At 38.0% G+C, this 72089-nt stretch overlaps 4 protein-coding genes across 6 annotated transcripts; 2 read left to right on the top strand and 2 right to left on the bottom strand.

Annotated features, from left to right (window-relative positions):
* Nucleotides 1-34403: 34403 nt before the first annotated feature.
* LOC104224201 (deSI-like protein At4g17486) lies at nucleotides 34404-36398 on the top strand. The gene is made up of 3 exons (XM_009775797.2): nucleotides 34404-34639; nucleotides 34784-35071; nucleotides 36007-36398. The coding sequence occupies exons 1-3, from the start codon at nucleotides 34507-34509 to the stop codon at nucleotides 36252-36254; spliced, it is 669 nt and encodes a 222-aa protein (XP_009774099.1). The 5' UTR covers nucleotides 34404-34506; the 3' UTR covers nucleotides 36255-36398.
* Nucleotides 36399-37125: 727 nt separating this feature from the next.
* Nucleotides 37126-42323, bottom strand: LOC104224194 (uncharacterized). Its single transcript, XM_009775787.2, has 10 exons — nucleotides 42100-42323; nucleotides 40763-40847; nucleotides 40408-40482; nucleotides 40283-40319; nucleotides 38757-38840; nucleotides 38580-38640; nucleotides 38134-38240; nucleotides 37721-37786; nucleotides 37388-37539; nucleotides 37126-37300 (listed from the first exon to the last, which is right to left on the bottom strand). The coding sequence occupies exons 1-9, from the start codon at nucleotides 42176-42178 to the stop codon at nucleotides 37444-37446; spliced, it is 690 nt and encodes a 229-aa protein (XP_009774089.1). The 5' UTR covers nucleotides 42179-42323; the 3' UTR covers nucleotides 37126-37300; nucleotides 37388-37443.
* A 2946-nt stretch (nucleotides 42324-45269) lies between these two features.
* LOC104224181 (nuclear pore complex protein NUP96) lies at nucleotides 45270-50741 on the bottom strand. 3 transcript variants are annotated; one of them, XR_011406346.1, is made up of 6 exons: nucleotides 48076-50741; nucleotides 47653-47776; nucleotides 47026-47174; nucleotides 46725-46797; nucleotides 46446-46543; nucleotides 45270-45865 (listed from the first exon to the last, which is right to left on the bottom strand). XR_011406346.1 is itself a non-coding variant. In XM_009775767.2 (5 exons), exons 1-5 carry the CDS (start codon nucleotides 50620-50622, stop codon nucleotides 45670-45672), a joined length of 3114 nt encoding a protein of 1037 aa, XP_009774069.1. In that variant the 5' UTR covers nucleotides 50623-50741; the 3' UTR covers nucleotides 45270-45669. The 3 variants fall into 3 exon arrangements, 1 of the variants encoding a protein (XP_009774069.1); XM_009775767.2 differs by lacking the exon at nucleotides 46725-46797; XR_710303.2 differs by lacking the exon at nucleotides 45270-45865 and having other exon boundaries at nucleotides 46453-46543; nucleotides 46693-46797.
* Nucleotides 50742-58216: 7475 nt separating this feature from the next.
* LOC138888652 (uncharacterized) lies at nucleotides 58217-59828 on the top strand. The gene is made up of 3 exons (XM_070170554.1): nucleotides 58217-58415; nucleotides 58507-59203; nucleotides 59489-59828. The coding sequence occupies exons 1-3, from the start codon at nucleotides 58217-58219 to the stop codon at nucleotides 59826-59828; spliced, it is 1236 nt and encodes a 411-aa protein (XP_070026655.1).
* The last annotated feature ends 12261 nt before the right edge of the window (nucleotides 59829-72089 follow it).

The raw sequence follows: 72089 nt of genomic DNA, 5'->3' as shown, positions 1-72089 counted from the left end.
ACTTGTTTTCTGCACTATAAAAAGGGGCACGACCCTTCTGCACTTTGATGATCCTTAACTTACAATTCAATACTTTTACAACACACTTCGAATTGCATACTCTTACACATTACTACTACTTTCAAAACCTGCATTCCTTCTTGCTCTCTCCTCTACTGTTGTTCTCTGCTCCTGCTTATTATTAGCTAGGTGAAAGTCAAGGCTAATATACTACTACTACTACTTTGTCTTTGCATCCTGCTCTTGCTCTTTTACTGGTATGTGTTGATTCATTTCCTAGCAATCATCCTAATGTGTTTACTTAGAACCTTTACATCTATGCCTATTACCTGCAAAGTTTGACATATTCATATGCTGCTGTTTGCTTTACTTTCTTGCGAATGCTTGATCCCTATACCTTTACCCTCTATGTGTTTGTAAGTGGGGATTCAGGGCATGGGAACATGAGTTGTTGTCCATGAACATAATTTTAACCCCAAGTAAAGGGTGTCTGTAGGTTTTATTGTTGGTCATGTCCTTTGCCCACTTTTCCTTTGTCTACTGTTTATGTTATGAATCCCCTACCCTTACCCCCTATGTATGTTGAGTTAAGGCTCATAATCTGGTAGCCTCTTAAATGGCTACCCAGGCCTGAGCCTGGCTTTCAATAATCCCTAACTCCTCAACTTGAAATGACAAGTTGGTCAGGGGTGTGCCAGTACTTCAAGTTGCTTGGCATGACCACCAGCTCATCACTCACCCTCCCCTGCACTTGCACCTACTCTTAGATTTTAAGTTCTGCCCCCCTCCTGTGAGCCTTGCTTTGGGACCTTGAGTTCCCTCTGAACTTGGAAATTTGAGGGCTGTCCCTTCCACACTACACTATGTCATTGATTCTGAAATATATTTGGGGTTAAGCATTGCCCGGAGCCCCTTTGAGACTCTTGGGAACTTTGACACATCCCAAATAAGAGAATGGCTTTGGAACTTGATCTTTGGAGTTGGTTTACTTCATGCTTCAGACACAAGTATGAATCAGGCTCTCCTTGGTTGGGACTTTTAGTTTTCTGATGTAATTTTTGTTTTATTTTTCTTTTATCAATTCTGGTTTGTAATAATCTTGTAATAAACATTTGGGGTCGGTTAGTGAAAAAGGGTGGGGAACTATGCATGCAAGGGGTAGATATCATGCCTACAGGGGTTATCATTTATAAAATTCTGCATCTCATCTAGAGATCATGCCTATAGGAATTACTCTGTTTTAAAGTTCTGCATTTTATAAATCATTGAAACTCTGCATTCTCACATAGATACCATGTCCATAAGATTTTCTGCATTCTCATATAGACACCATGCCTATAGGACTTTCTGTATTCTGCATATGCATCTATCATTAGGCAAACGTGTATATAGGAATCAGTATTTTAGACACCAGGCCTATAGGACTTCTGCACTTCTATAAACGTTTAAAAATCAGTAACGCCTAAATATCATGTCTATAGGATTCCTGCAACTGTTTAAGATCAATGACACTTAGAAACCATGCCTATAGGATCAGTTAATCGAATCAGCCTCGTTTCGAATCTAAAACCCGTCTTAAAATCTGCGGATCCCTTTTTTTTCTAAAATCAGTAAAGTTTTTCCTTAAAATCAGTATACTTTGCATTATTAGATATCATGCCTATAGGTTTCACCTAGGCAAACTTTAGGGTAAAAGCCATAAGTGCATCAGTCTTTGACAATTCCAACCAGCAGGCAGGTCTGATTCGGATTTCTTATCTGAAGTATGTAATAAATCAGTCTGCTCACGCATTTTTTAAGTTTAATTCAGACCTAATCAGTACATGTAAGAGATGCTAAACTCTATGCTTTTCTGACTTGAGGAGGTTTATTTGAGTCTTTGAACTGTTATGTGTTTTACCATATTTGCTTTATGTGTTTTGTTTGTCGCCCTAGAATTTTATCCTTTTAAAACCATAAAATCCCCAACTCCCTCCCCTTCAGGATTAGTAGTCTCAATGCCTCTGAGATTGATAGGATTAGGACGGGTAATAGCATGTAATAAGTAACAATACCATTCTGCGTTTTAATACCTTAACGGGATGGGAAGGGTAGAATATGGATATGATGACCGGTGCGCTAATATCACGTGCGATCCCTCTTCTGAGGAGTGATTGCTGGATATTGCATTGAAGTGATCCATATTAATCACAATCTTAGGACCCCATTTTCTTTATTCGCTTCCTTTAGAGTTGTTTAAACTTTTCAAATACTTGCTCTCTTTCTACTTACTTTCATAAGTTTCAACCTAATTGCAATGTTGTATGCAAGTCCTTATTTGAGCCTTGATTGTTTACTTGTAAAGTCACAATTATAGCATGGCCGGGAACCACACTTGTGGATCATAAGGGGTGCCTAACACCTTCCCATCATGATAATTTCTAGCCCTTACCCTAATCTCTGGTCTCTTCATCTCAAACTCTTCCAAAAAGTGTCCTAATGCACTATAATCATTAGGTGGCGACTCTTCAACTTCTAAACCCAATTCTCGAAAGGGAATAGAGTTGTCCTCCCAATGTCGTATACCCGATTTCTGACCTCGCGGTTAGAAAAAAAAAGGGGGCGTCGACAGCAGAAAATATATGTTTTTAAGCTACATCACCTGCCAATTACAGCTAATATCCATCCTATAATGGCATCATTACATTGTTTCCATTCAACCATAACTAATCAACAACAATTAACTTGTCACACCTCCTTTTTCGCCTGCGCCGCCGTGAAGGGACGCGGAAGGGAGTTTTTCCAATTAATGGACAATCGAAACGTGATTTATTATTTAAGGATCAGAGTCGCCACTTGGGAGATTTATGGTGTCCCAAGTCACCGGTTTTAATCCCGAATCGAGGAAAAGAATGACTCTGTATTACAGTCTGCGCAACAGAAATTTGGATAAGGAATTCTATTAACCTGGGAGAAGGTGTTAGGCATTCCCGAGTTCCGTGGTTCTAGCACGGTCGCTCAACTGTCATGTTCGGCTTGATTATATGATTTTATACAATTATGAACTTATGTGCAAACTTTAAACTCTTTACCGCTTTTATTATTATTATTATTTTAACAGAGAATTACAACATTGTGAAAAACGTATCTCGAACCACGTCACATCAATGTACCTGTGGTTATCGACATATTTCGACTCTGTTGAGATTTGGATTTGGGTCACATAAATGTGCACCCGAGTTTAAGAAAGTAAATTGTTAAAGGCGTGCCTAAAGCGACTAGCGTATCATTATTTTGGATAAGGCCGTGAAGTTTGCTAAACGACTGATCCCGAAGTCTATACAATTATTAACCCATTATTGAGGGCCCCGCAACTTGTGCATTTTATTGGGCGAGGCTCATCTCATTTATTTTAAAAGGATAATCCTAAAGTGCCTACATTTTTTCTATTAAATTTGCCTCTAAAAATGAAAGAGAAAAGGTCCTAATTTATTTACATGCTTACGAGTTGTTATAGTTAGGTTCCGAATATGATTCGTAAAATCTGAAAATGATGCAAGCAGGGCAGTCCGTTGCCAATGCGGGCCCAGACCCAACGTGTATGGCGCAAAACTGGACCCGGGCCATCTCATTCACATGTTACTACCTAGTTACATCATACTACACATGCTCACAGTTTGCCAAATTAAAGAACTTAGCAATCTAATTTTAATCCTAAACCATTTATATGCTGAAATTAACCAGTAGTACCTAGCTAAACAATATTCCTACAAATTCCGAAACGGCTATTTGTTTAATGAGCTAACTGTTGAATGTTTAAGAATAGTCTAAATCAGCTAACATGCTTTTTTGAAACGTGATAATCATCAAACCATAACGAACTAACTGAACAGAGCTACTACACCATTAGTTTTTTTAACTAGCATACATAGACGGTTCGTCCACTAAGCTAATGTCAGATGTTCCATTATATATATCAAACAACTACATGATTCTAATTAGAGGAAGTTAAATAATGTACATATACAACTAAAATTCAGAATATAACTAAGATAAATTCAGAACTTCAACTCTTCATTTCATATTTATGCTTCAGTTTCCATTCTACAAGAACCAGTGTATCAATTTGTGTACCTGATATTGGAAGCAAAAGAAGAGGAAGATCAGCAGAAATGCAGTAGCATACAACAACAGCAACAGCAACAATAACGGAAACAGAACAGCCCAGTAACAGTGTTTAATGAAACCAACAGAATTCCTGCAACACTAAATGAAACAATAACAACACAAACCAATGCAGACCAGGAATAACAACTCAAGAAACCACTTAAAAATCTCAATTAAACGGAAACAAACTGATTCTGATTTTCAGTAGTAAAGAAGACTTCACTTTTCAGTATTTAACTCTCAACCTATTGAACTCTTTTGGGTAAAAACTCAGCTTGTATTTTACTCTTAAACTTTGAATTTTTGATGTCCAAACCCGTCCCCCTTTTTTTCCTTTTCGAATTTTTTTTTTCAAAATAAATTCTCCCTCTATATATGCAGAGTGTATATCGGGTGTATACTACTCTCTCTTTAGATTTCCAGAATGTTTTTTCTGTTCCGAAAAATCTTCAAATCTCTCTTAATATTCAGAAAATTCTTTTAATTCTCCCTTCATATTAAGAAAAATTCTCTCCCTTATTTGTGTCCAGCTCCCCTTATTTATGTCCAAAAACAGACTACTTTAAACAATTAAACAAATAAAGAAGAGGTCCCATCTTCTTGAGCCTCGTAATCCCACTACTACATGTCTTGTCCCCCACTTTTATTAAACAAATGTATTATTCCCAACTAACATATGTCTTTTCCTTATTTAATTCCCTTATTGCCCCACTACCGCATGCTTTGTCCCCCACTATATTAAACAATATATTAATTCCCCACCATTATGTCTTGTCCCCCACTACGTATTATTTTATGTATTATTTAATACTTATTGGACAAAGCACTCATTAATTATTTTTTAAGACTCATTTAAAATCTCGAAAATGCCCTTGAAAATACTGCAATTACCACTCTACCCCTAAAAATACTGCAATTTACCATTCTACCCCCATCAGCTCTAACCAATTCACCTAATCAATCTAACCAAAATACAGCAGCTATAACCAATTTCTAATCAAATTTCGTCACCAAATTTAGGCTAGAAACTCAATATTTTTGACTGAACAATATTTTTAACAACAAACATACTTTCAGCTTCAATAACAGTAACAAATCATAACAAACAAGTAGATTCAAATCACTAAACTCAATAATCAATTGAACTTTAAATTAAATCTAACAACATGATTAAATTAAACACTTCTATATTAAAACTAAACAAGAACATAAAACAAACTGAAGAAATAATCAAGAAATGATAAACAACGAACAAGAAAAGAATCAAACATATACTGATTTCAAATACGAGAATATCAAACAAAATACGGACAAAAATGAAACTTAAACCAACTAACCGGAAATGAACAATGACGAACTCTCGACGTACCGGATCTCGACTCAACGAAAACCCACCTTCTCTTTTAACCTTGACGAACTCAGACTGGACCTCACCGAACGACGAACAACAACGGACTCAAACAAAACCAAACGAGGCCTTGACAGAACTTTGCCGGACTTTAACCGGACTGCTTCGCTTTCCCTCCGTGTGTGTGTGTGTGGTCCTGGAAGCAGCAGGGTGGGTTCTTGGGCGTTCTTTGCTGGAGGTCAACGAGGCAGTGGCCATGGTGAAGAAGAATAAGCAGTAAGGTTTGGTTAGAGCTCGACGAAGGCAGCATCAATGGTGTTATGGTCGTCGATGGCTGGTGTTATGGTCGTCGAGCAGCAGCAGCGGAGGGTGACTGCAGTTCGCTGGACGAAGCAGAAGCCGATGGGGTTCGTTTGGACATGAGCTGAGGGAGACGATGAAGAAGAAGAAGGAGCAGCAGCCATGGGAGGTCGACGGAGCTCGACGAAGGAACTGATGGTCGTCAATGGAGGCGACGTTCATGGATGAAGCAGCGGAAGTTGCTGCTGAAGAAGAAGAAGCAGCAGCAGGCGGACTGGCTTTGACGAAGAAGATGAAGACTAAGAAACAATAGGTGAAGCTTGGGGATCGACGCAACTCGTCAATGGCGGACGGGGGCGGGGGTCGACTGGTTTTTGGACTGGTTCGTTTGGACGAAGAAGATGAAGAGAGGGGGGGTCGTGTGGTTAGATGGGGTGTGTTTAGGGTTTTTTAGGTAACAAAACAAAAAATGAGAGAAAGAGTGGGGGGGATCGTGTGGTCAGATGGGGGGCGGTTGGGCTTGGGTCAAGGGTTTTGGGTTGGGTAGAGGTGTTTTGGGCCTAGGTTCAAAATTGAAGAAGTGGCCAAATTCCGATTTTCTTTATATTTTTTGCTCTCTTTTCTTTTACTTTCTAATTAATAAAAACAAAATTCTAAATTAAGTTACAAACTAAATTAACTTATCAAAAATACTAATTAATTCCTAGCAACAATTATCATACATAATTAAACACCAATTAAAACAAAATTGCACAATTTGACATTGAATGCTAAAAATGCAAACGATGCATATTTTTGCAATTTTCATTCTTTTAAAACAAACTTAATTACTTCTAATTGTAAACTTAAATCCTAAATGCAAATGCGATGTATTTTTGTATTATTTTTTTTATTAATTTAACAAATAAACATGCATGGACAAATACAGATAATTATTGAAAAATGCCACGAAAATTCTCAAAATTGTACACAAAGGAAAATTGTTTTATTTTGAATTTTTTGGGAGTAATTCTCATATAAGGCAAAAATCACTTGCTTACAGCTGCCCCTCTTTGTCCGAAAACACGAAGAGTTTTCGTGCAAAGATAAAGTGAGCGATTTTTGCCCATCCGAGTACTCCGTGTGAAGCATTTTTTGAAAAAGATTTAACCGAACCTTTGCTTCAAAGGTTTCCTACATATCCCTAACTAAAAGGGAATCAGGTTAATGTAGTTCGGGAAGTTTTGGTAGCTGGGACTACCATGGGACTGCAATGTTACTGCTGTTGCATGCTGTTATTACTGCTTGTCGACTTCCTTATTACACCATGCTGAAAGAAAACAAGAAGCTAGACTAAACTATAGTCTATGAATTACAAAATCTTATTTACATCTTCAGCCATGCTCTTGTGTCTCTTGTTGCTTTGATGTCTCGGTGACTCCTCGGGTATTTCTTTACTTCTGATTTATCTTGTATTCTCCCTTGACTGCCGATCTCAAACTGCTTATTTCCTTCTCGGGAGCTTCGTATTATTTTTCCATCGAGTCTTGGACTTCCTTCCTCTACTGCGGATTCTTGTTGTTTCCCGCTGGGGATTTCGGTTGTATTCTTCTGCTTTACTGACTTGAAATGTATTCCTCTGTTATAAGGGCGGGCTCCCAACTTCTTCAACTTAAAATGTAAAAACTGAAATGTATTCCTCTGTTATATGGGCAGACTCCCAACCTCCACAACAACTTCAAAAATAAATCGTCATTCCTTTCTTCAGGCGGGCGAGATTTCAACAACTTCGAAAAATAAATAATCATTCTGTTCTTCAGGAGGGCTCCTAACCTCAACAACTTCAAAAAATAAATCGACATTCTGTTCTTCAGGGGGGGCTCCTGACCTCAACAACAACTTTGAAAATAAATTGCCATTCCTTTCTTCAGGGGGGGCTCCTGACCTCAACAACTTCGAAAAATAAATCGTCATTCTGTTCTTCAGGGGGGCTCTTGACCTCAACAACTTTCTTAAATTTTAACACCTCTATTCTCCAGGCGGGCTCCTGACCTCAACAACAACCTTTTGCAAAACTTCAAACTTCAATGACTCAACCTGGAAGTACGTCTCCTATGACTGAATTATTGATTTAGGAAGTGCGTCTCCTATGGTGAAATAAACTTAGGAGGAAGTGCGTCTCCTATGGGTAAAATAAACTTAGGAGGAAGTGCGTCTCCTATGGGTAGAAATAAACTTAGGGGGAAGTGCGTCTCTTATGGGTAAAATAAACTTAGGGGGAAGTGCGTCTCCTATGGGTAAAATAAACTTAGGAGGAGGTGCATCTCCTATGGGTAGAAATAAACTTAGGGGGAAGTGCGTCTCCTATGGGTAAAATAAACTTAGGGGGAAGTGCGTCTCATATGGGTAAAATAAACTTAAGAGGAAGTGCGTCTCCTATGGGTAGAAATAAACTTAGGGGAAAGTGCGTCTCCTATGGGTAAAATAAACTTAGGGGGAAGTGCGTCTCCTATGGGTAAAATAAACTTAGGAGGAAGTGCGTCTCCTATGGGTAGAAATAAACTTAGGGGGAAGTGCGTCTCCTATGGGTAAAATCTCAATTTAGGAAGTGCATCTCCTAAAGCAAAATATAACCCGAAAGACCCAAACTAGGAAGTGCGTCTCCTAGGGATGAAACTTCAATGATTCGAACTAGGAAGTGCGTCTCCTACGAATGCACTTAGATGAACCAGACTAGGAAGTGCGTCTCCTAGGAATGAATTTAAATGATCGAGACTAGGAAGTGCGTCTCCTAGAGGTGAGAATTTTAGTGACTAAAACTCATATGATCCAAACTAGAAAGTGCGTCTCCTAAGGGTAAAATCTCAATTTAGGAAGTGCATCTCCTACAACAAAATATAACTTGAAAACCCAGACTAGGAAATGCTTTTCCTGGTGGTGATGTGTGATCTTCTCAATAGCCTTTGCGTAAGTCGAATTGGGGCATTACACCTGAAAATTTCAACCTTCCAAGCTTTGATATGAACATAGCTTCCATCCCTGTTTCAAACAAAGAAAATTCGGTCAGTTTAAAACGTGGTGGTTGGTTGTGATACTCATGCTGGGGATGCCATCAACCATTTTCCATCTATGCATTGTCTGACTATCTTGAACTAGGCTGATACCTTCTGACCTTCTTGACGATTCCTTATTCACAAACCTCTTAACCATTTTCCCAGTCTCCTTATCTGATCTCATGTATTTTTATGACAGCCGATTTCACTTGAAGATCTTGCATGTTCATTGATTAACCACTCCCTTCATCGTGTGTGTTATTGAAATACCTTTTCACGGTGTAGACCCAATATCTTCTTTTGCGGTACTGTCCGTGAACTGGCATTTCCCCAACTTTTGAGTCTCCTATGAATTTCCCAATTATGTCCATTGCTTTCCGCGTTGTTCTTTCTTGATTTTCCGCTGGCCTTGGCCTTATAACCCTCGATTTCTGCTGGGGATATCCTTCTTGACACTGGTTCATCCTTTTGTCAATCTCATCATCGAATATACCCTCAGTTCAATCCCCCTGGCCCTCTTTTGTTGCACTGTCCCTGAATTGATATGGACCAATCTTGGGTATTTTGCGCGAACCTCAAAGCACGTTGACTATTACCAGCTCATTGCGCTTGTTCTTTCCTGACCTATACCAATTTGACGTACTAGTCAGATCTCGTCTTGCATAATTGGAAAGTTGATGGCAAATTTTGAAATCATTTCTCGCTTGTTCTGACCAAAGAAACTCAAGAAGAGGAAATGACAAAGGAAAAAGGAACAGAGTAAAAAAGAAAGAGATGACTCCTAACAAGAAAACTACAAAGTAAAACCTATCAGATGTGGATACCAACTCTATTGGCCATGACATGAACACGTGGTCTATCCTCCGTCGTTAATCGCCTTTCACAATCTTCGTCTGGTGATTTCTTGTATGATTCTCAATCTTTATTCGACTTGTAGTGCCCGAAGGGTTTTCACTATCAAGCCTCTCTTATTTTGATTTTCCTCTCAACTTATAGCCGCCTCAAGGTGCCCGTGAAGGTTTTCACCGATAAGACTCTCTCATTTTATTACTTTTCTACCGGGGATGAGAGCATTATTTTTGAATTCCATTTGCATGACTTGTCATCTTTCGAAGACTGATCAAAAGGTCTTTCTTTGGACCGTAACGTGGGGTTTTGGATAGGGCTAGAAAGAAAGGGTATTAGCGGCTCAAAACGAATCAATTTGGGTTCAAAATGTACAACCTTCAGAACCAGATTTCTTTACATCAAACACAACTTCTGCCCCAGTTTCTTACTTGGGGATTTTTTATATTTTTTATTTTTATTTTTACACTATGTTACAACCACACTATGCACACTATGATCGAGCCGTGAAGCGCCTACGTATCCTCTTTGAGGAATCAGGTCAAACGTAGTTCCCAATTCCTTTTTTGTTTTCTTTTCACTTACTTATTATTTTCTTTTCTTTTCTTTCTCTTTCTCTTTCTCCTTTCTCTTTTGTCGTTTTGTTATTTCTGTTTTTTTTATCTATCATGCTTGTGTTTTCTAGTCTTTGCTACTGATTCCGAACGAGGGGTAAGAAAGAAAACCAATAAGGCTCAAAAAGGGTTAACGAAGGATAAAGTGTTTAGATAGCAGAATAAAATGCCTTCGTCATTCCAATCTTTAAAACATGCCAAGCACAAACAACACCATTAAATATTCGCCACATCTTATGATTATGCCGGACTTGATAACCATATCCATACATTTGCCTTTTCATTTGTCATTTTTTAAAACACCGTTGGGCAATACTCTCACTTGCTTTTATGGTTTTTCTTTATGTTTTGCTTGCCCCAGTTTCACGTGGCTCGGGCTTCAAAGAATCTCAAGCTATTCCTATTTCCCTTAAGTGTTCCGATCATCCCCCAATGGCTTTATAATTAACTCTTAAGATTAGGCCCAAACTTTGCATGCATGTCATATCACTAGAATTGGCGTTTGAACAAGGACAAAAAAGATAAAAGAATTAAACAAAGAAGATGACTGAAAGTAACATAAGACCGGAATTTGCATTATACAAGCGGTGAAACGGTTCGTATAACGAAACAAGCAAAACAACTGGGGTACGACCTTGGAACAAACCCCAAAACAAATCCTAGACAATACTAAACAAACCACTATGACAAAATGGAAGGATAAAAGGGTTTGACACAAGACAATATTTGGATTATAATCCTGCAAATAAGCCGGACAACAGAAATGATAACAAAATGAACCACCAAAACTCCTCCCTAACCAACCAAGAAAGGAGCGTCTTTCCAATTGCCAAGCTCGGCATCTCAACCACTGGGTTCCCCATCAACATTGTCAAAACCATTAACAACTTCAATATCATTAACTTTAGTCCGCAAATTCCCAAGAGGATTCGCATGCTCCTTGTCACTGCCATTGATCACGATTACCCCTTCTTGAATCATTCTTTCTATTTCCCTTTTCAAAGAACGACAATCTTCAATGCTATGCCCTTGGACATTAGAATGGTACATGCATCGTACAGTAGGATCAAAGCCTTTTGCATATGGGTCTGGAGTATAGCCGAGGAGTGGCTCAATCAAGCCAGAATGCTTTAACTTTTCAAACAAGCTTGTATAGGACTCCCCAATTGGCGTGAAACTATTTCTTTGCCTTTGTTCCCCTCCATGCCCCTGTTTTCTAGGGTCATTGGGTGCTCGAAAACTTTGTGAAGGCAAGAATGCATTATGTGGTGCTGGCGCTCGCCATAGGGAGTGACCTGATGGTTGGATATATGACCGGACATTGTTCGGAGGATAATACTGAAGTGGATTATGTGGAGCTCGGGAACAGGTTTGGGCATGATGGGCGGAAAAGAGTGGCTCTGATGGTGGGTAGTAGGGTTATGGAAGGCCATATGGCATGTGTGGGTAATTTGAGTGATGGGGTCTGGGCTGGTAGTGAGGGGAAGGACCTCTAGATTTGGACCAAGTATCTGTTTCGACTGTTGCGACCTCCTCTCTCTTCTTTTTCCCGAGCGCACCTCTCGTGCCACTTTGGATAGCCTGAGTTGTGGCCTTGATTGCCGAATAACTCATTATCTTGTTGGACCTGAGTCCCTCTTCAACCATGCCGCCCATTTTTACTACTTCAATGAAAGATTTACCAACTGATGTCATCAGGTGACCAAAGTAAGTTGGCTCCAAAGTTTGTAAGAAGTAGTCCACCATTTCACCTTCCCTCATTGGCGGATCGACTCTTGCTGCTTGTTCTCTCCAACGGAATCCGAATTCCCTAAAGCTCTCTCCAGGCTTTTTCTCAAGTTTTAATAGTGTGAGACGGTCGGGGACGATCTCAAGGTTATGCTGGAAATGACCTACAAATGCTTGTGCTAGATCGTCCCAGGTATACCACCTGCTAGGATCCTGCCTCGTGTACCATTCTAATGCAGACCCGCTTAAACATTGACCGAAATAAGCTATCATCAGCTCATCCTTTCCACCTGCCCCTCTCATCTTACTATAGAAACCTCGTAGATGCACCATGGGATCACCGTGTCCCTCATATAGATCAAACTTTGGCATCTTAAAACCTACTGGCAATTGAATATCGGGGAAGGGACACAGATCTTTATAGGACACACTGACTCTGCTGCCCAATCCATGCATATTCCTGAAGGATTGCTCCAGGCTTTTCACTTTACGAAGCACTTCGTCTTGCTCCGGATTCTTAGCTGGCCTCTCAGTTTCTGTTGGGAGCTGAAGGTGAGGGGTGTAAGTGTATGGCTCGGGTGTTTTGAAGGTGAGTTCAGGAGGATAGTATTGATTGTCGTGAACCTGAAACACTGGTTCATCGGATGATTTTTGCAATGTGGCGTTTGTCCCTTAGCCCAGGCTAGGTGCATCCCAGCTATCTCTTGTCTCAACCTGTCTACTTCCTCCTTCATCATTTGCATCCCCGTCTTTTCCTCCTCAACACTTTTGTCTAAACCAGACATACTTTCCGGAATAGGCCCTTTTGATCTTGTGTGGTAATGGTAATCTGCCAGAACGTTCTAACGAGCTAACTGTTTTGAAATCTCTTTTTCTGGTATAAACAACAAAACTTGTTAGCGTTAGAGTTTAACACATATTGCAATTTCACATTGGAGAATGCAATGTTCCTAGGCAGTTTAACCATTTCTAACATGTTTTTGCTTCGATTGCATGCATTATCTCGGCTTACTCTTACTTTTTATGTCCTTTTTTCCTTTCTTTTATTCACAATGCCCCTTTTTTCTTTTAGTGATGGTCGAATCTTATGTAGATTGCCTACGTATCATGTCCTCGCATGAATCAGACCGGGCATAGTTCTGCCACATAAAAGGTAAACAACAATAAAACATTTTTTGGAATCACTTAAAGACGAACAACAGACTCGAAAGTCAAACGGCCCACATACTCTAATCAAAAGAAATACAAACTCAAGAAAAATAAAATGACAGGTTCCTTCCCCTATATGCCGATTTTAACCAAATGGCTATTTTTGCAAACGTAACCCTTTCCCAATTTCACATGAATTTTGAGGCCGGAAAGATTATTTTATGACACTTCACAAACTTGTCCGTTCTTTTACGAAAATAGACTTTTGACAACTGAAAGATATTCTAAGGCTATCTCGGCAAGAACGGTTTAGGACACCGCCGAAGCTGGCTCGGCTTAAAAAATCTAAACGGTATTCTTGAACACTGACTCTTTTTCTTATTAAAAATAAAATAAAAGACCGGATTTTGCCGACGCGGCCTTTCAGCACCTCGGGGACGAAGATTTTAAGGCTGCGTTAGTTAACCGACCAAAATCCTAAAAAACATGACCAAAGGTGGCAATTTATGCAAAGTCAGCCTTCCGGCGTCCTTTTTGCGACCGTTCGGCTATTTCTGACAAAAACAGCATCACCCAACTCTATGAAAAATTAAAATTTTTGACACATTTTTTTTGGCTATTTTTACAAAGGGGAGGTTGAATCCGATGAGGGCTGCCTACGTATCTCACATCCTGTGAGAATCAAACCGGCGTAGTTCGGGCCCATAAAACAAACTTCTTTTGAAAACAAGACTCTTTTTTTTGTTGGCAAATAAAACTATTTTTCATAAACAAAAAACCTTTTTTTTTCTTTTTTCTTTTTTTTTTCATTTTCACAAAATTTTGGTAGAGTTTGCCGGTAACTCAGAATTATCTCTCTACACTGCTATTTTTTCAATATTCCAGTATTTTCAGAAGCCAGTTAGCATGCAAGTCTGCAGCAAATAAATGCGTTAAACAAACAGGATGCAGCAGGATGGTCTTTTTCATTTCAGGTTGCTTGTCCTAGACGGACCCAACCCCTGTGTTGAGTCCCCTAAGTCAAATGCAACATGATGCAAATAAACGTTCCTACTAAGGATCCGACATGAAGTCAAGTTATTCTAGGTTCAACCTGGGTATATGTTCTAGACAGTGTACCCGAGCGGACAACTCGAGTTGAGGAAGGAGCTCCTTTCCGAGAACCAAAAGGCCAGCCGGCTTAGAAACTTTCCGATCCTCTTTTATTTCAGGGTATGACACTAACAGAATAAAGAGTCTCAACCAGTAAGCACATCCCCGGAGGTAAGAAGAGAAGGTTTCGACACAGTTTATATGTACAGTTCAAATAATATCAAAGCGGTAAAAAAAGCATCATTTTGCACATTTAGGCCAAAACATGTAATAAGATCAAATAATAAATAAAGCCAAATATAACAACTCATCTAAGCTCGAATTCTGAACCCTGAACCAGTGGTTCTGGGTCTCGTCCCCAACAGAGTCGTCAGAGCTGTCACACCTCCTTTTTCGCCTGCGCCGCCGTGAAGGGACGCGGAAGGGAGTTTTTCCAATTAAAGGACAATCGAAATGGGATTTATTATTTAAGGATCAGAGTCGCCACTTGGGAGATTTATGGTGTCCCAAGTCACCGGTTTTAATCCCGAATCACGGAAAAGAATGACTCTGTATTACAGTTTGCGCACCAGAAATCCGGATAAGGAATTCTGTTAACCCGGGAGAAGGTGTTAGGCATTTCCGAGTTCCGTGGTTCTAGCACGGTCGCTCAACTGTCATGTTCGGCTTGATTATCTGATTTTATACAATTATGAACTTATGTGCAAACTTTAAACTCTTTACCGCTTTTATTATTATTATTATTATTATTTTAACAGAGAATTACAACATTGTGAAAAACGTATCTCGAAACACGTCACATCAATGTACCCGTGGTTATCGACACATTTCGACTCTGTTGAGATTTGGATTTGGGTCACATAAATGTGCACCCGAGTTTAAGAAAGTAAATTGTTAAAGGCGCGCCTAAAGCGACTAGCGTATCATTATTTTGGGTAAGGCCGTGAAATTTGCTAAACGACCGATCCCGAAGTCTATACAATTATTAACCATTTATTGAGGGCCCCGCAACTTGTGCGTTTTATTGGGCGAGGCTCATCTCATTTATTTTAAAAAGATAATCCTAAAGTGCCTACATTTTTTCTATTAAATTTGTCTCTAAAAATGAAAGAGAACAGGTCCTAATTTATTTACATGCTTACGAGTTGTTATAGTTGGGTTCCGAATATGATTCGTAAAATCTGAAAATGATGCAAGCAGGGCAGTATGGCGCAAAACTGGACCCGGGCCATCTCATTCACATGTTACTACCTAGTTACATCATACTACACATGCTCACAGTTTGCCAAATTAAAGAACTTAGCAATCTAATTTTAATCCTATACCATTTATATGCTGAAATTAACCAGTAGTACCTAACTAAAAAATATTCCTACAAATTCCGAAACGGCTATTTGTTTAATGAGCTAACTGTTGAATGTTTAAGAATAGTCTAAATCAGCTAACATGCTTTTTTAAGACGTGATAATCATCAAACCATAACGAACTAACTGAACAGAGCTACTACACCATTAGTCTTTTTAACTAGCATACATAGACGGTTCGTCCACTAAGCTATTGTCAGATATTCCATTATATATATCAAATAACTACATGATTCTAATTAGAGGAAGTTAAATAATGTACATATACAACTAAAATTCAGAATATAACTAAGATAAATTCAGAACTTCAACTCTTCATTTCATATTTATGCTTCAGTTTCCATTCTACAAGAACCAGTGTATCAATTTGTGTACCTGATATTGGAAGCAAAAGAAGAGGAAGATCAGCAGAAATGCAGTAGCATACAACAATAGCAACAACAACAGTAACGGAAATAAAACAACCCAGTAACAGTGTTTAGTGAAATCAGCAGAATTCCAGCAACACTTAATGAAACAATATCAACACAAACCAATGCAGACCAGGAATAACAACTCAAGAAACCACTTAAAAATCTCAATTAAACGGAAACAAACTGATTCTGATTTTCAGTAGTAAAGAATACTTCAATTTTCAGTATTTAACTCTCAACCTATTGAACTCTTTTGGGTAAAAACTCAGCTTGTATTTTACTCTTAAACTTTGAATTTTTGATGTCCAAACCCGTCCCCCTTTTTTTCCTTTCGATTTTTTTTTCAAAATGAATTCTCCCTCTGTATATCCAGTGTATGAAGAGTGTATATCGGGTGTATACTACTCTCTCTTTAGATTTCCAGAATGTTTTTTCTGTTCCGAAAAATCCTCAAATCTCTCTTAATATTCAGAAAATTCTTTTAATTCTCCCTTCATATTCAGAAAATTCTCTCCCTTATTTGTGTCTAGCTCCCCTTATTTATGTCCAAAAACAGACCACTTTAAACAATTGAACAAATAAAGAAGAGGTCCCATCTTCTTGAGCCTCGTAATCCCACTACTACAAGTCATGTCCTCCACTTTTATTAAACAAATGTATTATTCCCCACTAACATATGTTTTTTCCTTATTTAATTTCCTTATTGTCTCACTACCGCATACTTTGTCCCCCACTATATTAAACAATATATTAATTCCCCACCATTATGTCTTGTCCCCCACTACGTATTATTTTATGTATTATTTAATATTTATTGGACAAAGCACTCATTAATTATTTTTTAAGACTCATTTAAAATCTCGAAAATGCCCTTGAAAATACTGCAATTACCACTCTACCCCTAAAAATACTGCAATTTACCATTCTACCCCCATCAGCTATAACCAATTCACCTAATCAATCTAACCAAAATACAGCAGCTATAACCAATTTCTAATCAAATTTCGTCAACAAATTTAGGCTAGAAACTCAATATTTTTGACTGAACAATATTTTTAACAACAAACATACTTTCAGCTTCAATAACAGTAACAAATCATAACAAACAAGTATATTCAAATCACTAAACTCAATAATCAATTGAACTTTAAATTAAATCTAACAACATGATTAAATTAAACACTTCTATATTAAAACTAAACAAGAACATAAAACAAACTGAAGAAATAATCAAGAAATGATAAACAACGAACAAGAAAAGAATCAAACATATACTGATTTCAAATACGAGAATATCAAACAAAATACGGACAAAAATGAAACTTAAACCAACTAACCGGAAATGAACAATGACGAACTCGAACGGAAACGGAAAACTCGGACAACACCCTCGACGTACCGTATCTCGACTCTACGAAAACCCACCTTCTCTTTTAACCTTGACGAACTCAGACTGGACCTCACCGAACGACGAACAACAACGGACTCAAACAAAACCAAACGAGACCTTGACAGAACTTTGCCGGACTTTAACCGGACTGCTTTGCTTTCCCTCCGTGTGTGTGTGTGTGGTCATGGAAGCAGCAGGGTGGGTTCTTGGGCGTTCTTTGCTGGAGGTCGACGAGGCAGTGGCCATGGTGAAGAAGAAGAAGCAGCAAGGTTTGGTTGGAGCTCGACGAAGGCAGCAGCAATGGTGTTATGGTCGTCGATGGCTGGTGTTATGGTCGTCGAGCAGCAGCAGCGGAGGGTGACTGCAGTTTGCTGGACGAAGAAGAAGCCGATGGGGTTCATTTGGATGTGAGCTGAGGGAGACGACGACGAAGAAGAAGGAGCAGCAGCCATGGGAGGTCGACGGAGCTCGACGAAGGAACTGTTGGTCGTCAATGGAGGCGGCGTTCATGGATGAAGCAGCAGCAGTGGCTGCCGAAGAAGAAGCAGCAGCAGCAGGTGGACTAGCTTTGACGAAGAAGACGAAGACGAAGAAACAACAGGTGAAGCTTGGGGGTCGACGCAGCTCATCAATGGCGGACGGGGGCGGGGGTCGACTGGTTTTTGGACTGGTTCATTTGGACGAAGAAGATGAAGAGAGGGGGGTCGTGTGGTTAGATGGGGTGTGTTTAGGGTTTTTTAGGTAACAAAACAAAAAATGAGAGAAAGAGTGAGGGGGGCTCGTGTGGTCAGATGGGGGGGCTTGGGTCTAGGGTTTTGGGTTGGGTAGAGGTGTTTTGGGCCTAGATTCAAAATTGAAGAAGAGGCCCAATTCCGATTTTCTTTATATTTTTTGCTCTCTTTTCTTTTACTTTCTAATTAATAAAACTAAAATTCTAAATTAAATTACAAACTAAATTAACTTATCAAAAATACTAATTAATTCCTAGCAACAATTATCATACATAATTAAATACCAATTAAAACAAAATTGCACAATTTGACATTGAATGCTAAAAATGCAAACGATGCATATTTTTGCAATTTTCATTCTTGTAAAACAAACTTAATTACTTCTAATTGTAAAATTAAATCCTAAATGCAAATGCGATGTATTTTTGTATTATTTTTTTTATTAATTTAACAAATAAACATGCATGGACAAATACAGATAATTATTGAAAAATGCCACGAAAATTCTCAAAATTGTACACAAAGGAAAATTATTTTATTTTGAATTTTTTGGGAGTAATTCTCATATAGGGCAAAAATCACGTGCTTACAAACTAACTAACAACAACAACAACAATTAACTAACAAAAATAATAAACTAATACTAACAACCATTATCTAACAATAACAACAACTAATAATAACCACAACAAAAACTACACAAGTGTTCAATAACAAAATAATATCAACAATACATCATCATTCAAAACTAGTCTCAACTAAAAAATAGTCAAGTTCGATACTTTATTTAGTACTACACACCATTCAATGAGTGTTTTATATAACATCATCTCCATCTTCACTCCTAGAACTTTCATCGTTGGCATGGTTCGAAGGATCATGACGAGAAGGATTAGCACATGAGGAAGGCTCACGAGACCAGGGAATGGGGAAAGCACCACTAGCAAGAAGATTGGCCAGCTGATCTTGAAGGAGATTAAATTTTTGGTCCCTCCTTTCTAGCTAAACTTGAAGGGTTCCAAATTTTTCATCTCTCTTTTCTTCAAGCTCTGTTGTTAGCTTTGCGATCCTCTCTTCCATAGACGAGATAGTCGACCTATCAATTGTCTCGCTTTGGGAGGAAGTCCCTATACCTTGCAATCCAGCCCTGTAGCACTGAAATGATTTCTCTGGAAAGCCGTATGTTATCCCCTTTTTAGGACCACCGACAACATTCAACCGTATCCTTTGCGCTTCTTCATCTGAAAGGTGCGGTCACTCGCCTTGCTCATTCGGTGGCATGTTCTGAGTGTACTCCTCCACATTAATCTTGTAGCAACCCTTTATTTAGAAGATAGAAAATAATTAACTATATAATATTATAAATATGTATAGTAGTTATGAAATTTACATATGCAGTCTTCGCCCGGTCCTCGACCCATCTACTTGGATCTGTTGGTTCCTTCTTCTTCCGGATGTGAGTCTCCATGAAGAACTCATCATGAGTCATGTTCCTCATATATATTTTTCCTACAAATATAAAAAAATGTTTTAACTAAATTAACATATATAAATATAGTTCGATAAAAATAGATGTAAATATTTTAAGGAATTACCAGTAGTCTCCTCGTAGCCTCCATGCTCCTTGCACCCACACAGTGCTAGGGCTGTTCAAAACTGAACCATAACCGTTAACCGAACTGATAGCTTATTGGATTATTGGTATCAAGTTATCGGGGTAATGGATGGTGAACGGATTGAGCTTTTATAATTAACAGCTTAAATATTTAGGGGCAGATTACTCAATTTTCTTATCGGATAAACCGTTAACCCGTAATTTTTATATTTAGCCTTTACGGGTGAGCCCCATATCTTTCTCGCGATGTTCAAGAGTTTCAAATTCAAGTGCTACTCAGCTGTGACAGTTCGACATCATCAATTGTGCAGATCTAGTAGCTCAAATACATACATACTGCATGTTCACAATATGATAATATAATCCATTGCTAGGTATTGCCCTCGCGCGCCAGGTAGTTCTCAACATCAGAGTTCTCGTGCTATGGTTCAGGCACAAGGTGCCCCACAAGCCGCCCAGCCATCTAGATGTGGGGGGTATAGGTGATAGAGGTGGAGGTAGAGGTGGAGCTCAGACCGCTAGAGGTGGAGGCCAGCTAGCAGCAGGTCGTCCCAGATATATGGTTCAGGGTGGTGGGGCCCAGCCCCGATATTATGCTCTCCCAGCCAGGCCCGAGGCTGAGGCTTCAGATGCAGTTATTACAGGTACGGTTCTGGTTTGTGATAAAGATGCTTCATTGTTATTTGATCTAGTGTTTACATATTCGTACGTGTCATCTTATTTTGCACCGTATCTGGTCATGCCTAGGGATTCACTGAGTATTCTTGTTTATGTATCTACACCGATGGGTGATTCTATTGTGGTTGATCGAGTCCATCGTTCGTATATTGTGGTAATTGGAGGTCTTGAGACTCGTGTAAATTTGTTGCTTCTAGACATGGTTGACTTCGATGTTATATTGGGGATGGACTGGTTATCACCTTACCACGCTATCTTTGCCCTCTTTATCAAGTTAGAGACTCCTATGATAATCAACTCGGTTGTTCTATTATGTAAAACAAATGTCGTATAGCTGCCCAGTCGAGGTTCATCTCACGATCCTTTGACATATGTCACAAATTCTTCAACGTTCTCAAAAAGGATAATGGACTCTAGTGGAATTTTTAATGCTCCAATGCCCTAAGAGAACTAAAGGCATACTTTTCCTCACCCCCATTACTCGCCAAGGCAGAACCAGGCGCATGTCTCTTAATCTACCTGGCCGTGTCCGACATAGCAGTAAGTGCAGTCTTGGTCCATGAAAACAAAGGTACGCAATCTCTAATATATTACATTAGCAAAACCCTGGTCGATGCCGAAACGAGGTATCCCCACCTCGAAAAATTGGCACTGGCATTAGTCGTAGCTTCACGAAAGCTGAGACCCTATTTCCAATGCCACCCCATATCGGTTGTTAAGACCTTACCCCTAAGAAGCATTTTACATAAAACCGAGTTGTCGGGTAAATTGGCCAAGTGGGCCATCGAATTAAGCGAGCATGATATAACATATCAGCCGCTAACAATGATAAAGTTGCAAGTACTCGCCGACTTCATCACTGACTTCAGCGCCAAAATATCACCTGAGGCCAAGTAGGAATCCACCCCTACCTCTCCCAAGTTACCTGACCTATGGGTCATGTACACTGATGGTGCCTCCAATGCATCAGGATCTGGACTGGGACTCGTGCTCGAGGCCCAACAGGCAAAGTCATTCGCCAGTCCATATTATGTCCCGACATGACTAATAATGAGGCCGAGTATGAGGGTGTAATTACAGGACTGAAACTAGCTCTCAAGTATGGAGCACGGTGAGTCATCCTCTGATGTGACTCACAACTCGTCATCAACCAAGTCACAGGGACTTTCTAAATAAAATGGAAAAGGCTACAAAAATATCAGGCAGAAATTCATATACTGCTCGAGTTCGATGAGTTCCAACTCGATCTCCCAAGGAATACTAGCTAAGCCTCCTATTTCTTCGAGCAAAGGAGTCATTTCAAGGTTCCCAAAGCGGAATACGGACCCGTCACTATCCCAGAATAGAGTTGCAACCTCTAGGATTTTGTTGTCAGGCTGGATTTCTAGAAGATAAGGCAGATTCCCTAAGTATTTGCGGACGAGTGTCTGATCACTGGAGTGGAGATCTTCCCACCAATTCAGCAGCCTTGGATGAATGTTGGTTACCATGCCAAATCTGGGGACTTCGTGCCTCATTTTCTGCAAAACAGAGTGTTAGACCCTTACCCTGCCATACTCGACTATTTAAACCAATAATTAGCATAAAAGCATTTAGTTCTCCAAATAAATGCACAGAACATGTAGGTGTCCGTTTGGGTTTCAGGGAAACCCGATGGACTTTGGACAAGGCTATCTTAATGAGTCATTATGTGGACAACATAACTGACTCGGCTAGGTTTGACCATGATGCATGCACAGTTAGACAGAGTAAGGTTTCTATTGGGGTATTAGACAGGTACCCTTGAGCGGACAACTCAAGAGAGAAAGGCACGGAACCGTCGACTGCACCGCTGATCGACTGGTTTTACCGCAAATACTCCTTTGCTGAATTTAAAGGGTGATAATATTGGAAGAGCGCAACCACTCATTATAAGCATTGCTATGGTATTTGTTTGGCATGAGTGAGATATGATTTTGAAGATGCAGTTTACAAGAATGAAACAAATTGACATGTATCTTCACGTTCATAAGATGAATGATTACAATAGTTGCAGTAATTACAACAGCATTGAAATAAAGTAGTAAAGGAAAGCAGCTAAAGGAAAGAAAAGACATGAAGAGCCAAGTCAGTTTCATAGTGAAAGAATAAAAGATAGTAAGTAAAGCAATTAATGAGATAATAAAGTCACAAGCAACGTGCAATGGTAAAAGCCTAAAGAAAATCCCCAGCGGAGTCGCCATGCTGTCGATGCCCCCTTTTTCTCTAACCGTGGGGTCATAAATCGGGTATACGACATTGGAAGGACAACTCTATTCCCTTTTGAGAATTGGGTTTAGAAGTTGAAGAGTCGCCACCTAATGATTATAGTGCATTAGGACACTTTTTGGATGAGTTTGAGATGAAGAGACCAGAGATTAGGGTAAGGGCTAGAAATTATCCCGAGGGGAAGGTGTTAGGCACCCCTCAGGATCCACAAGTGTGGTTCCCGGCCATACTACAATTGTGACTTTACAAGTAAACAATCAAGGCTCAAATAAGGACTTGCATACAACATTGCAATTAGGTTGAAACTTGTGAAAGTAAGTAGAAAGAGAGCAAGGATTTGAAAAGTTTAAACAACTCTAAAGGAAGCGAATAAAGAAAAAGGGGGTCCTAGGTTTGTGATTAATATGGATCACTTCAATGCAATATCTAGCAATCACTCCTCAGAAGAGGGGTCGCACGTGATATTAGCGCACCGGTCATCATATACATATTCTACCCTTCCCGCCCCGTTAAGGTATTAAAGCGCAGAATGGTATCGTTACTTATTGCATGCTATTACCCGTCCCAATCCTATCAATCTCGGAGGCATTGAGACTACTAATCCTGAAGGGGAGGGAGTTGGGGCTTTTATGGTTTTAAAAGGATAAAATTCTAGGGCGACAAACAAAACACATAAAGCAGATATGGTAAAACACATAACAGTTGAAAGGCTCAAATAAACCTCCTCAAGTCAGAAAAGCATAGAGTTTAGCATGTCTTACATGTACTGATTAGGTCTGAATTAAACTTAAAAAATGCGTGAGGCAGACTGATTTATTACATACTTCAGATAAGAAATCCGAATCAGACCTGCCTACTGGTTAGAATTGTCAAAGACTGATGCACTTATGGCTTTTACCCTAAAGCTTGCCTAGGTGAAACCTATAGGCATGATATCTAATAATGCAAAGTATAGTGATTTTAAGGAAAAGCTTTACTAATTTTAAAAAAAAAGGGATCCGCAGATTTTAAGACATGTTTTAGATTCGAAACGAGGCTGATTCGATTAACTGATCATATAGGCATGGTTTCTAAGTGTCATTGATCTTATACAGTTGCAAAAATCCTATAGACATGATATCTAGGCGTTAGTGATTTTTAAACGTTTATAGAAGTGCAGAAGTCCTATAGGCCTGGTGTCTAAAATACTGATTCCTATATACACGTTTGCCTAATGATAGATGCATATGCAGAATACAGAAAGTCCTATAGGCATGGTGTCTATATGAGAATGCAGAAATCTTATGGACATGGTATCTATGTGAGAATGTAGAGTTTCAATGATTTATAAAATGCAGAACTTTAAAACAGAGTAATTCATATAGGCATGATCTCTAGATGAGATGCAGAATTTTATAAATGATAACCCATGTAGGCATGATATCTACCCCTTGCATGCATAGTTCCACACCCTTTTCCACTAACCGACCCCAAATGTTTATTACAAGATTATTACAAACCAGAATTGATAAAAGAAAAATAAAACAAAAATTACATCAGAAAACTAAAAATCCCAACCAAGGAGAGCCTGATTCGTACTTGTGTCTGAAGCATGAAGTAAACCAACTCCAAAGATCAAGTTCCAAAGCCTTTCTCTTATTTGGGATGTGTCAAAGTTCCCAAGAGTCTCAAAGGGGCTCCAGGCAATGCTTAACCCCAAATATATTTCAGAATCAAGGACATAGTGCAGTGTGGAAGGGCCAGCCCTCAAATGTCCAAGTTCAGAGGGAACTCAAGGTCCCAAAGCAAGGCTCACAGGAGGGGGCAGAACTTAAAATCTAAGAGTAGGTGCAAGTGCAGGGGAGGGGGAGTGATGAGCTGGTGGTCATGCCAAGCAACTTGAAGTACTGGCACACCCCTGACCAACTTGTCATTTCAAGTTGAGGAGTTAGGGCTTATTAAAAGCCAGGCTCAAGCCTGGGCAGCCATTTAAGAGGCTACCAGATTATGAGCCTTAACTCAGCATATATAGGGGGTAAGGGTAGGTGATTCATAACAGAAACAATAGACAAAGGAAAAGTGGGCAAAGGACATGATCATCAATAAAACCTACAGACACCCTTTACTTAGGTTTAAAATTTCGTTCATGGACAACAACTCATGTTGCCATGCCCTGAATCCCCATTTACAAACACATAGAGGGTAAAGGTATAGGGATCAAGCATTCGCAAGAAAATAAAGCAAACAGCTAGGAAAGAGCAAGAGTAAAAGAGCAAGAGCAGTAAAAAGCAAAAGAGCAGCATATGAACATGTCAAACATTGCAAGTAATAGGCATAGATGTAAAGGTTCTAAGTAAACACATTAGGATGATTGCTAGGAAATGAATCAACACATACCAGTAAAAGAGCAAGAGCAGGATGCAAAGACAAAGTAGTAGTAGTATATTAGCCTTGACTTTCACCTAGCTAATAATAAGCAGGAGCAGAGAACAGCAGTAGAGGAGAGAGCAAGAGGGAATGCAGGTTTTAAAAGTAGTAGTAGTGTGTAAGAGTATGCAATTCGAAGTGTGTTGTAAAAGTATTGAATTGTAAGTTAAGGACCATCAAAGTGCAGAAGGGTCGTGCCCCTTTTATAGTGCATAACACAAGTGAGAAAAGGTAAGGAAATAACATTGAAATCAATCTCCCTTTAGTTAAGGGATTCTGATTTCAATGGGTAAAAGCCAATTAAGGAAAGCAGTTTTGATTAAAACCTTTTCAAAGTAGCACAAAAGGGGTAAATACAGAGAAGTTATTAAAGGAAAGAATTCAATAGTACACGGCTTGGAAAAAATAAGGAAAGGGAATCAATCAAACAGCCAGGGAAATCAAAATTACAATTCAATTCTAGTGAACCAAGTCAGGAAAAGGTAAAGGAGGTTCAATTAAAGAAAAATCAGTAACAATTAATCAAACCCCATTAGAGGATTTCAGAATCAATCAAAAACCTTTGAAGGCAGAGTCCTTATATATAAAGCACACAAATATATGAATACCAGAGGGGTTTGTCAAATTATTTAGAAGAGAGTTTAACAAAGAAAGGTTTAGAATCATAAGCAAGAAGAGGTATAAGTCTAGTTTGCAGACTCACAATGAGTCTGAGAGTCCAGGGTCCCGAAGTGGAACCTAACTCGCACACAAAAGATCAAAATGCCAAGGAATCCCCGAACCTTAGGGTTTCGATTGAGTCAGACAATAGAGATGAGAAGGCAAACCACTCAATAGAGGCTCAGGAGTCTTTTTCCAAAGACTTATGAGAAACAAACAGACATGATACACAGTCAAAAGCATGGAGAACACGTTTTGAGAAAAACTCAGAACTTAAACAAGTTCAGAAGAAAAAGTGATACAAACTTAAGAAGCAGTAGATGAAACACATTTAGCAAGAACACGAACAGAGTTCAGTAAAGCAAACAAAAATCGAAGAACTTAACAGTAAACACATATAGTAGAAGAGTAATGAAAACATAACAAGGATAATCATGTGAGCACAGGAGTAACATGTATAAAAGAAAAGTAGAAGGACAATACATGTGTGGTAAAAAAGAAAACATACGAACGTAGTATATATGCATACATACAAAGAAAAGAAAAGGAAGAGCCAGAAAAACATTTTAAGCTTTCAGAACCCTAGATCGGAAAGAAGTAATTTTTGAAAGAAAAATTGGGGAAAGCATTTGACTCCAGTAAAGTACAGACATAGCATAGATTTAAAAGAACAATCAGAGAAAACCTCGAATAGCTAGGGTTTCAGAGGAACCCTGGAATGAGAAAGGCTTGGAAAGATGTCCGATCTAAGTCGGATAAGGTCAGAAACAGGCTCAGAAAACCAAGAGCCACTGGAGCAAAGTCGGAGATGGCCGGAATCTTCAAATCGGTGAAGGTTTGAGTGAAGACCTTCGAGTCTGGCCTCGAACCTTCGAGCATCAGGCATGCAAGAGCCGGAGGAGGTGAATATAGGTTGTCCATTGCCTGAGAAGCCATGGATTCCGGTGAAAACACGGTGGAACAAGGCAGGAGGAGGCTAGGGTTTGAGATAGTGGAGGGCTGCAGAGGCGGCGGTTGGTGAGAATGAAGTAGGGTAAAGGGGTCGTTTGAATTTAAAAAAGAAGGGGATGAGGGGAGCCGTTGATCTAAAAGAAAATCGGGCGGGTCGGATAAATGGGTAAAGGGGTTGGGTTAAATCGGAATTGGGCCGGTCCAATTGGGTTTCAGAATTGGGTCAATTAGAATGATCAATTTGGCTATGATTGAAATACAATGGGCTAGATTTAAATAGCCAGTTTTTTCCTTTTTATTTTTATAACAATGGTAAAATGATCTTGAAAGTAAATTAAAAGTACTGAGCCAACAAAAAATATATAAATATTAATTTAAAAATATTGGAACCAATTTTACAATTATAAAATGCTATTAATCTTAAAGTAGTCTACAATTGCAATTATATGCAATTTAGCTTTTAACATACCAAATAAATTTGTAAAAATGTAAAAAAATTATCTTAACTATATTTTGGTATAAATATGGGAATAAAAATAAATTATTCACAAAAACTGATGATTTTGGGAATAATTATGGATTTTGCAATGCTATAATAAACAATAAATTGATTTCAAAAATCTTAAAAATTAGGAAAAAATACAAAACTCTTGGGGCATGCTTATATGTGCATGTACATGCTATTTTGAAAGTATTTTGTATAAAAATACATAGAGAAAATTGGGTATCAACATCTGCCCAGTTTTTACCTAGATTTCTGACCGAAATCGGTCGGAAACTACAATTTATTGCAGAAATTCATAATTTCCCACTGAATTCGATAGAAAATTATGAATTTATATTTATTTTTTTAAATGAATTTGAAGGTGTTGGTTTATGTTTAGTCAACAATGACATGCCAATTGGAAGAGTTGGTGGAAAGAGTTGGTGTGGATGCTAGGAGGAAGCTTCCTCCTTTGATGTCACCCATGACATCAAGAGGAGGTAGTTTGATGTCACCAATGACATCAAGAGGAGGTCTTTACCTCTATAAATAGATGCACTCCTTCACTTGTAGAAATCATCCCAAAATAATACAATACATTGTAGTGAGTAGAGAGTTAAGAGAGAAATTCTCTTAAGTGTAATTGGGAAATCTCCCCTTCCTTTGTTAATATTAAAAGGGCAATTGTTCTCTGGTGGACGTAGGATTATTTTGATCCGAACCACGTTAAATCTTGTGTTCTTTCTTTTACGTTTCCGCTAACAATTGGTATCAGAGCGACAGGATTCTTTAACGATCCAAGGAGAAAGAACAAGCAAATATGAGTTCCATGAAGTTTGAAATTGATAGATTCAATGGACGCAACAACTTCAATATCTGGAAGATCCAGATGATGGCGTTACTGCGGAGGGAAGGTTCAATCCATGCTATTGACGGAAAGTATCCTACGGATATATCAGCTCCCGACAAGGAGAAGATTGAAGGGGATGCATTGAGTGCAATCCAACTATCCCTTGCACCTAACGTGCTTTGTGAAGTGAGTACGGGTACCGAAGAGACGGCCAAACAGTTGTGGGAAAAGCTAGAAGGGCTATACCAAGATCGATCAGTGACAACAAGGATGTTGTTACAACGACTTCTTCACACATTTAAGATGGGGTCAGGTACTTCGTTACAAGATCATTTAGATGCGTTCAATAAACTTGTCATGGACTTACAGATTACAGGAATTAAAAAGGAGGAGGAGACACTTGCATGTGCTTTGATATTTTCATTGACTTCAGGATATCGTGATATTGAGAATTCAATGATGTATAGCAAGGAGCCTATCAAGCTTGAGCAAGTGCGGCAGACACTTAACTCTAGTGATGTGCGGAGGCACATTGAAGGAAATAGAGATGACTAGGCAAGTGGGCTTTTTGTGAGAGGCCAGACTAGCCAACAGGGAAAGAGCAAATCAAAGCACAGATCAAAGTCTCATGTGAACAAGAAGAATACAGAGTGTTGGGGTTGTGACAAGAAGGGGCACTTTGAACGAGACTGCCCAATGTCAAAGTCCAAGAAAAAGGCGAGTGCATCCACAGTTGAACAAGTACATGATTTTGATAATGATTATGTACTAACAATATCGTGTAATAATAATAATAGTAGTTATGGAAACAAATGAGTATTAGACTCTGCTTGCACTCTGCATATGACGTTCCGAAAAGACTGGTTTAGCAGCTATGAGAAAAGTGGAGGAACCGTAGTAATGGGCAATAATGCAACTTGTGCAATAGTTGGCATTGGCTCAGTTCGGGTTCGCTGCCATGATGGAGTCGTGAGGACTATTACACAAGTCCGTCATGTTCCTGATCTGAAGAAGAATTTGATCTCCCTGAGTACTCTGGATGAACAAGGCTACAGGTACATGAGCGAAGCAGGAACTATAAAGGTGACTAAAGGTTCTTTAGTCATGCTGAAAGGCAAGCTGGAGAACGGCCTTTACACATTGGCCGGAAGCACCATTGTTGGCTCTGCAAATGCATCTACAGTGCAGTTATCTAATGATGACAAGGCAAGACTATGGCACATGAGACTGGGTCATATGAGCGCACGTGGACTGGAGATGTTGAGCAATCGTAACCTTTTGGAAGGTAAGAAGATTAGCACACTTGACTTCTGTGAGCACTGCGTTCTAGGGAAGCAAAAGAAGGCCAGCTTCAGCACTGGCAAACAAAAGACAAGAGGAGTGCTAGACTACATCCATTCAGATTTATGGGGTCCCTCTAAACTTCCATCGAAGGGCAAAAAGAGGTATCTTCTCACTTTTATTGATGATTTCTCACGAAAGGTTTGGGTGCATTTTTTGAAGGCAAAAAGTGATGCTTTTGAAGCATTTAAAGAGTGGAAGATTTTGGTTGAAAATCAAATGGAGCGGAAAATCAAGTATCTTCGCACAGACAATGGCTTGGAGTTTTGCAATGAAGAGTTTAATGAATTCTGCAAGGTTCATGGGATCTCAAGACATAGGACTGTCAGGCATACCCCACAGCAGAATGGAGTTGCCGAGAGAATGAACAGAACTCTTCTTGAAAAGGCTCGTTGTATGCTCCTACAAGCCAAAATGTCCAAAGTATTTTGGGCTGAAGCAGTTCACACTGCTGCTCATATTGTCAATCGATCTCCAGCATCGACAATTGACTTTAAGACTCCGAATGAGGTATGGTCAGGTGAACCCTCTAACTATTCATACTTACGAGTATTTGGGTGTCCAGCTTATTATCACGTTAATGAAGGAAAGCTTGAACCAAGGGCTAAGAAGGCCATATTCGTAGGGTATGTGGATGGAGTAAAAGGGTACAAACTTTGGTGTTTGTCTTTACTCAAATTTATAGTTAGTAGAGATGTCACCTTCGATGAATCCTCTATACTTGATCCCCGTAAAGTTTCCGTGGAGTTTTCAGGAAACAAGAACAACGAGCAGGTGGAGCTTCCGGTGGAGCTTGCCAAGGAAAAGGATCAAGAGACTCAGGTTAAAGATGAGTCAGAAGATGTAGGCGTTGAAGAACTTGCTGTCAATGAACCATACACAATTGCGAAGGGGAGGGAGAAGAGGCAGACACGAGAACCGGAACGCCTTATAGATCAAGCAAACTTGATTGCATATGTGTTCGTAGCTGCACAAGAAGAGATTAAGGATCTGGAGCCCTCCTCGTATATTGAAGCAACTTCTTGCAAGGATGTTGTACAATGGCGGTTAACCATGACTGAAGACATGAAGTCTCTTCACAAGAATCAGACATGGGTCTTAGTAAAAAGACAAAAGGGGAAGAGGACAGTTGGATGCAAGTGGGTCTACCGAAAGAAAAAGGGAATTCCTGAAGTGGAAGATGCTAGGTTCAAGGCGAGATTGGTTGCAAAAGGATTCAGTCAGAAGGAGGGAATTAACTACAATGAGATTTTCTCTCCAGTCGTGAAGCATAGCTCAATTCGCGTGCTACTAGCATTGGTTGCCCAATTTGACTTGGAGCTTCAACAGCTTGATGTCAAAACTGCTTTCTTACACGGTGATCTAGAAGAGACAATCTATATGGATCAGCCTGAAGGTTTCCTAGCTGAGGGAAAAGAAGATCACGTATGCCAACTAAAGAAGTCTTTGTATGGTTTGAAGCAATCCCCTAGACAGTGGTACAAGAGGTTTGATGCATTCATGACTACACATGAATTCTCAAGGAGTGCATTTGATAGCTGTGTGTATCACAAGAAGATGTCTGGTAACTCAATGATTTATTTACTGTTGTATGTTGATGATATGCTTATTGCTGCTAACAACATTACAGAGATAAATGCTTTGAAGAAACTGTTGAGTAAGGAATTTGACATGAAGGATTTAGGAGCTGCAAAGAAAATCCTTGGTATGGAGATTTCAAGAGAAGACGGTGTTGTACATCTTTCTCAGAAGAGGTATATTGAAAGGGTTCTCAAGAGATTCAATATGCATACGTGCAAGCCTGTAAGTACACCATTAGCTCCTCATTTTAAACTTTCAGAGTTACAAATGCCTCAGTCCGAGGATGAGGTGGAGCATATGTCAAAGATTCCTTATGCCAGTGCAGTTGGTAGCATTATGTATGCTATGGTATGCACACGTCCAGATATTGCTCAATCTGTAAGTGTGGTAAGTAGATACATGTCCAGCCCAGGAAAGAGGCATTGGGAAGCTGTCAAGTGGATATTGAGATATCTCAAAGGAGCTTCTGGTGTTGGTCTGACCTTTCGAAAAAGTGGTGGAGGTATTTCAATTCTCGGTTATGTAGATTCTGACTATGCAGGAGATCTTGACAGAAGAAGGTCCACAACTGGATACATCTTTACCCTCGTTGGCAGTACTGTTAGTTGAAATTCGACTCTACAGTCAATTGCCACTTTGTCTACGACAGAAGCAGAATACATGGCAATAGCAGAGGCGGTGAAGGAAGCTATCTGGTTGAAAGGTTTAGTAGCGGAATTGAGTTTGGTTCAGCTGGAATCAACTCTTAGATGTGATAGTCAGAGTGCTATTCATCTAATGAAAAATCAGAGATTTCATGAGCGCACTAAACACATTGATGTCAGATTTCATTTTATTCGAGATGTTGTTGAAGAGGGAACTATCAAGATCGTGAAGGTTATCACAGACGATAATGCTGCAGATATGTTGACCAAGATAGTCTCACTCGCTAAGTTTGCACACTGCAAGGACTTGGCGGGGGTGTGCATCAACTGATGCAACTCCGAAGAGAACAGTTGTAAGGTGGAGGCGGTATGTTCAACAATGGTTTGATTCTTCTTGTTTCTTATAACGAGGTTGCCCAGTAAGCTTAGAAGTTTTGGCCAGAGTTGTTCACACGCACGCTCGAAACGTAAACCAAGGTGGAGATTGAAGGTGTTGGTTTATGTTTAGTCAACAATGACATGCCAATTGGAAGAGTTGGTGGAAAGAGTTGGTGTGGATGCTAGGAGGAAGCTTCCTCCTTTGATGTCACCCATGACATCAAGAGGAGGTAGTTTGATGTCACCAATGACATCAAGAGGAGGTCTTTACCTCTATAAATAGATGCACTCCTTCATTTGTAGAAACCATCCCAAAAATAATACAACACATTGTAGTGAGTAGAGAGAAATTCTCTCAAGTGTAATTGGGAACTCTCCCCTTCCTTTGTTAATATTAAAAAGGCAACTGTTCTCTGGTGGACGTAGGATTATTTTGATCCGAACCACGTTAAATCTTGTGTTCAATTCTTTTATGTTTCCGCTAACAGAATTAATAATTTATTATAACTTACAACTAATTATTTATTTAAATAAAATTATTTTTTTAAAAAAAATCCGACCGAATTTTTTTTAGTGGTTATCGAATTCGATCGGAATTTGAAGGTTGACAGTCAGTCAACGCTTTGCTTCGGTCGATACATGTTAGCGACCATCATTTTTCTGACCAATTCAAAACGGTCAAAAATCGGTCGATTTTTATTAATTTTCGATCGACTTCGGTCGGTTTTGGTGGACGAAATTAAACAACTTTTTAGTAGTGATATTTGTATTAATTTTTTCGTTACTAATTTCATTTATTATGTGTACCCAAAACTTAAGATTGTATAGCTCGCAAAACTATTTCTTGCATAACCACACTGTCACACTCTAAACTAAGGCCACAAACTCAACAATGTAGATGAATATATGATTACTTTCTTTCAAAACAAAAAAAATAGAAACCAATTACAAGCATGGGCGGAAAAAGGTTCACTAGAACCCCCTTCCTAGAAAATTACACTATATATATAAAGAAAAAATTTATTTTGTATCTCTATATGTTATATTTTGAATTTCCTTGTCAAAGCCCAAAAACATAGCTCGGTGATCAAGGGGGTTCAAAGCCTTTGTGAGTAGGGAAGACAATGGGGCGACACGAGTGCGGGGCAAGTTTGATCTTATGCAAGGCAGGGCGGGACGGGTGCAGGGTGACTTGAAATCGATTTTTTAAAATCTAATGCGGGGCCAGGCGATTGCGGGTTTCCTTATGTGAAATCACTATAGATTGTATAAATAAGGCACTAAGTCAAGTAACAAATATAGAATGGCGGGAGAATATGACTATGCAATTATTACTATTGACTATATAAGACATTCACCTATACGTGCCAAGGACCTTGTCCACTGTCTACTACTGCTATATCATATTTCATTTAAGTATCAGTACACATATATGAACTTATATATATATATATAAAATTATGGTGCATATTTGTTATATAGAAATTTATCAAGTACAAGTTAATATGTAAATTTAGGTATACGATATGTTGATTTTCCGCATTCATTTTCCAAATTCAGTTATATTTTCTATTATAATTTTTTAAAATAAAACTATAATTGTTGGATCCATATAAGGGATTTAAGAAACTGAAAAAAATAAAATATCTAAACTTGTGTGTTTTCAGGAAAAATAACAAAATGAAAAAAAATATATTGCGGGCCGGGCGGGTCTTTGGGGACATGACATGTTGAAATTTTTCGGGTTAAGATCAAACCCGCCCCGCCTCGCCGCACGCCATTGCCATTCCTATGTGTGGTTGCTGGGTTGACCACAATCCCTTCTAATTTTTTTTTTAACTTTTTACTTTTTTGAACTTCCTTAACAGAAATCCTGTATTACAAGATATACTATACTATACTGTATCTCAAAGTCTTTAATATTAAGAGATGAATAAGGTTTGTTTAGTTTCTTTAAACCAGAATGATTGAAGATAAAGGGTCCATAATCATTCCATAACAGTAATCAAATGCCCCTTCATTAGTTTAGTGAGAAAGAGAGAGCCCCATCCCAATATAATAAGGAACCCACTCCTGGATTTCCAGTGGATATCATAATGAGTGTACGTTACTTTCTCCCAAAAAAATAGAGCTTTTAAAATTTCAAAAAACTGGATCACCCCACAGCTCAGATTCCTAAGTTTCCAACCTATATAATATCTTTTTAAAGCCTCTTTCCCCTAATTCCCTCTCAAATTTATAAAAGCCTCTTTTCCTCTGCTTTCTATACATTTTTACAAGTATATAACAACAAAACTAGACGGCGCCGGCGCTATCACGCCGCCGATAATCTTCTCCCAAGAGAAGAGAAAAAGAAAGAAAACCCATAATTCTCTTTCTTCTACCTGCTAACATATCTGAATTTAATTGTCAAAAATTCAGTCTTTGCTCTATAATGTGGCTGGTTATTGTTTTTTAGCTATGGTGGCAGAGTAAAGGAGTGAGAGGAGAAGGGAAAATCTGTGGGTTCTATCCAAAAATGTTGTGCAGAAAGAATTCAGTTAGATGTGGGCGTGGAACAGTGCCAGTGTATCTAAATGTGTACGATCTCACATCTATTAATGGCTATGCTTATTGGCTTGGTCTTGGTGTTTACCATTCTGGTGTTCAAGGTCAGCAATAACTCAGACTTTTTTTTTTTTTTTTTTTTTTTACATTTTGTAGTGCTTTATTTATTAGATCTAGGCATATTTAGGTAGCTTAATTATTTGAAAAGCAAGAAATTTTCTTAATTAATATTGTAATTTCTTTGTTAGTTCACGGAGTAGAGTATGCATTTGGAGCTCACGAGTATCCAACAACAGGGATATTTGAAGGGGAACCGAAACAGTGCGAGGGATTTACGTTTAGGAAAGCAATTTTGATTGGATGGACAGAGATGACTCATAGAGAAGTGAGGGGAGTAATGGAAGAGCTTGCTGAGAAATACAGAGGAAATGCTTACAACCTTATAACTAAGAATTGTAACCATTTCTGCAATGATGCTTGTCTTAAACTTACAGCCAATCCTATCCCCAGTTGGGTAAATCGACTTGCACGCATCGGTAAGTCTCTTAATCAATCAATTAACTATGAGTCGGCTATATGAATCATCTGAATAGTGGTGCACAATTCATATCTAAAACAGTCGGGGCTCATTTGGTACGAGGGATAAGGGATATTAATCCCGAGATTAAATTTGGGACAAGTTTATCTCATGTTTGGTTGGGATATAATTGTGGTATAACTAATCTCAGGATTGATAACTAATCCCGGAATAATTAATCATAAGATAACATGTTTCCAACCAAACGACCCCTCATGGTTAACTATCCTAAGTATGTTTCTTATTATGTTAGTACTACTTAATATGTAATTATACTATATATTTCTTGTCACTTTATGGAGTTCCAAAATATTCTGTCTTCTTTGGAATTTTTTGTTTTCTCATGATGTTGCTGAATTAGGAAATTTCTTCAGTTTCACACACTGGTTCTTGTTCTGTTTTGCAACTGAATTACTTTTTTTTTTATTTAAAAAAAAGCCCAATGCACGAAGTATCCTGTGTTCATGTAAAATCGGAGAAGGGCCGCATCTTAAGGGCTGTGAGGTAGACTGACTGCCCTGATGCAAATATCCGTGAGTGATTAATTTCACCGCTCGAACCCGTGACTATTAGGTCACACGGAGACAATTGAAATATCTTTGTTGATTAATCAGGTTTTCACATTGAGAGATAGCTTAATACTAGGAAATTTATGGGGCCCAGATGTGGCCTGATAGCTACTCAAAGTCGTAGAGTGTAGTAAACGTCCTATTCCCCAATTGAAAAGCTAGTTCTGAATTATAGGAATTTGCTTATCCAAGAACTTTCCTTGATATGGTTTGATGTGATTAAAATATTGTTCTGATTCTTTTCAAATTTGGTCGGTTCCTGTTTTTGCTACCGTACGTCAATGCCTTTTAATTTGGGAATTAATTGCGTCTTAATTTTGTGTAGGTTTATTTTGCAATTGCATTATTCCAGTGAGCTTGAACTCAACCAAAGTTGGCCATCATCGGATTGAAGACAAAGCATGCGATGAAGGGGAGATGAAGAAACTAAGAAGCCGCTCTAATAGACTGACTCCGTCGACGGATTCATCTTCATCTTCGGAGGAAAAGTCGTGCTCTCCGCCGCCAATCAAAAGTAGAAGCAACAGAAGCAGAAGTCCAGTGCCTTCATCTTCAGCCTTGATATCCACATAGATTTCTTGATAATGAAGGCCACTCCACATGATTTGTTCTGTTCTACATTTGTTCTTTTGCTCTCCACTTTACTTCATAAAGCAAACAACTCTGAAATTTCTGTACATGAATGATTTCTATGAAATGGGCGACAGCTCATCAACATTAAATTTGAGTCTTGAAAGGCAATTATAAGAGCTTATTAAAATATAAATAGTTCCGCCATTCTCCTGAGTTTGCAGTATGTTGGATGACATGTTCAGACCAAGCAATACTTCAAGACCAAGAGGTCCTAATTTGGTTTAAAACAATAACAAAAAAAAAACGTAGTATAATTTGACACATCAGATTTAGGGTGACTAGGAATCTGTTCTGCTTTTCCTTTTTGAGAATAATAAGTTGCCTTTTTGCAGCTTTCGGCATCAAAAGGCCTCCTTTTCCTCTAGTTTTACCAAATACCAAACCCCTCACAAATTTGTTTACCAATCTTTTATTCTTGCGCGCCCATTTCTAGACTTATGCTATACCTGAAATTGGACCCACAATCTTACCGACCTATCATATGTCACAAGTCAAAACACTAACTACTAGCTCTCTCTCAAACCTACCATGGAATATGGTAGCCTAGTTGTAACACATGTATTTGCTGACTTTTTGATCCGTTCCAAAAAGAATAACTCTTTCTAAATTTGGACACAATTTAGCTTAAATTTCTAATTCTACTCTTAATGAGAAGTTTTTATATCCACATAAATACTCTCGACCTTTTTTTGACTTGTTTAGAACCACAAATTTCAAAAGTCTTTATTTTTTCTTAAACTCCGTGCCCAATCAAACAGGTTAACGGAGAGAGTGAAAGATAGAAAGAAAATCCTTAAGGAAGGATAACCAATAAGAGTAACTATCTATATATTTATGTTGAATAAGAGTAGTTGTATGAAGAATAGCTCCACTTACCATTCCATATCTTATCTTAGCATACAAGTCGGGAAAGGGGGAGGGGGAATAAAGGAAAGGAAAAAAAACATTTCCAAACAATAGTATGCGCAGCTTGACTTGAACGACTCCTGCACAGGGATAATATTTTTATTATCAGCAAACCACTGCTGAACAAATTTCAGAAGTCAATCACTATGTGGAAACAGAGAACCTACTTCGCATTAATGAATAATATTTGGTGCACACAGTGACATGCCAAACAGCAGCGTTCTTAGCCCTGCTTTGCTCTCAGTGACTCGACAAAATTATCCAGGATCAGAGGCCACGCAAGGAAGGGGTCATAATTGCTTAAGTCTGGAAAGCTAATCTGTTACACAAAAACATTAAGATAGGAGATAAGACTTCAATCTTAACATTGAGTCATCAAAGTCGCCACAAGGATTCTGATGCATGCAACTGTCAGATGACAACCTGATTGCTCATATTAGGTGATGACACAAATGGAATAACCAAGACATTGACAAATTGAAAGTGAACTGAAGATTTACCTCATTAACAAACCTATAAAATCCCATCCATTGATCCATGTTTATAACCTTGTAATCAGTCTGCGTCTGCACCAGTAACCAAGCACATAAGCATACTCCTAATTACTAGAAGTTAGAAAGATTACTCTGATCCAATGCTGCTGAAGGTTCTTCTTCAATAAATATGGAACAATGACTAAAAAACGCAAGATTTTCAACAGGAAAGTCTCCTTTTACAAGGGAAGTGATTCAGTATCCAATATAAAAGGAGCTATATATAGAAGCTGCAGGGTTCCCGGTCAAACAAATGGTTTCCACTCTAGAAGGAGCTCCAGAACATAAATGATTAGCAGTAAATGATATCATTCAAAAGCACCCTAAGGGCATTATCAGAGGCCGATTATAAATAGCAAGTGGAGCACGGTGCAACTCACCTTCAAATACTGAACAAGCGCGTCAACTTGGGGTCGAAATTCAAACCCTAAAACGAGATCAAGCAGGAGACAAATGCTCTCGACGTCTATGCTCTTCTGCTTCTCCTCTAGAAAAGAGGTAAGAAAAAGAGAACCAGTAATCAGAAGAAAGAAGACACACTTCAAATATGCAATTTACCTTCTGCTACAAAAATAAAATTTTCTATTATAAATGCATTGTAATAGGGAAATAAAATCTAAACGCAGCATAACAGAACAACTTATTCTTTCCAAGCTCCAAAGCCTTATATTTAATTATATATTTTCATATCAATATTTTATAAAAGTATTCTGTACTTTTTCATCTTTGTTTTCTTTTTCAGTCTAAAGCTGATCAATGAATCTTTCCTTCAAGAATTAATATGTTACTTGATGTTACACAACATGTGACAGAGGAAGCACCATACCTGTCAAGCAATACTGAAACGCATAGGAGTAGAACTCCACAAAATTTGATGGCCTTCTAACCTTTTAAAGAAAGGAAAATGTGGATCTTAGTGGAACAGAGCAGCAATCCGTCTCACAGCAGAAGGGCACCAAAAATTTCACATAGCATGAGCTGAAGTTCAAATATAATTAGGTACCTCCTTCTCAAGTTCTGGAAGTGCTTTCTTCAATTTCTGTGCTGTGTCAGCTCTTAATGCTTTGAGGCCCCTCCGCCACTCATCCTAGTAGTCAAAGCAATGGTGAGTCAATAAGAAGCATACAACCAAATCTAAGCAAAGAAAGCTATCAAATCGACAAAAAGCCCAGCAACTGCATACCATAACAAAATGGTTAATGGGTTCTTATCATTATTTTGGATTTGTGGAAGAGGGAGCGGGAATATTTGTTAATCTTCGTAGAATCAAACAAGACAATCTACACTATGACCAAAAAGAATAATTGTATCCCTAGAAAAACCTGATACACATATTTCTTGCATTTTACTAAGTGATAGGCTTATAAGTGCTCACTATTTTACAAATGCTCACTACCCTTAGTATTTTGGCACAAATTGATCCTCCATTAAACTTTGGTGCAAACTAAAACTAATTGGACTAACAATAAGCCAAGCATACATTTTCTTAATGAAATGACCCAAGCGTGGTCATAGTAAAACGTTGAGGTACAGTCAAGAAACCATGAATCATTAGAGCATCAAATAAATGCATGGCTTTCAATACTGTAGCAGACAACACTAATATCTCAACAAAAAGTCTAAACACCTTATGTAGTACCCAACTGATGTGGCAGATAATGCAGTACAATAGAATAATCATATAGAATTAGGTTTCCTACAATAAACAGCTATTATTTCCGTATCTCCAACTTCCTTCCAGAAGATGCTGCAGAATTATTACTCAATGAATGTAGCTTCTAGACCTCACTGGACACTGATCATAAACTTCCAAAACATAAGCCCAGGGATGAATTCTTAAAAAAAAAGATTCTCTAGGCGCATGGCAAATATTCCTTACTTTAGATTACGTGTCATCCCGGACAAAAGACTATTCTACAAGTATGAACATGTTCAAATGGGCATATCTAAGACACAGGTGGAAAAAGCATAATTCAATAATCCAATTGAATAATCATCCTGACCAAACAGACAAAAAATGCACACCAATTCATCCATTTAGCTTGCTAATTTTTGCAGGGACTGGCTTGCCTGGGGAAAAACATTGCAAGACTGTCATCCTGCAGAGTCAGTGCCTATTTCCTATGTTCTTACTCTATTTACCAATGCACAGGTTAAGAGTAGTTAAGCATTTAAGAGAAACTGAAACTTTGATCAATTCTCTTCAGCACCCTTTTCACGGGAGTACCCTTTGGCACAAACTCCCTAAGATAACAAAGAACATTTATATGCCTTGAAAAGAAAGAACCCAGCCTTAATTTAAGAACTACAGTCTCAGAACCCAGCCTTAATTTAAGAACTACAGTATTTGAGATAAACAGACATAACAGATGAGTTTAATTTTCCAAGTATGGACACAATAGACAATCTTGCAAGGAAGAAACAAAAGCTACCCGTGAAAGATTGAGGAAGATGATTGAAACAGCAAAAGCAGTGTAGTACATACTGCAATGCTAAAGTAATATTAGTAGTAGCCAAACAAATACATACCAGTGAAAAGTATCCTTGTTTTTCAGACTGCATCTTCCTAAAATTCAAAGTTATTGTTATTAAACCTCTGAAGATGTAGGATACTTCATACAAACTAACAAGTAACAGAGTATAAGGGATCTCACCATGCAAGCATCAATATCCTGACATCGGTATGTTCGACTTCCAAATCAGAACAAAGAAACTCAATTCCTTCCGGGCTAACCATGAAAAATATGAAGTGTATTAATCAAGTGCAAAACAAAGGAATTTAAACAAGCTGGTGAAACTGCCGTAGTTGGGTGGAAAAGTTGAACGATAATATCCATATTTTTTCTTCTTTGTTTTTCCAAGCATAACTTTCTTGCTTCAAAATCTAAGACTTTCTTCCAGGAAAAGATGGATATTAGGAGCACAAACAACATAACGTACTTGTAATGCTAGGAAATTACAGAACATGGATTACACCGATACAAAAGAAAAAGGGTAATGCATACTTACTCAATCATACCAGACGAAGTATTGGCATATGTATGAAAGAATTGATCGATACGTTCCAATTCCTTATTTGCTGCTTTACTTGAAGCTGAAGCAATGAAAACGAAGTGAGATACTGTTGTAATGCAGCTTTACTGCATACGTTATATTCTACCCATAACACATAATGACCAAAAAAAAAGAACAAGTGTCCAAGAGGTCTGAGTGCATTAATAGAGTAGTTCTCAAGCACCTATGACAAAAAGTTCAGCAGATACAAATCAAATGGGACATAATTTCTGAGACAACAAATCCACATTCAATACTCCCAAACATTCCGAGAATAACATCTCACAAAGCCATACCCAAACACTCACAAAAATCAAAACAAAAAAAGGACTAAAACCTAACAACACCAACCACATTAGCATCAAAGCCTACACCAACTGGATACTCTGTAATGGCAAGTGGATGATACCCTGGGATGACCTTAAAGATAATGTGTTTCCTTTTATGTTGGGCACAGGAGGAAGAGGGTTAAAGACTTAAAGGTAAACCAGTGAAAATTTAAAGCACTACAGAATACAGGAAAAACTAAAACTCCTAACCTATAGTGCCTTCTTCTTTGAGTGTGAGGACTGTGGTTTGGGGGGGGGGGGGCTTGACAGTGACACTGTTCTGCCCCGATGGTCATAGCTGCCTATAGTTTGTATCTTGACCAGATTGTTGCAACAAGTACTTACACCATCTCCTTACTACCACTAATTCAAGAATTATCATCTCTACTCGAACAACATTCCAGAAAAACTTTAATCAGATAGCGTAGTTCAAGTGGCAATCAAGTCCCACATGCGGCTCACAAGATTCTAATAAATGAACAAGTTCTTACGGTAAAACCCTCCTTTTTTTTCCGATGGCGGTGGTGTCGGGATAGCTTGCACGTAGCTCAGCTATTCCATTGAGTACCCACTACCTCCCACTAGTACAAGTACCGGACTATCGGGTAACCTCTACCCTCTTGTCATAGACACTTCACTGAAACTAATCTAATTGTACATGTCCCAAGATTTGGAAGCCACTAATGCGAATTAACCATCAGTTATCAACATCCAATTTCTATGGGGTCTACATGATCTAATACTCATAAAAACAAAAAGGGAAGGGAGAGGGTTACATGATCTATCCAAAAGAAAAATAATTAAAATCTTTATTCAAAGAATAGGAACTTTAAAAGTTGGGAGAACATTCACATAAAACAACATAAACTCCATGTGCGAAGCAAACATGCAATACTAATTTTTCGAGAAGATGCATTGGAATCAATAATTAAAATTGTAAACAATCGGAAGAGGAAGTTTTACCGGAGCGAAACAAATCGACGGCAGGATTGGTGGAGGCAGCAGAACCAGTAACGCCCTTCTTGGATGAAGTACGAGGCATCTTCAAGTAATAGAATTGGGGTAAAAGGAGAAGCGTCAGAAAAGAAAAAAAAAAATAGAGAAGAAGATGATGATCCTCGGAGTGAACGGTCCAAGGGTCGCCAGAAGAAGTGGGTGTTTCTGGAATTTGGTGTGGGGATGAATGAATATATATATATATATATATATATATATATATATATATATATATATATATACGCGTATCGTCCAAATTCGAAGGCGGCGTGTGGCAGTAACAAAAGAGAGAGGAAGCTTCGCTGGCGTTTGGGATCGACGAATTGCAAGCAAGTGTTTTGTTTATATGTTTTGAAAGGGGTCGTGATCAGGTGTTAACACACTTCTCAGCCGTCTCATCAACTGGGGGCTACAAGTACAATAGTTTCTTTTTCTTTTTAAATCAACAAGTACAATTCTCACGCCACAAACTATTTATAATTTATAATTAATAATCAATCATGTTTATATATATATACTAGTTTAGTGTACGTGCACGTGTACCACGCGTCAAGTAAATATATGTACAAAAATAATGCTTTTGACTACAAATGCTTCATCCCAATTTTATATATTTTTTTATCAATTTAGCATCGATATATTTGTGATAATTTTCATATATACTAACCTTAGCTTGTACTACATTTTCAATTATTGTAATTTAAAGAGGGGAGGGGGGAGGAAATTTAGAAAACAATATGAAAAATTAGAGTTTTGGAATAAGAAAAATGAATCTAGTCATCTAAAAAATGTAAGGTTATTCTCACCATTTTATTCCCTTCGTTTGAGTCGTCTGCTTATTTTCATCTCATAAAAGTTTGTATAACCAAAACTGGCGACAATATATAATAAATATCAAATATGTGAATAAAGTTACAGACGAACATAAAAAATACTAAGCGACATGAAGTTTAAATCAATAATTAAAGCTTAGATCATAAAATAATATGATTAAGTTATCATGCCAATAAAAAATTTACAAGAACTATGAAATACATGGCACATTTAAAAAAAATTAAAAGACTGAAAGAATTCATTCCTCCTAATCTCGTCCCAAAATCATGTGAATACTATATTCATTAGATAAATAAATATCAAATACAAAATATAATAGAAGAAAATCGAACTTTTCTGTAAAAACCTATCAGAAAGAGAACTAAATAACTTTCAAAAGCCTATCCAACAATTAATAACTAACCATGGAAGGTTAGGAACAAACAAAATATTGAAATAGCAATACTTGTGTCGAAATAATTGAAAGTTTTAGACTGAAAAAGAGAAAAAAAAGAGGTTTCTGAATGTTAAATCAATAGGTAATTTGACTTCAAATTGTAGTCCTACAGGCAATCAAATATTTATTTGATGTATTTTTTTCCAACTTTTCTGTCAGATAAAATTTATTACATTCGAATATTAAAAATTAAAATTACACCAACATATTTTCGTAAAGAAATCAATTCAAATCATTAGATCTTGTTAAATAGTGGATTGAATTTAAATTCGGTTTTCTTTTTTTTTTGGCCATGAATTAGAGCTTTATGTAGCTGCTATATATGTATTTCCGATAATAATATCTTCTTAAAAGATTTACTACTTTTTGAATTGTGACTGAATAGAATTTATTTGAGTTATATAAAATTATAAAATAAACGTTAGAGATTTTTTTAACATAATAAATATTGTTCTCATTTAGCTAGCTCAATAAATAAAGATATCATATACCATACAAGTTTTTCAGATGCTTTATTTGTGATTTAAAAAGGACTTATATAAAAATTTGTAAATTAAATCTGTTGGTCTTCTAAAAATTTAGGATGAAAGTTGACATTATACCTCCTAAAAATTTATAGTGACAATATAAAGTTTAAAAAATAACTAATGTTGAATAATATTTTACTACAACTAACTTAATTTAAAAAGATAATATAGCGAGACATTGTCACCTATAAGACTGAATAACCGAATGCAAGAAAGAAAAAAAAACGACAACTCATTTATAATATATTTGGTCATCTACTATTTCATCTTTATTGCTTCAAATTCATATTAATATCAATTTGACTCTTAATCTTGTATCATAAATTGACTTTTTAATTTCTTTCATCATTAATGCTCTTTCTACAAAAATTAATTTTTATACCTTAAAGAGTTGTTAACGTGACAAATACACTTACTTATATAATGAATTTTCAAAAATATTAACTTGAACTCTTTTGCATTAGTTAATTAAAAATCTTAATTATTTATTTTCGACATTAAAGAAAATAAATTAACTTTTATTATCAAATTCTTAATATTAGTTCATCCCAATTTTAAAATTTAACTATAATTAGAACTTTGTTGAATAGAATTTTTGATTTCAAATAGTTAAAAACCATTAGTATGTCAATTTTGATTCGTTTTAGTGCTTCCAAAATCATTGTTCATTAGTATGTCAATATTGATTCGTTTTTTGTGCTTCTAGAATTATTGTGCTTTTTTACTTCTAGAAAATATTACGAATAATTTCTAAAGTTTTGAATAATAAGAAAATCTTATAGTTTAATATAGTTTTAAAGCTTTAATATTAATAGCGTCAAATAAGGATATACATATAAAGTAAAAAGGTTAATAATTTAAAGTGCTAAATATTAGGATTTGTTATCTAGTTTAATAAGGAAAGATTTAATAAAACAAATTTTAGTTGATTTTAAAGTCCTAAAATTTAGGAAAGCAACTTAAAATTACAAATTTATCCAATGTAAAATCTTTTTTTAAAGGGTAAAAAAGGCGAACGACATTTCGCTAAGGGCCTTCGTATTTTTAATATAGTATATATATATATATATATATTCTTTTTCTTCTCTCAATTATGGGACTTAAGTTTATTTATTTTATTTTATGAAACGTAATACTGGGTATATTGTTGTTGTATCATACAACTTGTATGGAACGTAAATTGAAAAATGGTACGGGGACAATTTCTTTACCGAAAAATACATCCAACTTTATTTTATTTATGGTTGTAAATTTTCTCAATTTTTAGTCGTGAGAAATTCTTCTAATAAGGTAAATAATATTATTAATGTTAGAAACTAAATTCTTGCATACAAATAGTATAACAAAAAAGAAGATAACCTGCATATGATTCAATACGAAATACAATCAATTTTCTATACAATTCAAAACCTCATAATGCACCAAAAGAACAGAAATAAGCAGCTATTCTTCACATGAACAAAGTCATTCTTTATCCCATACAAAAGATCTCCTGTTTCTCTATTTTCGTAAATCACACTTAGTGCTGAGGGAAAAATATTTCACGTACACCACAAGTGTGCCTAACTAGACGGCAATGCAAAAGGATTTTACCCACGTAACATGGATGATATTTTCCTCTTCCCCAAAACACATTTCTTGGCGTCCTAGCTATTACTACATTAATGTTCACACTTTTCACGGCGTATAAACATACAAAATTTTGCTGTTAAACTAGAGAGATGGGTCTCGACATAAGGGCTATGACGCCACCTCCGAAAGGTAAGATGTAAAAAGAGACACAGCATCCTGCAAATGGTATGCACGGGTAACTTCAGGTATGGGTGCCTTGAATATGGTATCATAGCAGCTTAGCTGAACCTCATTTTCTGAACTTCCACCGCTATCAGAAAGCAGCAAATTGCATATCTCCTCAGCCATCTTCGAATAAACCACCCTAGAGACAATATACATTCATTAGTTCAATCTTCTTACTATAGGAGCTCTGGCCTACACTAAATGGACTTAAAAGCATTCGAGGATCATGCCAAGTTTAATTGCTTTCTGGGATACTTTACTTCAACATAAAGCTCTACTAAATTAATCATACGTGAGAAATCAAACATTAAAAATGAGAAAGCAAGGTTTATGGGTTCAATGAGCTGGTGGGGGGGGGGGTGTGGCTCTAGCAGAAAACAGTCAACTGCCAGCCTCATGTTTCAGTATCTTTTGTGGCGATGGTGCCCTGGCCAGCTTGCTCGCACCTTAACTATTCCACCGGGTACGGGGGGCCTCCAGCAGAAAACAGTCAACTGCCAGCCTCATGTTTCAGTATCTTTTGTGGCGATGGTGCCCTAACCAGCTTAATCGCACCTTAACTATTCCACCGGGTACGTTCTACCTCCTACCACTCCTACCAACACAAGTACCATGTAACTCTACCTACTAAGGCTTAGGCAGATGGAAAGAAATCATCGTATGTTTTTGCCTCCATTGAAATTTGAACATAAGACTATTAATAATTCAATATTAAGTACCTTGCTTCAACAGGCAATCTGCTAGTCCAAACAGCCAAAGAGTTGTTTAAGCGACTGATGAAGTCTGCACAATCACTGTTTTTGTTTTCCAGAGAGCCCTGTCAATAAAAATGTGTTTTGTCAATCTCCTAAAATGTTTTCGAATAACTAGGAGATATATCCATAAGGCTTCAACCTATAATCGTACACAGATATTCACTCTACTTCCTATTACTATGCAGTAATAAGACAGTCATTCAATTCCTACATGAACTGTGCATCTACAAGTTGATCACTGACCAAGCTGCAGAGATAAAATCTCATTTCCAGTCCAGTTTTCCAGTCATTAAGTACATAGGCTTCCCACATCCACCTGAAAAGAGCATTTTGTTCCAAGATGTATGTCACCTCCCAATTGTAATAGTACCAGGGGGGAGGTCAAAACTTTCAGCGCAACTATGGATGCAAAAATGTCATTCGTCCGCATTTATACATGCAACCATCAAATAAAGCAAATTTTGATCTAACAAGGTTAACAGCTCCGATCCACTTGAGAAAAGGATTCAAACACATGTAACTAGATAACAGAGAAATTTCATACCTCTTGATTCATAGTGTCATTGTCCTCCTGCAAAGAACTTCTCAACAAATAAAAAGTTACATATATTCCAGCCCCCAGATCCCAATCTTCAATTTCTGACTTGTGGTCCTCCATGGAAGCTGCTAGCCTCCATATTTCAGAGTGTTCTTCTGTGAATTAACAATATTTGAGTAATTTAGTACCAGAACAACTTTTGAGTAAAAAGATAAAGCTGTAGAACAAGCCCCAAAATCAAATAGGTGATGCATATCAGAGTATATGAGCACATAACAAATTACATGATGAGACATTTAGACTTGATGATGACCCAGATGGCCATTAGAAGACAAGTCTTACGGCGTTTTATTAATTCTGTTCTAAATTATTAAACAAGGTTCATGTAAGAAAAAGATTGAAGATAGAAGAAAAAAAGGGAAGGGCAAACAACGGGAAAAAAGCATCCTTCTGGAACTGAACTTACTGTATTGCAAGTGGTAAAGCTATATAACTTTTGGGAATAAAAGAAGAGATATATTAAACACAGATGTCTCTAGGTACATATTCTGATAATGAATAGTAAGATATAAAGATGAATCTAAACGATCAAAAAAGATATATAGATGAATCTAGAGATAAGCAACCGTGTACCTGATAGGAAAAGAGAATGAGCAACTGAAGTCATAAAAATGGTATGCGCTTTCTGCCACTTTCCGCATTCCAAAAAGTGTTCTAGAGCTTTGGAGAATTCAGAGTAGTAATTAAAATATGTTGCCTGCAATAGAGTAAGCCAGGGGTGAAAAATAAGATGCAAGCAGAAGAGTGATTCCACACAAGTGGCAATCAACTGCAGGCAAAGCACTAATTTGACAAAAAAGCACTAGCATTCAACAAAAGAAATTTCAAAGTACACGCTGGAAATTGCTCTCCTTTCAGCATAATGTTAAACCATCTTATCAGAAACAGCAAGCAATAATATCTCGGTGACATAGATTAGCTTTGATTTGCCATAAAGTGGAAACAAGAAGCATGGATCAACATAAAACTGAAATCAAAGTAAGGCCACTGACTCACCAAAGCCTCGTTCAACCATTCTGATGGAATACCTAGATCCTCAATAAACTGCCGCTGTAAGTACTGAGAACTCCAAGTTTCACAGTACTGAAAGAGTATTTCCCTTATAAGAGCAGCTTGCAAATAAGGACAATCTTCACGGTGAGGCATGTGAAGCGCCACATAGACAGCCCAATGACATTGACCAAGACACAGCAGCTGAGAAATGAAACTAATGTCTAGGACATGAAGATCGTTAGAACTGAAGGCACCAATGGCTTCTAAAACAGCTCGTTGATGCCAGATCATGTGGTAGTCAAGGGGGTCATTTGTTGAAGCAAAGGCACTGAACATCGTCTTTAGAGCACTGAAATCAATTTCTTGATTGGCATGAAGAAGCATAAGATAATAACCAAGGTCAAAATGTTTCACTACATGCCAATTCAAAGACACTTCTACAGGTCCTTCATCAATATAAACTGGAACTGGAGATGGAGCTTTTCCTTCATTGAGAAGCCGCTGATATGTGCGGAATAAAACAGGCAATTCAGTTTCTGGTGGAAGCTGATACCACATCAACAACCCCAGAAACCGTTTCCAGTCAATGTCTACATCATGCAGAGCTCTATGAATGTTTCCAGCAACCAACTCAAGAACCCTAATCCTCTCTGTCTCAACAAAATTGAAGTCCAATCCATTTACTCTCCAAAGATCAAGCTGCCTAACAACATCAGAACGATTAACCATCGAACCACCAGCTTGGCTAAGAAGACATGCAAGTCGCACATCTCCTCTAGAGGCAGCCAGTTCCACAGCAGCATCCAGCTGCCGACCAGTTAGAAGTAAGAACATATGTTGTAGATCGCTTGAATCGTTCAAAGAGCTTACTTCTTCCTGCACCCTGTGACAAACACTCTCTTGCAACCAATAGCTGAATTCTGCTCTCCTTATCACTGGAAGTGCTTCTGGATCAACATCTGAAACAGTTTCTCTCGTATCAGGTATCATGTCTTCCTCATCCTCATCTTCTAGAGACTTTGATTTCCCACTCAATTGTCTGGATGAAAAAAGCACTTTTATTAATTCCCAAATCATTGCTTGGTGCATCAGAAGAACACGGGATGCTGAAGATAATCCAGGAACCTCCAACTGCCTCTCAACAATACCAATATAACTCCGACATACATCTGAAAGCATTAGGCGATCACACACAACTCTTTGTAGCTTTAACGTGAAGGCTCCCTCCCCAAACTCTTTGGTTTCATGACTAATTTCCTTGTGAAGGAGGAGGGGTGAATCAAAGCACAAATCAACAAGTTCCTCCTTAAACTTTTTATTGTCATCTCTAGCTACTTGGTCAAATGCGACCTTCTCCAAATTGATTATCGAGGACAAACTTTGACTGTCTTTACTACCAACTGGCGCGCCAGAATGGATAAGAACACCATTAGGCCCCCAGCCAACTCCAAATGATCTACGCATGAACAATCCTGCATCAACAACATTATGAGAGTGGCTTCCACTTATAGGTGTTTGCTGCCCGATATCCAGCTTGAAACCTTCAACCTTTGTTGTCTTTAGAAGCACACCCTTATTTTGTTGGGTCAGCAAAATGGACCCTGGTGAGTCCGAGCCAAAACTACCATGTTTGTATTCGATCAAAGCCAATGGAGTCTTGCGGGTCAAAGGTGGACTAATTCTCGGGTATTTATGCTGGAAAGGGGATTTTGAAGATTCTTTGCTGAATTGTGGTTTTCTATCAGAAGGCCCGCCATGATAATCATCTACATCCTCCTCTTCTGCTGGAAACATCAGCATTCTCATTTCTCTCATCTTCATAGGATCTAACCCAAGATGAGCAGGAAGAGAATGTGAAAGATCAGTTGTATTGACTAAGGTGGTTTCTTCATCAATGTAGGAAACGTCTCCTCCATTCATATCCTCTGGGTCTTGAACTTCTGGAGACACATCATCCATTATCATATCTTCTTCATCATCATCCATCAAACCAAATCTGCTGAAATGCTGAACGGAGAATTTCCATTCTCCATTTGATGGATTAAACGAGATAAAACGTGCTCCTTGCCTCTCAGTTCTACATCTCAACTTCTCCACCATTTCTCTAGAAGAATCCACATCACAATTTTTCGAGGATCGTATTTTCAGTAGCAAAGTTACTTCAGCAGGCTTGTTAAGTCCCTCGCCAACTGGAGGCTTGTCATTTTCATCTTCATATACAACCACCTCGTGCCTGCCAAACGTCACAATCCGATCCAAATCCAACCCTCTAACATCTGTTTCCCCAAAAAACTTGACAAATCCATATCCAAACCTCCCAACAGTAAAATCTTGAACACTGCTGCAATACCCTGGGCTAATAAGCTCCCTAATAGCCAATTCACTCAAGCAAGGCTCAGTAAAATAATCAGTAGATCGCAAGGTAGGTAAAACAGCTTCATTCTCGCCGAAAATCTGATCTAAAGCTACGCCGTCAAGAGATACTTTTCTTCTTTTACATTGAGATTGAGAAACAATAAGTTGGTCATGAGTCCCTAAATCAACTTCCATTACTATGTTACTTCTTTCACTCCGTTTCAAGTTTCGTTGCAAGTGTCTTGATAATCAAATCCAGGCAAGGGCGGCTCTAGGGTAAGGTAAGGCAACCTTAGACCCCCAAACATTTAAGGCCCAAAATATAAGAAGCACTACTGTTAATATATATTTCATAATTTATATTTATATAATTATTAATAAAACCTTTCAAATTTTAATAATTTTTAATATTTGGTAGATATAAGATTGAGGGAGTTAATTTGATAAATTTTTGAAAGAATTATAAGAAAATACACATGACGTCATACCATAACAAAAAATGACACATGTTTTTAAGTTCTACCCAACCTAGCCCATATTGTGCATATTTTGAAAACACTAGCTCTTGCAAATTCAAAATTTGTGTTCTTACAACCATTGTTTCTAAAAGTTATGGAATTAAATCTGTGTTCTCACAACTATTGCTTTCACTTTCTCTTCTTCTCACATCTTTTACATATGCTTCGGAGGGCCGTCCGCCATTACTGCTTCTTCCCCTATGTCACCTGGTTGCAATGTAAAAAAATTAAAGAGTAGAAGTCCACCATTGAAGGCTATTCAAAGTTTGCTTTCGAAAATATAATTTTTTTAGTTTGTTAGTTGTGTGGATTGAGTGTTGTTCCAATTGATTGAAAATATCAAAATGAGTTCAAAATTTAAATTTGAAGTGATTTGGAGTAGATTTGAGCAAGATTTGAGTTAAATTTCAGAAAAGACGCGAGGAAGAAGACGAAATTAGTTTTTGTATAATTATATATAATCTTGTATAATAGTGTATATGAATGTATAAACACATCTTATACACTTTTATACACCTTTAAACAAGCGTATGTAGATGAACTTCTTCCACGATTTTAAGTTGCAATTCTTGTTCAAAACCAGTCCAAATCTCTATTAAATGACTTTAATTTTATATATAACCTCCTTATACTATTTATAACAAGTTTAAATAACGTTCACTCCAAATTTCTCACAAAATCAAATTCGAAATTTAAGCTCACATATTTAAGCTTGTTAAAAATCTAATTTTCACCACCCAAATGGATTTGGTTTGTTGAACTAATATTTGAGTCACGGTTACTGATTCGAAAATTAACTTAAAAACTTGAGCAATCTTTTCTAAAAATTAAATAGTAATTTTGAGAACCTATTTGAGTTGGATGTTGAATCTTAACCTATTATTTTAGGGCTAGTTGGTTGTAAATTGAAATATGGGCTATAAAATTTAAAAGTAGGGAGCCAAGTTGTTCTTATGTGAAATTTTTCCTAAATTTTTCTCACTAAATTAAATAATATATTTACCTTCTCATAAATTTTATTTTTCTTCCTTTATGTATAGTCTTTTTTCATGGTTCTCACGATTTTCCTTTCTAATTTTAACTCAAATTCTCTAAATTAATTATTCCTTTTTGTCACATTTGATTGATCCACACACCAGAAAGCAAGTTCTTTTGTATCTCCTCTTTTTTAACTAAGAAATCTCCGAGACAAATGTCGCAAGGTTTAAAACACGATGAATAATGGGCTCACCCTGTACCATTTTCACTTAAGGGAAGAATTCAATACTATATGAAGTGCGCCTAACTCATACATCATGAGTTGCGCTCTCACCATTAGATCAAAGTCATGTAGTTTTTTTTGTGTCTCAATATTATATGGATTTTATAAAATAAGTTTCAGGGTCTTTTTAATATATTTTGGTTTTAGGCCACCAGTTCTGTTGAGCTACCCCTCATTGACGATCAACAATTATTTACAGACTATTGCCCCATCATGAACGTACTGTTCAACCAACTTCATTCATATTTGGTAATTGAATGACACGCTCAATGTCATTAATGTTCTTGTCATTGTTGCCCTATCTTAAGTGAAACTCTATAAATTTGATTGAAATATTAGGGGTGGACAAATGGCTCTAGTAAGAGACTAGTAAAGCCTTGATTTAGATCCCCAAAATTTTTAATAATGGATTTTACAATTTTATTTCAAATTAGACAATATTAATGTTTGTAGAAAAAATAAAAAAGTACAAAAAAAATTGTAAAAAAAGAAAGAAAGGTGACCCGTGGAGGGTACGTGATGCCTCAGAGGGTAAAGTGAGAACTTAGAAACTTAAGGAGCCTACGGCGCAGTAAAAATGGCTTAGAGCCTGTTTAGCCAAACTGCCAAAAACTACTTATTTTGAAAAATAATTTTGTTGGAATGTGTTTGATCAATTCATTTGAGTAGTGATTTTTGCAAGCTCATTATGTTTGACCAATTTTTTTAAAAAGTACTTTTAATTTTCAAATTACGAAAAATGATAGTATAGGTTGAGTTTGCAATTAGTATTATTCAAAAAAATATTTATTATAAAAGAATTCAATTAAAATATAAAACATAAAAAAAATATAAATTAAAAATTTCAATCAATATAAAATATAGTTGTTCGAAAGCGATAGTATTGAGTATTTGGTATTATTTATTATTGATATGATAAATTAGATATATTAAAATACATCATTCAATATAAATTTAAAATCTTACATACAATTCTTGCGAGAGCTGGAGAAGCGTCTACGGGTAAAGCACCGTATCCATATAACTGCTTGCCACCTACGCTCCGTCATCCATTCAAAGTTTAGGAACCTAGGTAATAGTATCCCGATCAAAGAGCTGATGAAGGGGATGAGTGGAACAGGGAGTTTACTGGACGCGGTTCAACTATCGGAGACTCTTGGAACAGCTGGAGTAAGAAGTCCCCAAGTGAGCATCTTATGGGGGGCCGTCAAGCACATATCATTCAATATAAATTTAAAATCTACTCTTAGGATTCGAGAAAGAGAATAAAAATATGATTGAAATAAAAAGAAAAAGAAAAAAGGTATAGTAGAAATAAAAAGAAAAATAAAAGTATTAATTAATGAGAGATAATTTAAAAAATATAAATTTATTGCAAGGTTATTTTTGTATTGGATAAATTAATTTTCTGCTTCTGCTTCTACTTCTTGGAAGAAGCTAAAATTTATAGCTTCTTCCCAAAAGTAGAAAAACTACTTTCGTTACTGCTCAAAAGTACTTTTTCATCTTGGCCAAATACCTTAAATTATTTTTTAAACAAAAGAATATTGTGTTGTTCTTTTACTTGTTACACTTCTTTTTATTTATTTATTTTATTCTTTCAAATTTTAATGTTTTGTTCTCGTTTCTAAGCAGTTAGCACAAGCTTAACGTGCTTGCATTAGATGCTCCCAAGTTCAACTTGTAGCGGGGGCCTCTTTTTTTGGTTTGGGGGGAGGGGGGAGGTTGACAGCCTTTCGATTCACGAACAAAGTGTAACGACCTGACTGGTCGTTTGCTTTCTAAAACCTCGTTCCACTAAATAATGATTCCCGTACATGTTTTTACTGATTTATGACTTGCGAGGATGGTTGGTTCGGGATTTGGAAGAGTTTTGGTTGAAATCGAAACACTTGGTTCCTTAGGGTTGGCTTAAAAGGTCAAGTTTGACTTTGGTCAACATATTGAGTAAATGACCTCGGAATCGAGATTTGACGGTTCCAATAGGTTCGTATGATGATTTCGGACTTGGGCGTATGTTCGGATTGTGTTTTGGATGACCCGGGACCGTTTTAGCGCATAATAGTGAAAGTTGGTTCTTGATTTTAGAAGTTCTTTAAATTTGGTTTAGAGCGGGTTTTGATAATATCGAGGTCCGAACGGGATTTCGAGATCGGAAATAGTTCCATAATGTCATTTAAGACTTGCACGCAAAATTTGGTGTCAATCCGAGCAATATAAATATATTTCGGCACATTGGAAATAAATTGAAGAACTTGAAGTTCATATGTTTAATTCAATTGGTTTTAGGGTGTGATTCTTAGTTTTAATGTTGTTTCAGGTGTTCCGAGGGTTCGAGCGATTCCATTTTATCATTCCAAACTTATGGGTATGTTCGGGCTGGGCGTCAATGGGACGAGGCTCGGACTAAGTTGAAAAATTTGAGCAAGAGCTGAAGCCCCAGCTTCTATCATAACCGCACTTGCGGTTGGTCAGCCGTAGGTGCGAGCTCGCAGGTGCGGGTCTTGACTCGCAAATGCGGCCAAGGGTGGGTAGCCCAGAACCGCAGATGCGGCCCCTCCTCCGCAGAAGTGGAATCGCAAATGTGGTGGGCCTTCCGCAAAAGCGGCCCCAGCCGGCCTAGTGAATTCCGCAGAAGCGGACCATTGTCCGCAGATTCGAGGGCGCATGTGCAGCCCATGATCGCATGTGCGGAAATCGCTGAAGGCAGTGGCCTTCATTTAATACGTACCTTAGACGTTTTTGACTCATTTCACTCCATTGTTGGGCGATTTTAGAGCTTCTTGAGAGGGGTTTTTCACCAAGCTTTTGGAGGTAAGTAATTCCTACTATATGTGAGTTAAATACTTATATTTTGGGTAGATTAACATGTAAAGATTAGTGAACATCATGGGATTAGAGGAAAACCTATCGTTTGACAAGAATGAGATTTTTACCACGAAAATTACCACAAAACTTAGTAATAATCATATATCTATGTTCCTTAGGTTATGGGTAACAACTCTCTTCGAAAATTTTCGGAATCTGGGCCCGGGGGTGAATTTTTGGAATCTTGCCTTTCAGGTTAGGTAATCACTTTAATAGCTAGAATATGAACTTGTGAGCTTATAATGATTGGTTTTTACACTATTTGAATAGTTTCGGATTATTCGGCTCCGGTTTGAGGGTTTGAGCGCATTCTTGAGTTGGAAGTAGGCTCGAAATGAAGTAAGTCTTTTTTCTAACCTTGTAAGAGGGAAAAAGCATGGTGTAGATGAATTTAATATATATGTGGTTATTTGTGGGGGCTACGTATGTACGAAGTGACGAGAGTCCGTACGTAGCTACTATTTTTGTTATGTTCGGATAGTTTAAGGTTTACACCATGCTTTGTGGACACTGTTATTTGATTATATGTGCTAATTGTTATGAAAGGAATTAAGTTGAGGAAATTCTAAGTATTTAAAGGCTTCAAGTTGAATTGTCTTCAATTTTGAAAAAGAATCAAGGAAAGGTTATGATTTAAATGATAAAATTATGTTTGACTGCGTCGCAAGTATGATTCGCGAGCGGGGTTATGTTTTTACCGCATCGCATGCATAATTCGCGAGCGGGGTGAGTAGATGCATCTATGGTTCACGCTGTTTGACCCTCGGCAGTGCATGGTTTACTTTTATGTTGGATCGGGCCGAACGTCCTCTGTGGTATTTGTGTGTGATAATAGAATTTGAACTCTTTATAGTTGTATGATTGTTATTGAAGGGTCACTTGTTTTAAGGTTTTTCAGTTATTATTCTTGTTTGAACTTGTTGTTATCTACATATATTATGATTTAAGAATTGGAATTTCATAATATTATATTGTTGGCCCTAGTAAATGTCAGAGTCGACCCCTCGTTGCTACTTCTTCGAGGTTAGACGAGATACTTACTAGGTACATATTTTTATGTACTTACGCTACACTTCTGTACTTGATTGTACATGATTTGAGACAGGTGCATCTGGCCATCAGTCCGACACGTAGACTCAACTCCCCAGCTTGAGACTTCCCGGTGAGCTGCCCTTTTCAGCCGTTCTGCAGTAGCTGGAGTCTCCCTTATGTCTTTATTTTTCCTGTCTATTCCTTTCTAGACAGTAGGATAGTTTCGTTTTGTATATTCTACTAGATTGCCCACATACTTGTGACACCAGGTCTTGGCACACACACTAGTAGACTTATGATTTTGGTTTACTTACATGAATGCAAATTCGTATTTATTGCTTCCAGTTATTTATGCTTAAATTTTAAACTCCTAAATTTTTATCGAATAAGGAGAAGTCATCACTTTCTAATTATTTAAACGAAAATTTACGAGTTGATTAGTCTTGGCTTGCCTAACAATAGTGTTGGGCGCTATTATGGAATTTGGGTCGTGACAACATGGTACCAGAGCACAAGGTTTATGTAGATCTCACAAGTTATGGGCAAACCTGGTAGAGTCTTGCGGATCGGTACAGAGACGTCTGTACTTATCTTCGAGAGGTTATAGGATGTTAGGAAACTACTCTTTATTCATCTTTTATCGTGCAGTTGATGGTATACTAAACTTCCTTCTTCTATTCTCTTCGAGAGGTTATAGGGTGAGGACACGTACGGCGGATGTTCCAGACCTGGGAGGAGCTGTTCCCCCCGTTGCTAGAGGCGGAAACAGAGGCCGGGGGAGGGAACCGGCCCGAGGTAGGGGATGAGGGCATCCCAGAGCTGCCCCAGTAGCACCACCAACGAATCCAGTAGAGGATCCTGTCATCGAGGAATAGGGCGAAGTGCCTGTTCTAGAGCCAGCCCCGGTAGACTTCATGACAAAACCGGGCTTGCAAGAGGTCATGGGTCGTATGCTGCGATTTATGGATGTTATGACTTAGGCTGGTTTATTTCCAGCAGACCCAGTCATATCTCAGGCAGGAGGGGAGCACAGACCCCTACTGCTCAGGCTCCTGGGCACGCAGCTACCGTATATTAGACTTCAGGTACATTACCCATGGGTAGTGCCCAGCCAGTTGCCACAATAGTACTTGAGCCTAGACCAACTGCAGACGGCGATCCGCAGAAGCTACTAGATAGATGGACTAGGCTACACCATCCTATCTTCGGGGGTGAGTGGCATGAGGACCCCAGGACTTTATTGATCGGTGCAGGGACAGACTGCACAACATGAGGATATTGGAGTCCGTGGAGTAGATTTCACTGCCTTCCAGTTAGAGGGCAGGGGCCCGTAGATGATGGCAGTCTTACCTTCTTGGCATACTAGCAGGTTCTACTCCCATGACTTGGGATCAGTGGTACACAACTTCTGTTGGACAAGTATATTCCATCCTCTCAGAGGGAAGAGTTGCGGTGTCAGTTTGAGCAGCTCGATCAGGTTCAGTTGTCTATGACCAATTATGAGGCGAGATTTTCTGAGTTGTCTCGCCATGTACTTATGATACTTCCTATGGATGCAGAGAGAGTGTAAAGATTTGTTGCAGGGTTGCACCCCGGTATTCGGGATAGCATGGCCTGAGAGGTTGAGATGAAGCCTGATTATTAACTAGTGGTGGAGATTGCTCAGAGGATTGAGGGCTATCACCAGAGGGGTAAAGAGCAGATGCAACAGAACAAGAGGACCCAATTCTCTAGAGAGTTTAGAGGTGCCCCAACTAGGGGCAAATGTCAGTTTGGGAGGGGTCAACCCAGCAAGCCACATATCCAGCACCATTACCACCTCCTCGGGATGCTCTAGCGCGACCCTATTTTAGCTCTATGCTAGAGAGTTCTTATTGCCCACTAGTTCATCAAGGTTCTTCTAATGCCTATTTCAATGCCATGCCAGAGAGTTCATACCGCCCACCAGCCATTTAAGGTTCTTCTAGTGGGTATTCAGGCCATTACGGGTCAGGCATCGGGTCAGCAGTCTATGGTACCGAGAGGTTGTTACGAGTGTGGAGATCCAGGTCACATAAAGAGGACCTGCCCCAGACTTCGGGGCAAGGTAGTACAGCAGGGTCATCAGCCCATGATTGTAACACCAGTCGCCCGACTGCCTAGAGGTGGGGGACACGCTGGTAGAGGCCATCCTAGAGGTGGAGGCCAGGCAGGGGGAGGTCAGCCAGCTATTGTTCAACTAAGCGGAGGCCAGCCAGTCGGCGCTCCGGCTAGATTCTATGCTTTTCCGGCCAGACCAAATGCAGTGGCCTCAGATGCCCTGATCACGAGTAATATTTGTCTGTGGTAGGGATGCTTTGGTATTATTTGATCCAGGGTCAACCTATTCATATGTGTCATCTCTGTTTGCTCATTTCATAGATATCCTTCGTGAGTCTTTGGGCACTCATATTTATGCGTCCACTCATGTGGGCGATTCTCTGGTTGTGTATCGGATCTACCGGTCATGTGTGGTTACATTCTGTGGTTACGAGACTAGAGTAGACCTTATGTTACTTGATATGATCGACTTTGAGGTCATCCTGGGCATGTATTGGCTATCTCCGTATCACGCCATCCTTGATTGTCATGCCAAGATTGTTACTTTAGCGATACTAGAGTTGCCGAGATTGGAGTGGAAGGGTTCCTCCATTAGTACATCTAGTCGGGTTATCTCTTTTTTGAAGGCTCGACATTTGGTCGAGAAGGGGTGTTTGGCGTATCTAACATATGTTCGGGACACCACTGCAGGGTCTCCAATGATTGATCCAGTGCCAGTAGTCCGGGAGTTCGCTGATGTGTTTTCTTCTAACCTTCTAAGCATGCCGCCAGATCGTGACATTAATTTCTGTATTGATTTGGCTCCAGGTACCCAGCCTATATCTATCCCACCGTACCATATGGCTCCGAAAGAATTGAAGGAGTTGAAAGAGCAGCTTGAGGAGTTGTTAGCCAAGGGGTTTGTGATACCAGGTGTGTCACCTTGGGGTGCACCAATGTTATTTGTGAAGAAGAAGGATGGGACTATGCGGATATGCATTGATTACCGCCAGTTGAACAAAGTCACCATCAAGAACAAGTACCCATTGCCGCCTATTGATGATTTTTTGACCAGTTGTAGGGTGCTAGGGTGTTTTCTAAGATCGACTTAAGATCAGGGTACCATCAGTTGAAGATTTGGGACTCAGATGTTCTGAAGACTGCCTTACGTACTTGATATGGCCATTATGAGTTTCTAGTGATGTCTTTCGGCTTGACTAATGCCACAATGACATTTATGGATTTGATGAACCGGGTGTTCAGGCCTTATATTTATTCTTTTGGTTACCGTCTTCATTGATGACATCTTGATTTACTTACGCAGCCTAGGGGAGCACGAGCAGCATTTGAGAGTGGTGCTTCAGACATTGAGAGAACAAAAACTATATGCTAAGTTCTCCAAGTGTAAGTTTTGGCTAGAGTCTGTGGCATTCTTTGGGCATGTTATATCAGGAGAGGGTATTAAGATGGATCCCAAGAAGATTGAGGCAGTTCAAAGTTGGCCAAGTGCCACTTCGACGACTGAAATCAGGAGTTTCCTGGTATTAGCAGGTTATTATTATCGGTTTGTACAGGGCTTTTCATCCATTGCAGCACCTTTGACTAGATTGACCCAAAAGGGTGCTCCATTTTGTTGGTTCGATGATTATGAGGCGAGCTTTTAGAAGCTCAAGATAGCATTGACTACATCACCGGTTCTAGTATTGCCTTCTGGTTCGGGGATGTATATGGTGTATTGCGACGCTTCACGCATTGGCTTGAGTTGTGTATTGATGCAGGAGGGGTGAGTTATTGCATATGCTTCACGTCAGCTGAAGATTCATAAAAAGAATTACCCTGTGCATGATCTAGAGTTAGCCATGATTGTTCATGCTCTTAAGATCTGGAGACATTACCTTTATAGAGTGTTATGTGAAGTTTACACTGATCATCGCAACTTACAACATTTGTTCAAGCAAAGAGATCTCAGTTTGAGGCAGTGTAGATGGCTTGAGTTACTGAAGGATTATGACATCACCATTCTTTATCACACGGTCAAGTCAAATGTAGTCGTGGATGCCTTAAGTAGGAAAACAAAGAGTATGGATATCTTGGCATACATTTAAGCAGAGGAGAGGCCACTAGCTTTGGACATTTAGTCCTTGACTAACAGACTTGTGAGGTTGGACATTTTAGAGCCCAACCGAGTTCTCGTATGTGTTGTTTCCCAATCTTCATTATTGGGGCAAATCAAGGCTCGGCAGTTTGATGATCCGCATTTGGCATTTTTCAGAGAGACGATACTACAGGGTGGTGCTAAAGAGGTTTCTATTGGCGAGGATGGTGTTCTATGACTCCAGGGTCGCCTATGTGTTCCTAATGTCGATGGATTGAGGAAGAGGATTCTAGAGGAGGCACATATTTCACGATATTCTATTTATCCAGGTGCTATGAAGATGTATCGTGACCTGAGACAACATTATTGGTGGTGACGGATGAAGAAAGACATAGTGGAGTATGTAGCGAGGTGCCTAAATTGCCAGCAGGTCAAGTATGAGCACCAGAGCCAGGTGACCTACTTCAGCAGATGAGTATACCTGAGTGGAAATGGAACACATTACTATGTAATTTGTAGTTGGGTTGCCGTGGACTTTACAGAAGTTTGATACAGTTTGGGTCATTGTCAACAGGTTGACCAAGTCGGCACACTTCATTCCAGTTATGACTACCTATACTTCAGATAGGTTGGTCTAGATTTATATTCGGGAGATAGTCCGGTTGCACGGTATGCCTGTTTCCATCATATCAGATAGGGGCCCTCAGTTTACTTCGCATTTCTAGAGAGATATATAGAGTGAGTTGGGGACCCATGTAGAGCTCAACACATCATTTCATCCTCAGAGCGACGGACAGTTGGAGCAAACAGTTTAGATATTAGAGGACATGTTGAGATCATGTGTGATTGACTTTGGAGGACAGTGGGATCAGTTCTTGCCTTTGGCCGAGTTTGCTTACGACAACAGTTATCAGTCCAGCATCGATATGGATCCATTTGAGGCTTTATATGGTCGGCGATTTCGTTCTCCTATCCGGTGATTTGAGCCCGGTAAGGCTAAGTTGTACGTTACTAATTTGGTGAAGGATGCCTTGGAAAAGTTAAAGTTGATTCATGAGAGACTTTGCACAACACAGTCTAGACAAAAGAGTTATACGGATCAGAAGGTGCGAGATGTATCATTCATGGTCGACGAGAACGTTCACTTTAAAGTCTCGCCGATGAAGGGTATTATGAGATTCGGGAAGAAGGGCAAGTTGATCACTAGGTTTATAGGCCCATTTGAGGTGTTAAGACGAGTTGGGGAGGTTGCGTACGAGCTTTCGTTACCCCCCAGCCTATCAGGAGTTCATCCAGTTTTTCACGTGTCTATGTTGCAAAGGTATCACACCGACTTGTCTCATGTGCTAGACTTCAGTACTATTCACCTAGATGAGAGCTTAGATTATGAGGAGGAGCCAGTTGCCATTGTTGATAGACAGGATCGCTAGTTGAAATCCAAGAGGATTTCTGCGGTAAAGGTTCAGTGGAGGGGCCAACCAGTCGAGGAGGCGACCTGGGTGTCCGAGGAGGACATGCAGAGCAGATATCTACACTTATTTAGCACTTCAGGTATGAATCTAAACCCGTTCAAGGACGAACATTTATTTAAGAGGGGGAGAATGTAACAATTCAATTGGTCGTTTTGCGTTCTAGAACCCCGTTCCCTAAATAAGGCTTTTCGTACTTGTTTTTACTGATTTATGACTTACGGGGATGGTTGGTTTAGGATTTGAAAGAGTTTGGGTTTAAATCGGAACACTTGGTTCCTTAAGGTTGGCTTAAAAAGCCAAGTTTGACTTCGGTCAACATTTTGAGTACACGACCCCAGAATTGGGATTTGACGATTCCAATAGGTTCGTATGATTATTTCGAACTTGGGCGTAAGTTCGGATTGGGTTTTGGATGCCCCGGGAACATTTTGGCGCATAATAGTGAAAGTTGGTTCTTGAAGTTTTTTTTGGAAGTTCTTTAAATTTGGTTTAGAGCGGGTTTGGATGATCGAGGTATGAATGGGATTTCGAGATCGTAGATAGTTCCGTAATATCATTTAAGACTTGCACGCAAAATTTGGTGTCAATCCGAGTAGTATAAGTATGTTTCGGCACATTGGAAGTAAATTGAAGAACTTGAAGTTCATATGTTTGATTCAATTGGTTTTAGGGTGTGATTCTTATTTTAATGTTGTTTTGGGCGTTCTGAGGGTTCAAGCAAGTCCTTTTTATCATTCTAAACTTGTGGGTATGTTCGGGCGGGGACTCGGGGGCCACGAGCGTCAATCGGACGAGGCTCAGACTAAGTTCAAAAATTTGAGCAAGAGCTGAAGCCCCAGGTTCTTTCCTAACTGCACTTGCGGTTGGTCAGCCGCAGGTGCGAGCTCGTAGGTGCGGGCCTTGACTCACAGATGCGTCCAAGGGTGGGGTAGCCCAGACTCGCAGATGCAGCTCCTCCTCCGTAGAAGCGGAATCGCAAATGCGGTGGGCCTTCCGTAAAAGCGGCCCTAGCCGGCCCAGTGAATTCCGTAGAAGCAGACCATTGTCTGCAGATTAGAGGGCGCAGGTGTGGCCCATGACCATAGGTGCAAAAATTGCTAAAGGTAGTGGCCTTCATTTAATACGGACCTTAGACGTTTTTGACTCATTTCACTCCATTGTTGGGCGATTTTAGAGCTTCTTGAGAGGAGTTTTTCACCAAGCTTTTGGAGGTAAGTAATTCCTACTATATGGGAGTTAAATACTTATATTTTGGGTAGATTAACATGTAAAGATTAGTGAACATCATGGGATTAGAGGAAAACCTATCATTTGGCAAGAATGAGATTTTTACCACGAAAATTACCATGAAACTTAGTAATAATCATATATTTATGTTCCTTAGGTTATGGGTAACAACTCCCTTCAAATATTTTTGGAATCTGAGCATGTTGGCCCGGGGGTGAATTTTAGGAATCTTACCTTTGGGGTTGGGTAATCACTTTAATAGCTAGAATATGAACTTGTGAACCTATAATGATTGGTTTTTACACTATTTGAATAGTTTCGGATTGTTTGGCTCCGGTTTGAGAGTTTGAGTGCATTCTTGAGTTGGAAGTAGGCTCGTAACGAGGTAAGTTTCTTTTCTAACCTTGTAAAAGAGAAATTTCCCCGTAGAAGAATTTAATATATTTGTGGTTATTTGTGGGAGCTACGTATATACGAAGTGACGAGAGTCCGTACGTAGCTATTAGTTTTGTTATGTTCGGATAGTTTTAGGTTTACACCATGCTCTGTGGACATTATTATTTGATTATATGTGCTAATTATTATGAAAGGAATTAAGTTGAGGAAATTCTAAGTATTTAAAGGCTTCAAGTTGAATTGTCTTCATTTTTGAAAAGGAATCAAGGAAGGAATGATTTAAATGATAAAATTATGTTTGACCGTGTCGCACGTATGATTCGTGAGCGGGGTTATGTTTTTACCGCATCGCATGTATGCTTTGCGAGCGGGGTGAGTAGATGCATCTATGGTTCGTGCCGTTCGTCCCTCGGCAGTGCACGATTTACTTTTATGTTGGATCGGACCAAATGTCCTCGGTGGTATTTGTGTGTGATAATAGAATTGGAACTCTTTATAGTTGTATGATTGTTAATTAAAGGGTCACTTGTTTTAATTAAAGAAAGTGCCTTGACTTCTTAAAATATGATGGAAGGGTTTTTCAGTTATTATTCTTGTTTGAACTTGTTGTTATCTACATACATTATGATTTAAGAATTGGAACTTCATATTATTATATTGTTGGCCCTAGTAAATGTCGGAGTCAACCCATCGTCACTACTTCTTCGAGGTTAGACGAGATACTTACTGAGTACATATTTTTATGTACTCACGCTACACTTCTGTACTTGATTGTACAGGTTTTGAGGCAGGTGCATCTGGCCATTAGTTCAGCGTATAGACTCGACTCCCCAGCTTGAGACTTCCCGGTGAGCTGCCCTTTTCAGCCGTTCTGCAGCAGCTGGAGTCTCCCTTATTTCTTTATTTTTCCTGTCTATTCCTTTCCAGACAGTAGGATAGTTTGATTTTGTAGAATATTCTACTAGATTGCGCACATACTTGTGACACCAGGTCTTGGCACACACACTAGTAGACTTATGTTTTTGGTTTACTTACATGAATGCAAATTCGTATTTATTACTTCTAGATATTTATGCTTAAATTTTAAACTCCAAAATTTTTATCAAATAAGGAGAAGTCATCACTTGCTAATTATTTAAACGGAAATTCACGAGCTGATTAGTCTTGGCTTGCCTAACATCGGTGTTGGGTGCCATCACGGTCAAATATAAAATTTGGGTCGCGACACAAAGTTGTAGTGATTATAATGTAATTAATTTTAAATATTATAAATAACAATTCTTGAATTTATGTAGTAGTATTTTATTTGGTTCATTAAATTGAAATTAGATATATGTAGTATATTTCAAAGAATGTGTTAGTTTCATATAATGTATTTAGTTTGAGATTGAATAAACTTTTAGTTCAAATTTAAACCTTGGTCTTCTTAAAAGATTTTAGTTGAAGAGTTTCTGGTAGAATGATATCGATGTTGTAAAATACTTAACTTCATTATTTGAAATATCAATGATATACTGATAAAGTTGTTTGAATAATATTTTAAGTGAAATAATAATTTTTACTAACAAATCTTCATCTCTTTTTATAAGAGAAATTCTTAAAAATAACACGTCAAGTTAAAGTTAAAATAATGAAATAAGTTAACATTAAGACGGTTGGAATAGATTTTTTTTAACAGGTGGAATAGTAAGTCGATTAGTTCAAGATTTGACAAATAATGTCCAAAAGATTTTGGGCACACAAAGCTAGATAAAGCAAATTAAATAGGCAATAACACTGACAAAGAAAGCACTAATGGCAATTCCATAATGAAATTTTTGTGCATGAGTGGCATCATTTTTCCTACGTGCCTCATCATTAGCTATTTTTTTTGTACACTATTAGCAGCAAGAAAGGACCTACAAAAGAAGTTATACTGCAAGAATGCATGATTAGAATTGATAATCTCAGCCCCTTTTATTGAATTTGAAGTTTGTTATGGCAAGAGTAATCATAGGATAAAATTAAAGCGTTCGTCCCTAACAGATTAATCGAATGCTACCCCTATTTTAGATGAGACTGGAATCATAAATACTATATTTTTGTAGCGTAATATGGTAGTAATACATTAACATTGAGTCCTATTAAACCCTTCAATTATTAATTTGAAAACATGTATGAATGAAATTATAAATTTTATTGGAGTCAAATCTATAAGAAAAGAACACATGAATGAACGAAGAAATTTCACTACTAAAAAATAGTAAATTTGAGACCGTCAAATCAGTTGGAAATCGTGTTTTTCCGACGGAACTCCGACCGAAAAGTGTCAGTTGAAAAATACGTGGTAATAATATATTTGCCACAGAATCAGTCGAAAATTTGAAACGAATTCAGTTGCAAACTGAAAAATACAGGGACATTTGAATTTAAGCCATTTGCGACCGAATTAGTCACTATATTTGCGACTGATTTAGTCGCTGACCAAAATTAAAAAAATAAATACAAATTAAAAGTTTTGACTGATTCCGTTGGAAAATTAATTAATAAAATTAATTTTTAATTAATTATTCCAACTAAAACGATCATACATATTGAGTATTTTTCGCAGAAGCGAACAGGGACAACAGGGTGTGAGAGCCGAAGGTGCGAGTGCATGGGCGCATTTGCAGTCGAGTGCGCATGAGCGCGATCGCAGAAGTGGGCAAGAGATTGCAGAAGCGATGGTTGCTAGTTCAGGGGTTCTTCGCAAAAGTGAAATAGTTACCGCAGAAATGGGGGTCGCAAATGCAACAATATGATCGCAAATGCGAAATTTGTTGGGCAGATTCTATAGATTTCAAGGTTTTGGTTCTTTTATCATATTTTGAGATTGGGGGGCTCGGATTGAGACGATTTTTGAAGCAATTCTCACCATATGGATTGGGGTAAGTGTTCTATACTTAATTTTTATTTTATTTCATGAATCTATCTTCATTTTGGTAATTGGTTGGTGAATTTTAAAGAGAAAATTGGGGATATTTGCCTAAAGTTTCATAGAGTGATTTTTGAATTTTGAACACCGATTTGGAGTCGGATTTAAATGAAACTAGTATGGTTGGATTCGTAATTGAATGAATTATCGGATTTTATAAGTTTTGTTAGGTTCCGAGGCGCGGGCCGGGGTTAGACCTTTTGATCAATTTTGGGCTTTTGATTAAGGATTCAACCCTTATCATTTAAAATTATTTTCTTGGGCTTTATTTGATGTAGTTGAGTTGCTTTTGGATAGTTTCGATCCGTTCGGAGGTCGTACGCGTGTGATGACATTTTTGGAGCATTGTCTGGCTTACTCAGCATTGGATTTGGCTTGTTCGAGGTAAGTAACACTTCTAAACTTGGTGATGAGGGTATGAAACCCTGAATTGTATGTTATGTGATTGATGTTGAGGTAATGCGCATGCTAGGTAACAGGTGTGTGAGCGTGTGTTGATACCCAATTTTGCCCTCATATTTCTCAAATAGTATATATACTTTCAAAACATTATTTTTGCATCATTATTTGGCTTACAAATCTATACGAGCATTTTCTATAATTTTTCATAATTTTTAGAGCTTTTAAATTTATTTCCTCTATTTAAATTACTTGAATAATTATTAATTATTCCTTCAAATTTTTTTGTGATGACTTAATTACCTAAAATCATTATTTTGAATCTATAATACTTACTTCACGTATTTTACCCTATTTTTATAATTACATTAGTATATTAGGCTATTTGTACAATCTTGCATTAATAGCCTATATTTTACAATTGTATTGCATTTGTTATTTTATTCAAGGTCAAAATAATATCTTAAATTTTTATAATCTTCTACTATTATTTTAAAATATTACTTTACATAAATGACATTTTTTATAATTTATTAAATTATTTTTCCCTTAATTTTCTATTTTTAAAGTCCAACCCAAAATTTTTATCAATTGCGGACCAGACAAGCCCCAGATCTCTGGCCCAACCCCCTAAGCCCAATCCAAATGACCCTTTATCCCTAACCCAGTCCAATAACCCACCTAAATCCCTTTAAATCATGGCCGTTGATCTTAAGAGATCAACGACCCACGATTAACCCCCTCTTTTAATTACACACCCCAACCCTAATCCTCGCATTTACTCTGCCCAGCCGCCCTAAAACACTATCCACTCCCTTCCCTTTCATGAACCCTAGCCGTCACACCCCAGTTCCTCTCCGATTCCAGCCTAGAGATGGAATCTACCTATGATATACTTACCTTATTGGTCTTTTCTCACCATTGGTCATCTATTTATGGTGTTACTTATGTGCTTGCCTAATTTTGCAAGTGTAACCTTCTGAGATCGGACTAAAGTGACTCGAATCTTTGATTTTGGGCATTATTTTGTCTATATACCCTCATTGCCAGGATATATGAGTCTGATTCAGTGAGATCTTTGACTATTTGTGTTCTCCTTCTTGAACTAGGGTTTACCCGATTTCTCTCCTAAATTGATTCTGAATTGATTTTGCATGCTTTATTTCCTTATTCTATGTTTGATTAATTTTGTTTCCTTGTTTGTTCGTTCAATTTTACTACTATATAAACCCCTCCCCATTCCCCTTCGAGACAGACCCTTAATCGCTAGATTTCACTAAAAATTGGAGGTACTACTTTATTGTTCTCTCATTCTCTTGTTCTATACCTTGATTCTTGGTCGGTTGGAAGCCAAGGACACTGGGATTCGATTTATCAACCTTTTATTGGTGCAAGCACTGCCCGGGGTTCCTTTGGAACACTTGGGAACTTTGACGCAATAAGATTCTGGGGTTTTTGCTCTTTGTTGATATTCAGAATATTGTGGAATCTGTTCTTTTTGTTGTTTGTTTAACTAGTAAGTTTCTTGGCTTTATGATTTCATTTTTTTTGTGTTTATGCCCTACTTATTCATGCCTCTGAACTTCACATGTTCTTAGATCACCTCTGTGTATAATTGGTTAGCATTTGAACCTGTTTTGTAATGTGAACGTTCCTAGTACTTGATTTCACTTAATCCTGCTAGTTCTGAGACATGTTTAAGCCTAGTTTGAATAATTTGGACTCTCTTAAGTTCGTTTAGCTACTGTGTTATGGGCTGTTCAACCTTGATAGCTTCGTACTTGTTTTGAACCTCTTTAGCATCTAATTTTACCTAAAAGCTGCCAATTCTGACATGTTATTTGAACATGCTTCACCTGAATGATTTAGACCCTCTTAAAGTTCATATTAGTCTACTGTGTTGATGCCTAAATATCTACATTTGCTATTTGACATGAGCTTGCTTTACTACTTTGTTCTGAATCCCTGTAATGAATGCCTTACATCTATAATGTGTTATAACTTGTGTTAAGACCTTCACTATTAACTATGACATGCTTCCCTGCTATTATGTTACCCAGCATGTCCCTAGCTCACTTGATTCCATATCCCTTTAGTGATTACTTGAGATTTTAGAGTAGTTATCTCAACTTGTGTTTCCCTACCACGTTTGAGCTGTTTTGTTTCATGATATAATTTAACATTGGCTGTCTGATGATATTATGATGAATCCCTGGTATGATTTGGACCTTTAAGATTTAAACCTTTTATGTTAGTATCCTACTTAGACCTGTTTGGTGTTATGCACATTTGTATGATAATCTTGTTAATCTTGCAACTTGTTCCTCCCGTAACTCTTGCAATACTTTCTGCCAATGTGTTATTTTGCTAAGTGTTGTGAGCATGTGATTTTTGCCTTACGAAAACTACTCCAAAATAAATCAAAAATAAAATTAATTTCTTTTAATGTGCAATTTTAGAAAATTGTTTTGCGTTTATTAATTGTTTGTGTTTTATCCGTAAATGTTTACTTTGTCATAATAAATTGAAAATTAAAATAAAATACATGTTGCATGCATATAGGATTTAATTATGTATTTAAAAGATAATTTAAACAAAATCACAAAAAATATGCAATAGTTCTATTTTAAATATTCCACTGTGTGATTGATGTTTTGTCTATGTGTTAAATAATTGTTATAGAGTAATTAATATATTTTTGTGAAGTTAAAATTATTTTATAATTAAAATTAAAAAATTAAATTAGAAAAAATGAAAAATATATATATATATATATATATATATATATATACAAAATCGGACCTGGATTAAAATCCAGGCCCAAAACATTTTAACCCCCACAGCCCCATCCAAAACAGCCCAGGTACCGGTCCAATTCAAACAAGGCAAAACGACAGCGTTTGGTCTTAGTTTATCGAAGACCGTTGGATTAAATCCAACCAACGACTGAGATCCCACGAACCTAACCCATAATCCTTACCCGACCCTTTGACCCGATCCAGCCTGACCCCGACCTTTAACCAAACGACGACGTTTGGTTAAGTGAATTGATCTCAACCGTGAATCTTAATTGATCCAACGGATGAGATCAATCCACCCCACTCGTATATAAATCCAATCCACACCCCAGCCCCCAGACCAAACACCCCACCCTTCGGCCCTGTTCATCGTCTCCTTTAAGAGACCAAATGAACTCCACCGTCCACCACCGTGCACCGCCTACCGGAAATCGCCTCACGGCGGTTCCGGTAGTCCAAACCACCCCACCTTAACACCCTCGACTCCTCTCAACCTCCCCATTCCAAATCCATAACCCATATACCTCGAATCAGGCCCCAATGTCTCGAATCTTCGATTGAAGGTTGGCTTGAAGAACCAACTGTCTCCGATGACCTCCAAAATAACACCAGAGTTTCCCCTGTCCATCCTCATCACGGATCTGTTAGTAGCATGGTTCGAATCTTCATAGAACTGCTCGAATCTTCATTTGAAGATTCGAGTGAAACCTAACCCTACTCAGATTCCTTCCAAATTAACACCAAATGACCCCTAGACCTCCCTCGTGCCTAGAATACCATTGGTTTGCTTCGAATCTGCCCAGAAGTGTTCGGATTTAAGATCCAAAATCTGGAACCCTAAGAATTTTCCAATCTTGGAATTTTTCCGATTCGAGTGAAGGATTGAGGTCTAAGAGACTTTAATCGAGGTATTCTCAACTGAGAATACTTCGAATAAAGTCTGTTCAACCTCAAAAATGTCCGAATCCAAGTTGAGTCTGTGTCTGAATAAATTTGAAGATTCAGAGGTATTTTTCTATTTCTTTTGTGTATTCTACGTGTATTGTTGTCTGTCTTAATAGCTTGTTAATTTTTCATGATTTTATTTGATTAATTCTGTCATCTTTGTCTCATGCCCGTCTATATGATCAAATATGAAATTATTTCTGTTGGTTGTGATTATTTACAATGTAAGTAATCGACTCGATTAAGTTCGTCGATTAGTTATATTGTGAATTCTCATTTATGATAATGCTAATAGAAACAGTCTGCTTCTATTGTTTTAGACTGATTATGGACAAATATTGTAAATAGTCCACTGATTAATACTTGTCAATTAAATCATGTTTGTTTGCAAATCAGTAAATTCAAATGTATGATGTGTATACATTATTTTCTGAACAGGGCATTGTCAGTATATTGACAATGCTCCTGTGTTTGTTTGATCTATTGTTCAAAGTTAAAGCTCAGTTTACTGAACTCAGTGTAATATGTTGCTATGATGATTGGTTCTGAATTCAGTATGATTTTACAAATGTTGATTAGATGTAATTGTGATAGAAGGTTTACATTCTTAGTTAGGATTCAGTCCAAACTTAAGAGAATTGGTTATAGCTGTTTTAAATCAGGTTGATAATTAAGTTTGAACAGATTTTTAAATCTGTTTTGTAAAGTCTGTTATGATTTTGCATTTAAGGCAGTAATAGTAGTGATCACAGTAGGATTTCTGGGACATTTTTGAGACAGAACAGTAAGGATAACATGATAGCATAATGGGCTGAAAGTGAAAAGTTAGTGGCTATTATTTAATGAGATAATGGGAAACAAAGGGTAATGGGCTGCTTAAAATCAGGATAAGATCACTTAAAGTATTCAAAAGTAGTTTTAATGGAAAAACTTTCTGATTTTAAAAGGAGAAAAGGGTCCATTCAGCACTAGAAGAGTATAGGACAGCCCTGTATAAATAGAGGGGAATGGGGACTGATTTAGGGCAGACTTTAGAACAGATTTTGAAAGAGAATTTAAGAAAAATACACCTAGAGTGAGATAAAAGAGAAAATCCAACAGAAAAATCAGATTCCTCTTGGAATCTGAAGAGGAAGAAGAAACAGAAAAGAAACCAAAAGAGAGTATTCGCACACACACACACACACAGTGAATCTGAAACGGATATAGAAAAAGGAAAGAAAAACCCGAAACATATTTTTCCTGGAATCTGTCCGTGTTTGTTTATTAATACTGTGTGGTTTAAATCTGAATTTTTTTTCTCAAATCTCTGTTACTATTGGTCTGGTTTCACGGGACTCGTTGATTGTGCTCAAAATTAGCTGCGTTATTTGGCATTTTCTGCCTATTTTGTTGCTGCCATTACTGCTGAAATTCACTTCTTATTCCCTCGTTTCCAGGTACATATTCTTAAAACTCATGTTGTGAAGAGCCTTGAGTATAACAAAGATGAAGCTCGAATTGTAATTCTGTCTTCTATTCGCTCAAGTTCATTAGTTTAAATTTCAGCTTTGTTTCGCGTTGGTTTAATAGTAGTATATTTTGACGTAACGGCTGTAAATTAAATGTCATTTCTTGAAGTTGCTTGAAATGTTGTAATA

The sequence above is a fragment of the Nicotiana sylvestris genome, chromosome 3 (assembly GCF_000393655.2).
Source record: "Nicotiana sylvestris chromosome 3, ASM39365v2, whole genome shotgun sequence".
Classification (NCBI taxonomy): domain Eukaryota; kingdom Viridiplantae; phylum Streptophyta; class Magnoliopsida; order Solanales; family Solanaceae; genus Nicotiana; species Nicotiana sylvestris.
This window is presented reverse-complemented; position numbering and strand designations above follow the sequence as displayed.

Excerpts from the sequence above, each read along its gene's own strand:
- LOC104224201 (XM_009775797.2), top strand. The coding sequence starts at position 34,507 with ATGTTGTGCAGAAAGAATTCAGTTAGATGTGGGCGTGGAACAGTGCCA. Across the intron at positions 34,640-34,783 it reads TTACCATTCTGGTGTTCAAG|TTCACGGAGTAGAGTATGCA; the intron begins GTCAGCAATAAC and ends TTTCTTTGTTAG. Across the intron at positions 35,072-36,006 it reads AAATCGACTTGCACGCATCG|GTTTATTTTGCAATTGCATT; the intron begins GTAAGTCTCTTA and ends AATTTTGTGTAG.
- LOC104224194 (XM_009775787.2), bottom strand. The coding sequence starts at position 42,178 with ATGCCTCGTACTTCATCCAAGAAGGGCGTTACTGGTTCTGCTGCCTCC. Across the intron at positions 40,483-40,762 it reads ACTTCGTCTGGTATGATTGA|CCCGGAAGGAATTGAGTTTC; the intron begins GTAAGTATGCAT and ends TTTCATGGTTAG. Across the intron at positions 37,540-37,720 it reads TTTATAGGTTTGTTAATGAG|ATTAGCTTTCCAGACTTAAG; the intron begins GTAAATCTTCAG and ends TTTGTGTAACAG.
- LOC104224181 (XM_009775767.2), bottom strand. The coding sequence starts at position 50,622 with ATGGAAGTTGATTTAGGGACTCATGACCAACTTATTGTTTCTCAATCT. Across the intron at positions 46,544-47,025 it reads ATGACACTATGAATCAAGAG|GGCTCTCTGGAAAACAAAAA; the intron begins GTATGAAATTTC and ends TTTTATTGACAG. Across the intron at positions 45,866-46,445 it reads AGATTGCCTGTTGAAGCAAG|GGTGGTTTATTCGAAGATGG; the intron begins GTACTTAATATT and ends TATTGTCTCTAG.
- LOC138888652 (XM_070170554.1), top strand. The coding sequence starts at position 58,217 with ATGATTGTAACACCAGTCGCCCGACTGCCTAGAGGTGGGGGACACGCT. Across the intron at positions 58,416-58,506 it reads CTCAGATGCCCTGATCACGA|ATATCCTTCGTGAGTCTTTG; the intron begins GTAATATTTGTC and ends CTCATTTCATAG. Across the intron at positions 59,204-59,488 it reads AAAGTCACCATCAAGAACAA|CCTAGGGGAGCACGAGCAGC; the intron begins GTACCCATTGCC and ends TTACTTACGCAG.